Source organism: Ochotona princeps, chromosome 9, assembly GCF_030435755.1.
Source record: "Ochotona princeps isolate mOchPri1 chromosome 9, mOchPri1.hap1, whole genome shotgun sequence".
Lineage (NCBI taxonomy): Eukaryota > Metazoa > Chordata > Mammalia > Lagomorpha > Ochotonidae > Ochotona > Ochotona princeps.
This window is the reverse complement of record NC_080840.1, coordinates 71673279-71741556: the sequence shown is the minus strand read 5'-3', so window position 1 is coordinate 71741556 and position 68278 is coordinate 71673279. Positions and strand designations below refer to the sequence as shown.

General features: G+C 49.6%; 2 protein-coding genes and 1 pseudogene across 5 annotated transcripts; 1 reads left to right on the top strand and 2 right to left on the bottom strand.

Moving 5' to 3' along the window:
- Nucleotides 1–10346: 10346 nt before the first annotated feature.
- GRM6 (glutamate metabotropic receptor 6) lies at nt 10347–19179 on the bottom strand. The gene is made up of 10 exons (XM_004598106.2): nt 18703–19179; nt 18070–18286; nt 17602–17737; nt 16658–16812; nt 15642–15782; nt 15353–15553; nt 13177–13322; nt 12461–13084; nt 11357–11668; nt 10347–10629 (listed from the first exon to the last, which is right to left on the bottom strand). The coding sequence occupies exons 1-10, from the start codon at nt 19177–19179 to the stop codon at nt 10429–10431; spliced, it is 2610 nt and encodes an 869-aa protein (XP_004598163.2). The 3' UTR covers nt 10347–10428.
- A 23499-nt stretch (nt 19180–42678) lies between these two features.
- On the top strand, nt 42679–67265 carry ZNF879 (zinc finger protein 879). Of its 4 annotated transcripts, XM_058668777.1 has the most exons (5): nt 42679–42802; nt 43650–43719; nt 53971–54097; nt 58421–58513; nt 65194–67265. In XM_058668777.1, exons 2-5 carry the CDS (start codon nt 43687–43689, stop codon nt 66627–66629), a joined length of 1689 nt encoding a protein of 562 aa, XP_058524760.1. In that variant the 5' UTR covers nt 42679–42802; nt 43650–43686; the 3' UTR covers nt 66630–67265. The 4 variants fall into 4 exon arrangements, with proteins under 4 accessions (XP_058524760.1, XP_058524762.1, XP_058524763.1 ...); XM_058668779.1 differs by lacking the exon at nt 43650–43719 and having other exon boundaries at nt 42685–42802; XM_058668780.1 differs by lacking the exon at nt 53971–54097 and having other exon boundaries at nt 42774–42802.
- Nucleotides 58738–59213, bottom strand: LOC101520706 (large ribosomal subunit protein uL15-like; annotated as a pseudogene).
- Nucleotides 67266–68278: the final 1013 nt, after the last annotated feature.

Here is a 68278-nt window from a genome sequence, read left to right as displayed (position 1 = left end):
GTTTCCTAATGTGCAGGTGATATAAGAAGTAAGGCCTACCCCTGAGCCCAGTTCTCCAAATGCACGGACCCACCTTTCTCTGGACTGAATGTCCACTGCAGTAGGGTATGTTTTTCTGCTCCCTCTATTGTGAACTACTACATCCTAGTCTTTTCCTCACTTGTATCTTGGTTTCTGAGGTTTTCTGTGTTGCTAGGAAAGCCCAGCACTTGCAATTCTGCCTTTTCATTTCCTCTCCATCTGGGGATTGTGCAATTTCAGGATTCTCCTGTTCTGCTAGTGGTGAGTAACATGTTGAGTAATTCCCATCTCAAGGAAGGGGGAAGTCTCTGCTACTGCAAACCAGAACACAGTGCTATGAAGATGGAAAAACAAGTGGAAGGGACAATTTAATGGGCAAAGTGGCAGGATCATGGTTTGACAAAGTGTTGGCCATCAGACTGGGTGAACTTCCAGCCCCTTTGAGTGCCACACCTCTAAGGTAAAGAGAGCATTAAGTCGGGTTGGACTCCAGGAAGCTCCATAGAGGCCAGCTGCAGCAGCTTTGGACCCCAAGATTTTTAACTGCAGTTTCTGCTGAGTACAGGTGCCCTGTTTGGGCAGGCAGATGATCAGCATTTTGCACATTTCCCCATTTGGCTGCCCATGAAGCCTCATTGAAAAGGCTCACGTGGGCTTGTCTGTGCCTTGTGCCCACTCCTTTACCTGCTGGCAAACCCAGGTTCCATGGAAACTTGATAACCACAGGTTCTGTGGGCAGCTGCCTTCATAATTACCCATAGGGGGCGCAGCACAAATCCTACCTTGCAAATGCCAGGATCTCATATGGGCACCAGTTTGTGTCTCAGGTGCTTCACTTCCCATTCATGCTTATAGTCTGGGAAAGCAATAAAAGATGGCCCAAAGCCTTGGGACCTTGCACCTGCATGGAAGACCCAGAGGAAGCGCCTGGCTCTTGGCTTTAGATCGACTTAACTCCAGCTGTTGCAGCCACTTCAGGAGTGTACCAGCAGATTGAGGCTCATTTTCTCTGTCTCTTTATAAATCTGATCTGTCTTTTCAATAAAAATAAATGTTTAAAAGATCACCCATATGACTTCTGAGTCTTGCCCACCGCCCAACCTTGCTTGAGCTTGATTCACCCAGGAATGCATCCTACGCTGTTTGTTATTTATGGCAGTGTTGGAAGCAGAGAACCTACCACGCAGTGCTGTGTGGTTGAGCAGGGCCAAGACCTGTTGTAAGAGCCTCATCTTGGGCCCTTCCTCAAGCATGGTGACTATAGCTTTAGGTGTCCACCTGAGGTCATCATCTTCCACTGGGGGTGTCTCTCCTCTCAGGCTTGGTCTTTTAAAAGTTTCTTTTTAGTACTGTTTACATAGTTGAGAGGGATGCAGTTCAACGTAGGTAGCTGATTAGGGTGGGGAGGGTCAGCTATGGAGGAGGGTGAGTGGGACGATTTTTTTTCTCCTGTATTTGCAGGGGAGAAGAGGGAGAGGGCTTCTCCTTACTGCCAAACTACATCAGCACTTGGGGGTGGGGGGATGGCTGTTTGATGACACTTTAGACCCTAATGTGGGGAAGAATGTTCTGAGGGTATTACTTGAGTGGTTTTCATAGTTCTGAGAAGCTCTCGGTTTTGTTGCCCTAGGGTTGAGAAAATCTTTCTGAGGTGCATTGGCTGACCAATTCCACCTCAGTGCATCCAGAGACCCAGGAACATGCTGCTAGTTTGGCCAGGAGAGTTGTCCAACCTGTTCTGTTTGCCACCGTCTGTTGAGGCAGGTGATGTCCCCCACTGGCCTAGAGCTGGCTATCATGTCCAGACAGCATCTGGATATGCTGTCCACTATATAGCCATCAGCAACTGGGGAGGTCCAGTTTCAATACATGCTCTCCAAGGTTGGACCACATAACCTGTGATCTTCCAGGGTGGCCAGGGATTTGAGTCCAACAGTCTAGTCAGGGAAGACCCTAAGAAGCCTCAACTGGGCTGATCTCAGACTTAACTTCTTTAAGAACTTTTTTGGAGGGCCCGGCGGCGTGGCCTAGTGGCTAAAGTCCTCGCCTTGCACGCTCCGGGATCCCATATGGGCGCCGGTTCTTATCCTGGCAGCTCCACTTCCCATCCAGCTCCCTGCTTGTGGCCTGGAAAAGCAGTCGAGGATGGCCCAAGGCTTTGGGTTCCTGCACCCGCTTGGGAGACCTGGAAGAGGTTCCAGGTTCCCGGCTTTGGATTGGCATGCACCGGCCAGTTGCAGCTCACTTGGGGAGTGAATCACCGGACAGAAGATCTTCCTCTTTGTCTCTCCTCTCTGTATATCTGACTTTGTAATAAAATAAATAAATCTTAAAAAAAAAAAAAAAGAACTTTTTTGGAAAGGCAGATCCACAGAGAAGAGACAGAAAGAGCCTCCATGTGTTGATTTCACTCCCCACATGGCTGCAATGGCTGGAGCTGAGCTGATCTGAAGCCAGGAGCCAGGATCTTATTCCAGGTCTCCTACTTGGGTGCTGGGTCCCAAATCTTTGGGTCCTCCTCGACTGCTTTCCAAGGCCACAAGCAGGAAGTTGGATGGGAAATGGAGCAGCTGGGACACAAACCAGCACCCATTTGAGGTCCTGGTGCTTGCAAGGGCGTATTAGCTAATTGAGCTATCCCATCAGGGTCAAGCTTGATTCTTCTGTGCACCAGTCCAGGGTCAGGTTCAATCTGTCACCTTCCCTAGCCAATGCACATACCTGTGCTTGAGCTGCCTGGTCAGTTGTACTTCAGCCCCATATCTCACACAAACTGACAGGAGCTATGGCCCAGCCTGCCCAGCACAGACCTGTTCGTCACACATGTTAGCAGATGCCATGGCCTAGTTGGAGCGATCCCCATAAATCTCCATTTGACCCACCCCAGCCCTGTTTTATGTGTGTTTCAGCCCCTGCCTCAGCCTAGCCCCTCCAGCTTTGGGTACACCATAGGTGCTGCGGCTTAGCTTGGTCAGACCCAGCCCACACACATGCCAATGGGTGCACTGCCTTGTCCAGCATGGTCCACCCACAGCCTTGGTTCTTGTGCTCAGCAGTGGGAGGTACAGTCTAGCAGGAGAGTGCCCTCAGTTCCCCTTCCAGGCATGCTTCCAGTTCTGGATCTTGTACCTGCTAGAGTCCAGCCTAACATCAGTTACACCCAAGCCTGGTGTTTACCAGCTGGTGCTGTGGTCTATCCTGGCTGGCTCACATCTATTCTGGTTCTTGGTGTGTGCCAGTGGGTGTGACAGCTTAGCCCAGCATGAGCCACAGCCAGTGTCAGCTGTGATTGCCCAGTTGAAGCAGTAGCCTAGCAAACGAATCCTTGAAATTCCCCAGGCCCACTCCTAGCTCTGGCTGTTGCTCATGCCAGTGTGTGCTGTAGATTGACCCAGCCTGACTCCCAATTAGACCCAGTTCACACATACCCACAGGTGTTGCAGCCCAGCCTGACCTGACCTGACCTGTCCCCAGCCCCGGCTGTTATACTCATTAGTGAGAGCTTAAAGCTAGCAGGGCAATTCCTCAAGTTCTCCTATCAAGCCCTGCTCTCAGCCCCAGATCTTGCATGAGCTGGTGGGTTCTGCACCCAGCCTGACATGACTGGCCCCCAGTCCTAGCTATAACTGACAGGTACTGTGGCCTAGCCCAACTGGTCCATTCCAAGTCCAGCTCTCATCAGTGGGTGTTACAGGCTTGGTCTTTGTTAAATGAGACCTCTTCACTTATTGTTGTGTGGGGAAGTACAGCAGAAGGCAGTGGCCTGTACTGACCTGAATGTATTTTTGGTAATAACACTTGGACAGGAAGTGGTTCAATGTTCTGCATGACTGACAGCTTACTGTGTGGCCTCAGGTAAGGAACTCAGTGTCACCAGGATGCTGTACTAGAGTGTGGGAGATCACGCCTAGCTCTCTCCCTGCTCCCTGGTGAGTGTGACTCACAGCCTACCTGCCCATGACCTGAAGCACAGCTTCCAGCCTGCATGCAGAAAATGACCTGTGACATTACTGAAGGGTCTAAACGGGTAGATGTGCCTTCTAGCCAATTAGTGTCATTGTTGGGTGGGAAGACTGTCGGGGACCACCCTTTTACCTAGTCTATATAAGTTTGTACTCTTCAATAAAGGACATCCCCCACCAGACTGTCCCCAGTGGTTCTTTTGGTTGAAGAACACCATTGCCTCACTCCTCAGTGTGCTTAAAAGAGATGCAATGGGTATGACAAAGGCCAGGCTAGGCCAAGGCACCAGCCAAGTCACATAAGATCTGCATCTGGAGCTGATTTAGGCTAGGCTAGCCTGTAGCACCCACCCAGGAGAGCCAGAATGAGTGTGGGCTGGTTGGGCTAAGCCATAGTACCCACCAGTGAGTGTCAGGACTAGGGACCTACCATGTCAGGGCCACAACACCTGCAACTACTTGTAAGATCCAACGCTAAGAGTGGACCTGGTGGGAGAATTTGGGAAACTCTCCTTCTAGGCACAGCTTCTGCTGGTGAAAAGAGCCAGGGCTTTGGGCAAGCTAGGCCAGGCTGGGTGGCAGCAACTCTTGGAATATGTGTGGGCCAGTTCTGGGAGTGGTCCAATCTGTACCACACTCTGGCAAGAGTGACAGCCAGGACAGGATAGAGGCCAGGCCAGGCTGGATCACAACACCCTCCAGTTCCCATGAGGGCTGGTCTGGGAACCAGGCTGCAGCACCTACTGGAAAATGCCAAGACAGAGGGTCAGACCATCTCAAACTATACCTCAACACCTGTTGGCACGTGCAGGACCCAGGCATGGGAGTGAGCCTGGTATGTGAACCTGGGGGACTCCTCTGCTGGGCTATTGCTTCCACTGGTGAGCCTGAGAGCTGGGACTCAGGAGTGGCTTGTCCAGGCAGGGCTGTAACACCCGTAAGCCAGAATTTGAGCTGGATGCGGGGCTGGTCAGGTTGGGCAAGGTTTCTGTATCTATTAGTGCAAGAGAGAGCCAGAATGGTCACAGGCCAGCTGGGCTGGGCCACAGCACCCCTTGGCAAGTGCCAGAACTGGCTGTGAGTCATGTCAGGCTTGACTGTAGTATCCTGGCATTTGCAAGATCTGGAACTGGAAGTGGACCTAGTAGGGGACTGATGGGCACTCCTCTGTTAGGCTACAGCTCCTGCTGGTAAGCATGAGAGCCAAGCTAGCTGTGGGCTGGGCCAGACAAAGCAACAGTACCTGTCAGCATATGTGTGTAGGTCTGAGGGTGGGTCAGGCTGAGCAAAGCCGCAACACTCATGTGTGTGAGAGCCAAATGAGATGTAGGATGGACTGAACTAGACTATCACACATGCCAGCATGCACAGGATCCAGGACTGGTGGTGGGTCTGGTGGGAATTATTGAGGATTGCCGTGACTATGCTGTAGTTCCCACTTGTGTGTGCAGAGGCTAGGTTTGTGGCAGGTTGTGTTGGGCTAAGTTGTAGCACCCATTGGCTCATGTGGAAGACAGGGTTGGTAGGAGGCAGCTGCATTCACCAATTTGTGTGTAGGCTGATGTAGGTGACAGACACAAGTCAGGCCTGGGGTCATCCCAGTGAGATTCCTTGGGAGGACTCCCAACTTGATCACTGGACTCAAACTCTGGTCACAGGGAAAATCACAGTGTATGTAATCCAACCTTGGAGTGATTGCTTTGGAACTAGACCTCCTCAGCTGTTGATGCCTACGCAGTGGACAGCATGCCCATTTGCACCTGAGGGAACATAATGACCAGCTCATCTAAGGCAGCAGAGAATGTGAAGTGCCTCTTCAGAAGATGGAAAGCAGAACATGTTGGACAATTCTCCTGGCCAAGCTTTGCAGCAATTTTCAGGGTCTGTGAAGGCACTGAGGTAGACATGGTCAGCTAATAGACCGTGGAAAAATCTCAACCCTGGTACAACAAAGCTGATGGTGTCTCAGAACTATCAAAACCATCAAACAACACCTTTGGCCACTCTTCCCCCACACTGGGATCTCCACAGCATCATCAAATGACTGGCCCATCCCTGGGAGGCTGATGCAGTTCGGTGGAAAGGAACAGTCACTTCCCTTTCCCTCCCAGCAGACCAAAAAAAAAAAAAAGAACTGAAACATTTGTCCCACCCATCCTCCTCCATACCTTGATCCTCCCCACCCTAATCAAAAGCCCACGTAGGTGTGCATCCTTCTCAACTATGTAAACAATAATTAAGATAAAATTTAAAATTAAAGAAAATTTTCTCCAATCTGTTCAAGTTTCTACCTTCTTTTAATTTTTTTTCTATGTTGTGCTCTGTTGTGCCATTTTTGAAATCTCCTTTCTTTACACCCAATAGCCAGAGCTGATCTGATCCAAAACAGAAGCTTCTTCTGGGTCTCCCACATGGATGCAGGGGCCAAAGGTCTTGGGCTCCCTCCTCTGCTTTCTGAGGCCATAAGCAGGGAACTGAATTGGAAGTGAGGCAGCTCAGGCATGCATCAGTGTCCATACAGGGTGCTGGTGCCACAAGGCGGAGGATGAGTCTGTGGCACTATTGTGCTGTCTGCAACCCTCTTCAAAAAAAAAAAAGCAGTCTATCTTTATCTATGTATGTATGTATGCATGTATGTATCTATCAATAATCTATTTGAAAGGCAGTTATGGGGATGGGGTGGTGGGAGGGGGGGAGAGAGAGAGAGAGAGAGATCTTCTATGCACTGGTTTGCTTCCCAAATGGCTGCAATGGCCCAGAGCTGGGTAGTCTGAAGCCAGGAGCTTCTTTTGGGTCTCCAACATGGGTGCAGGGGCTCAAGGACTTGGTCCATCTTCCACTGCTTTCCCAGGCACATTAGAGAGGAGTTGATCTCCAGAGCTGGAGTTGGTCTCCAGAAGCTTACCCATAACCCACGATAACCTCAAGCTGTGAAAGATGAGAAGGCATATGGCAGCAGGGCATGACAAGGTCTGTGGGTCCTGGAACTTTCCCACATCTGGCAAAGCAACACCACAGGTCAGTTCAGTGGTCATGAGCTCAAGTAGAATGGCCAGATAGTTAATCTGTCAGATTACACCAAGGAACAGATCCTTGACTGTGGTCCACTATGGCACCTTCCCTAAAGTTTCTGCTTCTGGGGCTGCAGATGCAGGTGCAGGTGAACGTGAGATTGATTCACAACTGATGGTGGTGCAGGCAGAGTTCTGGGACCACTGCAAGAGGGTCAAGGTCACAGCAGCATGGTGCCTTGGGATGGTCATACAGGATGGATGAAGGGGCATGACCATAAAGCACACAGAATGGCTAGGGCCCTAGTAGCTTCTCTGGAATAAATGTTCATGTCACTCCAAGTTCATGTGCTGAAATCCTAACTGTGATGTGATGGTAGCTGGAGGTGGGACCTTTGGGAAGGGTCTATGGCCTGAGGGTGGAGTCCTTAGGATGCGGATGCCCTGATGGAGGAGATCCCAGAGGTGTCCTTGACCCTACAGTCAGACCTGGACATCGCAAGGTGCCACCTGTTTCAGCCTGGGACAGCCCTGGCCTATGTGGTCCATCTGGGGGTGAACCAGCAGCTGGAAAATCTTTCTCTCTCTGTTTCTGCTTTTCAAATCAATAAAATAAATTATAAAAACAAAAAAAACCCCCAAACTTCCAAATTCTGTCCTCTCACTAACTTGCCTCTCCTCACCCTTGTGGAGCTTTTCCAATCCCTCTTCCTGCTCAGCCTTTTCCCATCAGAGCTTCGTCTCCTCCTCATTGTTCCCTTTTGATTCCTTTCCCATTTTCTGCATGGGTTGAAGATCTTCTGACACCCAGGGCCACTGCTCAGAATATCGGGGTTCTGTTCTGTCTGTCCACACTGGAGCCGTCTTTGCCTATCAATGCCAGTGAAATAGAAACTATTTGTGCTTTGGGATTTGACCCTACTTAGAAATAAAGGTATCATTCTAGCACACAACTGGTTCCCCACATGGCAACTGTGTATCCTGTGTACTTCCTTCTATCTTAAAAGGAATTCTGGGGGCATTACAGTTGCATATCGGGCTAATCCTTCATCTGAGGCACTGGCATCTCATATGGGCACTAGTTTGAGTCCCAACTGCTCCACTTCTGATCCAGCTCCCTCTCTGAGCAAGCAGCAGAGGATGGCCTAAGTGCTTGGGCCCCTACACCCATGTGGAAGATCTGGAGGAAGCTCCTGGCTCCTTTTCTTTCTTTTTTTAAAAGATGCATTTATTTTTATTCGAAAGTCAGATATACAGAGAGGAGGAGAAACAGAGAGCAAGATCTTCCATCTGAGGATTCACTCCCCAAGTGGCCACAACAGCCAGAGCTGAGCCAATCCAAAGCCAAGAACCTGGAGCTTCTTTCAGGTCTCCCATTTGGGTGCAGGGTCCCAGGGCTTTGAGCCATCCTTGACTGATTTCTCAGGCACAGGCAGGGAACTGGATGGGAAGTGGGGCCACCACGACATGAACTGGCACCCATATGGGATTCCAGAGTGTGCAAGGGGAGGACTTCAGCTGCTAGACTATAGCACTGGACCCATGAAGCTTCGGGTTCCTATATTCATATTGGCTCAGCTCCAGCAATTGTGGCCATTTGGAGAGTAAACCAGTGGATAAAAGATCTTCTCTTTGTCTCTCCTTCTCTGTAAATCAGCCTTTCAAATAAAAATACATCTACAAAGGAAAAAAAGGAGTCCTACCAACCAATAAGTATATAATGAAATAAGAGAAACCGTAAGTCTGACTTTTGAGGGGGAGAGTTACGTTTATTAATAAAATGTCATCAAGCAAATGGAGGCACAAAGCATGTTAATGTTTCAGTGGGGAATCTTCCAAGAGAAAAAATGAATAGCAGTTGTGACACGAGCTATACAAAAACTCACAGTTGTGGAAAGGCATAAAAACATAACTGTTATAAAACATCCTCCTGTACCAGTCTCAGCACATCAGCTACACTGAAAACATTACAGACGGGCTGAGGTCCAGAGATGAGCTTGCCCTGCTTTAGAGAGGAAAACCATCACTGTTGTTACTGTGGGCTACGCCTCCGCTCCCAAGCTCCGCTTCCGCTGGCACGGAAATCACCCAATGAGGGCAGGTGAGAAAGTCTTCAGGTACAGGTAAGCTCTTACTCAGCAGAAGACAAACCCATGCTGGCAAAATGTCTAACAGACTGCACAAATGTGAGGGGGGAAAAAACCATCAAAATGCCATTTAGATGTTCAAGTAGGTGGATCAGGTGTCAGATAACTCAATGCTACACATGGAAAACTCACAGGCAAACATTTAAGGAGCTGGCAACTCCATTGAACACTCCAAAAAAGAGGATGAAGGGAGACATTTTGCACATATGTACTGACTGCATCCATGCAAGGGAAAGTTCACAGCAGGAGGACCGGGAGAGCAAGGTGGCTGGGTTGCAGGAGAGCCTGCATTTCAGGGTCGCAGCTGGGTGACCTGGGAGGCAAATGTCCATGGCAGCACCAACAGGCAGAAGCTTGATGTTACAAGGAGGCCCCCCTGAGCACGCCCACTGTAGACAAGTTTGGGAAACACCATGCTTTGCAAGCACAAGATGAATTCACTAATCCGCAAGCAGAAAAACCCCAGGAGACAAGAGTAACAAGGTGAGTCTGTCCCCAGTGGTAGTGCTCCCAGGAGATGCCTTTCAAGTCACACTAAGTCCAGCATGGTAGAGGAGAGTTTTGTGTTAGCCCTTGTGTGGTTGGCCTTCAAAATAAGCTTAGAATGTGAACCCTGCAGGAAATTCCTCCAACAAGCAAGAAGTCAGTTGGACATGTACAAAGTCTGACTCCCAGAAAAACAAAGTCCTGTACCTGAGACCTGGCTTTTGCAGAATGAAGATGATATGAAAGTGAACAAGGCTGTACTTCTGCTCATTTCACCCAAGGGCCTTCCTAGCAAATAAGTTTTGCTTCCATGCTAAATTCCCTGTTAGGGTCCGTCCTCACTACAGACACAATCCTGTGCCAATTGCTCTCAGCGGGAAGTTTTGACTCAACCCGTGGCACCAATTTCATGCTGGAGTCTACTGGCTCTCCTATACTGCCCTGTCCCCAGGTTACTTACTGACTGGTCAAGGGCTGGGAATCTCACCGAATGGCCAGAGAATCTTTGTCACCTTTGACCCTCACATCAGAGACTAGAGTGGGGAGTTCTCTTGGCTCACTGAAAGTAGGAAGGTCTAGCCTACAGAGAGGAAGTGGCAGGTTGAACTGTGCAGAAATGTAGAGGATTATCATGGGATATGGTTCGGATCTTGTACAAGACTGGCCCCATCCACACTGGGTGCAGGCTTCAGGGACTTCCTTCTCTGATGACAATGAATAAGAGTTCTCGTCGGCTTCCAGCAGGAAGCAAGCACAAGAGAAGACAGGGAGCAGCTGGTCTCCCAGTTCCAGCATGCCTTGCTACTTAGGCTCCTGTGTGTCCTCTCCCTTGAGTGGAGCTGCTGCCACTGTGGAGGTAGTCTTGAGGCTCCGCTTCCGCTTGGCCACGTTCTGCTCGGGGTGGAACAGGATGATGTAGGTTTTGGGCACGTAGAGCATGCCAAGGGACACCGATGCACTGAGGCTCAAGGACACGGTCAGTGTGGCTGTCTGGATGTAGATCTAAGCCATGGAGGAAGGCATGAGTGGGGACTCAGCCCTGTCCCCTCCCACGCCTGCACACTCACAGCCACTTAGACAGGAGAGATCTACTGTAGTCGAGTGAGAGGGTAGAGGACAAAGCATTTGCAATGTTCCAGTGTGTGAGAAAGTTGGCAGCCACTTTGTGACTCTGGTGTAGGTAGAAGGGAAGGGAGTGGCAAGTGACCAGTGTTAGTAACAGACAGTGATGCCCAAGGAACAAGTTTCTATGTCTAAAAGGGCCAGAACGTGTGAACCAGGGAATGAACATGTTCTCAAAGGCAACAAAGAAAAAATGAACAGTGACTGCATGAAGGGGTCAATGGACAAGGTAGTGAATGACACAGGTGGGTAAGCATCTGTTTTCCTGCACACATCAACGTGTCAAGCTGAAGGTCAAGCAGATATGGACAAATGACAGACTGAACCATCACAAGCAAGCCAAGCATCAATGAATGGATTTAGACATTTAAAGACAAAAAATGCCAAGAAGAGTTGAGATTATGGAGTGCATGAAGAGATGGATGAATGGGCCAGGGAAAACATGAGTGACTTTGAGAACAGCAGGTAATGTAGAAGCCCTGAGTCATCCCTCCAACCAAGCAATCATTCCATTAATGAAGCATCCACAGCCTGTGTGGCTCTGGGAACTGTAGAGCCCTTGCCTGGACAGACCAGACAGCATAGCCTCTAGTGGGGTCCCAGGTACCTTTTCAGCAGACTGGGCAGTGCCGAAGAAGATGGGCACGAAGGCCAGCCAGACGATGCAGGTGGTGTACATGGTGAAGCCAATAGGCTTGGCCTCATTGAAGGTCTCAGGGACGCCACGGGCCTTGATGGCGTACACGGTGCATGTGACCATGAGCAGGAGGCTGTAGCCCAGGCAACCGATGAGGGACAGATCCGACATGTCGCACTTGAGCACCCCTCTGGCCTGCTCTGGATCCACCGTGCGCTGCTCTTCATAGTCGATGATGCTGTGTGGGGGCAGGGCCCCCAGCCACGCTATCACTCCCACCACCTGCAAGAGCAGGAGCTGTGTCAGGGAGACACATACCATCCCCTCCAGGGTCAATCCTGTCCTAACCCTGACCTAGCTCTCTGGCAAGTTAGGGTCCCCTTACATGGCAATAAATATGTGGTGTGTGCAGAGCCGCTTAGTGGGGAGGACTAGTCTGCAGCAGAGCCAGGGGAATAGTTGGAGTCCCCCTTTCCACCTGGTCCCATCAGCTTGCCTGGGGCTGCCAAAGTCGCAGCAGGCCCCCTCCCAACCACCCATCCCACACCTCTCAGGAGCTCCCTAGACTGCTGTGATGTCACTGCCTTGGAAAACAGTAGGAAGCAAGTCTGCTAAGTGAAGTTGTGGCCATGTGCTGGAACCAGACACGCCACTCCACAGAAGTCCCACTCCTCTTGCTCCCTACACCGAGGGAACTGGGCAATGCTGATCTCCTTAGGGAAACTGGCTCTTTGCTTCTGGAAAGTCCGTGGGATGTGTCTCTCCTGTTTCCTTATTGGGCCAAAGTATGAAAGCATAAGTTCACTCTGTGAGAATAACCGCACTGCAGTGCAGTCACACAGCCTCATGGAGTTCACGGTCACCTGCGTCTCTGATGTGGTTCCTGCGACGACTGGCCTCCCCTCTGCCTTTCTCTCATTGCATAAGAGCAGCCTACACCTCCCTCAGATCCTGTGACTTTTACTGTTTCGTTTTGATTGACAGGGGGTCCACAACCAAGAAGAGGGGACTCCATGAATATGGCTTTTCAAATACGGGGGCTAAGGACAGTCCATTTGGCCAGCCCCTCCGCACCTGCAGGGAGGTGAGGCTGAAGGTGATGACAAGCTGCGAGGTGGGGCTAATGAAGGGCGGGGGTGTGACGGAGCGCTTGCCCTGCTCGAAGATGCGGTAGATGCGGTTGGTCTTGGTGAGCAGGGCTGAGTAGCTGAGCGTGGTACCCAGGCCCAGGAATAGGCGGCGAGCAGCACACACGGCTGCCCCGGGCTCAGCCACCATAAGGAAGGTGACAGCGTAGATGAGGAAGATGCCAGTGAGGAGCACGTAGCTCAGCTCACGGCCAGAGGCGCGCACAATGGGTGTGTCGTTGTGGCGAACGAAGGTGCCCACCACCGTGGTGGTGGCCACGATGCCCAGCACAGCCAGGAGGAGGGGTGGGGCCGCCCAGGGGGAGGACCAGGTGAGGCGGACCACAGGCGTGGGCCGGCAGCCCGTGTGGTTGGGCGTGGGCCTCATGTGACCCGGGCAGGCCTCGCAAGTGAACTCATCCACCTGAAAGCGGTAGCCGTCGCAGGCCTCACAGTGCCAGCAGCAGGGCACGCCCTTCACCATCTTCTTCCGCTCTCCAGCCCCACAGGGGAGGCTGCACTGAGACGGGGGCACCTCATGCGGGTCGCCTGACCACTGGAGGGCTTCTACCTGCCATGGGTGAAACACAGGCAGGGTGAGCCCCCCAGGAATGAGGAGCCCATCTCCTGGTCACCCAAAATTTGGTTATGCGGACCACTCACATCCAGTCTGAGGGCCTCTGCCCATTGGCCCACAGCCTGGTACCCGCCGCTGCTGGCGCTGCCATTGGCTGCCTGGTACTGGAAGATGTCATAGCGGCCTGGTGCATCTCCGTTCTCGTTGAACATCACAGGGGTTCCCGCACTGCCTGAAGGGAGAGTCTATTACCTCCAGCTGGTTGTCATCTCCCCTCCCCTCCCACATCCACCCAGGTCAAGACTAGTCTCCTGGAGGGACCTTAAGGACCAGCCAGGCTATAGGGAGAACTTAACATGAAAGGAGCCTCATCTTCTCTTGCCATCAGGAAGACAAAAATCAAAGCCACGGCAAGGTGCCACATTCATCCGCTAAGAAGACACAACAGGGAACTGGTGTTTAGCCAATGACTGGATAGCATGTTGTGCACTAGGGTGCTTGGGTTCAATTTCTGGCTTCAGCTCCTGACATTCAGTTCCTGCCAAAGCAGACCCTAGGAGGCAGCAAGTGATGGCTCAAGAAATCGGGTGCCTGTCTCCAGGTGGGAGATCTGGACTGAATTCCCAGCTCCCAGCCTCAGTTAGGGTCCAGCCCCAGAGGTTGTAGGCATTTGGGGGTAGTGAAGTGGTAGTTGTGAATGCACACTCTTCAATAAAAATGTAATAGACAACATTTTAAAAAATGTAGAAAGAGACCAGTGTTAACAAGGATGTGGAAAAACTGGAACCCTTGTACAGATGTTCCTTGAAAAATTAAACACAGAATCACCACACCATCTGGCACCCCCAAAAGAACGGCAAGCAGGGTCTAGGAGCAGTATGTGCACCCGCAAGCTCAAAGCAACATTCATCACCACAGCCAACAGGTGGAAGCACACCATGTGTGTCCTGGCAGATAAACAGATGACAAAAAGTGGGCTGTGAACAATGGAGCATAGTCTTCCTTGAAAAAGGGAAGCGCATCTGACACCTGCTGCACCGTGGATAGACCTCGAGGATACTCTGTGGGTGAAACAGTGAGTCACAGCAAACCTGGTACATAACAATGTTGCTCGGGGAGATACCCATAGCAGTGAAGCCCAGAGAGACACAAGCAGCGTGGTGACCCATGAGGGCAGGCATGGCCCGGGAGAGGGCAGAATGATGACAAGAGTTCCACTTAACAAAATGAAAGGAGCTGGGGCTGGGTGGGGGTAATAGGTGCACAATGGTGGAGCAAACTCCATGCCATGGGATTGCACACTGTGCAGCCATCCTGCAGCACACTTAGCGGGTAGCATCAGGATGTAGCTCCTGCTGCCTGGAAAAAAGAAAGCTTGAGTTTTGCTTCATACAGGGTTTGATGACATTGTGAAACTGGTACTCATTTGAGCGATCTGACACATCTCTGGGGCCTGGCACTGTTGGCTAATCCTCCCCTTGAAGCACCAGGAACCCATATGGGTGCCAATTCATGTCCTGGCCATTCCATTTCCCATCCAGCTCCTTGCTTGTGGCCTGGGAAAGTAGTAGTGGATGGCTCAAAGTCTTGGGAGCCTGCACCCACCGTGAGAGACCCAGAAAAAAACTCCTGGCTTCAAATTGGCTCAGCTCTGGCCATTGTGGCCATTTGGGGAGTGGGCCAGTGGATGGAAGATCTTTCTCACTGTCTCTCATTCTCTGTTTATCTGATCTGCCTTTCCGATAAAATTTAAAAAGTCTTAAAAAAAGGAAGAAAAGACTATTTGGTCTGCCAGCTTGCTGAGCTGGTCTGATTTAGCCACAAGTGCAGCAGAGAAAGGGGAGAGGAAGCATCCAGTGGAAGAGCCCAAGCCATCTCTCTCTAAGCACTCCACATGGCTGAGTCTATCTGGGTCCTTTCAGAAGCTGTGGTCTCCAGGTCACATGCCTGTGTCCTTGTGTAGATGGAAGTGTGCCCAAGTGTGCTTATAGGCTCTAGCTATGCCCCTAAGCTTGGTGTGGTGGAGAGGGATGCTGAATGTGAGCTGCCAAAGAAACAGAGAAACTTCCGGATGCTGGAATTTAGTAAGGACAAAAAGTACTGAAGCCCAGGCAAGGAAGGGACATTCAAAAGTGGTGACCACAGCTTGGCTCAAGTGTCCTGCCACTGGCCCCAGACACACAAGTCCATTACCATGTTTATACTTCTTTCTCCTGCCCTAAAGAGAAACCCATTCCAATGGGAGCCCTGGCACCCACTCACCATTGAAGCGCACAGCTCGAATGTACTGGAGCAGAGTCCGCCCGTCTGTGGGTTCCATAGCCGGGCAGAGGCCTGTTTGCCCGGGGCAGAGGGCCTGGTGCATGCTGTGGAGGGCGTGGGCAATGGCGTACACAGCGTCGATCACAAACTGCACCTTTCCCTCCTGCTCATAGGCAGAGTCCTGGCCGATGCGTTCCTCACCTGTCCTTGGGGATGTCTGCAGGTAGTGTGCCCGGCACCCACGCACCTCCTCCCACACCGGCCCCTCACCTCCCCGGGCAGTCCTCACCTGTGCATTTGCGGATGGCTTCCTCATTCTGGCTGCCAGAGCTGGTCAGCTTGCAGTTAAAATTCTCTTCCCAGAATTCTGCAAACCAGATGTTCCTGCGATTGTTCTCCAGGGAGCGAGTCATGAAGTACTGGTCAAAGCCTATGAGGGGTGGGTGGGGAGGAGGAGGGAGGTGGCCACATCAGAGTTGGCTGGGGTGCTGCGGGTAGCCATGGGACCAAGTTCTGACCAGGGCTGGAGTAGGTGAGTTGGGGGTCGGGGAGAGAATCCAAGGCCCACAGTGGACAACGTGTCCTGTTATGATTCAGAGCCTCCCTCATTGGAAAGGCTTCTGTCCTCCCCTGCTTTCCTTCTCAGTCTGGGCGCTGCTGGGAAGAGGTAATAGGAAGAGCTTCAGCAGCTGACTTGCCAGTGAACATGAGACCACAAGTACAAAGACACAAAGTGACCACATAGGAGGTATGCAGACCACCCAAGCTCACTGCACTGCCTCTGAAGTCACCTCATTTCAGACTCGCTGCCATTCTCAATCTAGTTTATCATTTGGAACTAAAAGCATCCCCGCTGAAAACAGTGGTATGAGAGTGTGCACTCCCAAAAGCTTGGGGGCCTATGGGCCTGGGCTCGGTAACACAGCTTTGCCTTGGGCTGAGTCTTTGGAAAAATGAGCGATCCCAGTTTGAGGTGAGGCCCCATCCCTGTGACCAACAGATAGATGCTCCTTGCCATGCCCTTGGCCTCTCCCTCCGAGCCTCACCCTTCAAACAGACGTTCTGTAGAACCAGAAATACCCACACCACCCTAGAAGCCATACACACTAGCAACTCCCTCCTGCATAGTGAGTGATGCGTTTGACACTGCAGGGGAGGGTAGACAGAACCCTCAGAACTGTGGAATCCGGAGCTCCCACAGGGGACCTGGGTCGTGGTGTGCTCACAGGGTGAGCAGCCCTGAAGAGGATCCTGGGGAGGAGCACAGGGTCGGGGGGTGGGGGGCTGCACTGCTCCAGGCCTCACCATCAATGGAAGCCCTCTTGGGAAGAATGGTGATGGCCCCCACAGCCTCTTCCTCCAAGCTCAGGATCGGGGAGGTCTTGGATCCCCAGCTGTCTGAACCCACCCATAGGAAGTGGCCAGTTAGGTTGGCCTGGCGCGTGGCCTCCAGGACTCGCCTAGAAGAAATAGAGGATGGGTGAGTAAGAACCTGGGGGTTCTTCTCTTGCCTGGCCCAGGACCCTCACCTGTACAATCCCTCTACCCAAGAGGAACTGGGAACCCTCCAACCCCAGCCTTGCCCCCATGATCTGCCCACTGGCCCTCCGTGTTTACTGCGGCTGTTTGTTCAGCTGTTTGTGTGCTGGAGGCTTGGTCCTCTATGTGAGAGGCAGGTGGGTCCAGTGGGGGCAGCTAGATTAAATCTCATTTCTTTACAAATTACTCAGCTTTGTGTAACTTTTTACAGAAACAGGAAATGGGGGTGCCATATGAGAAATTCAAGGCCAGCGAGAAGCCTCCATTCTCCATCTGCCTCCACCAATGCCACCGGCAGCCTCGTGTGTGTGTGTGTGTGTGTGTGTGTGTGTGGGTGGGTGATAAACCTCCTGCTTGTTCTAGGTCTGTGAGTTCTCAGGCCTGAGTACTGGCCTCAAGCCCCTTAACCATCCCAAGGTTCTTTTCCACAGCCCCATCTCTACACCTGGATCTGTCCACAGGTCTCTCCCTGACTGCAAACAACAGAAACAGACACTGATTCCTGTATTTACAGGCCAATGTGGGGGCGTCTTCACCAAGACCAGCTGGCATTCATTCCTGAGAACCCTGGATTCAGATCACAGCAAATGAAGTGGGATGGGGGGTGGGAAGAGTAAAGGGATGAGGAGGGAAGGTGAGTGTGGCGGAAGAGACGGAAGGGACGGCCTCAAGGAGAGCCTGGGGCAAACTGCCCCTCTCCCCCCTCCCACCTGATGTCGTCCTCGCTGGCGAAGATGATGATGCCCCGTGCATTGGGGGTCTCCATGAGCCTCTTGATCACCTTGTTGAATTCGCCCGGCTTTGGTTCCCTGGGAATCTTGATGGATTGGGCAATACAGACCCCACCTGGGCATTGGGAATACCAAAGTCAGTGCCCCTGTCACCAGCCCGCCCAGCCGCCCAGACTTGTGACTGTGTTCTTGGGCATGAGATACCTCTGCTGGGGGGAGGGGGTCTGGCTGAGGGGCTCACAGGGTGACATTGGCCTGCTAGGCCACCAGACAAGAGCAGGGCCTGCACAGGGCAGGGGGAATCTGCCTACCTATGGTTCCTTCACCACGTGGCTGAGGCCCCCAGCGGACTCAGTGCCCTCATCTCTCGGCTCCACCCTACCCCATCCACTGCTGGCTTACACTTTTGTAGGCTCCCTGGACCCAGACCACAACCCCCCAGCTCACCAGCCTCGCGGGAGATCTGCACGAAGGCCTCCACCCCACTCTCGCCATAGTTGCCCTCGGAAGCCAGTGTGGACACGTAGTTCCAGCCCAAGGCCCGCACAATGTCCACCATGGCCTGGGCCTGGTAGGAATCTGGGGGTACCACTCTGGAGAAGAAGTCATAGCGTGTGGCATCGCTGAGCTCCGGCGCTGTGGACGCATAGCTGATCTGAGGAATCTGCAGATGGGAAGGACGTCCCAGCTGTGGATGCAGGCTGGGGGACCCAAGGGAGGGACAGCCATGGGGACTCAGGCATAAAGGTGTGGGTGGGCTCTGGGGGCCAACGGAGGGTTTGAAGGTGAGGCAGCAGGAGTAGCCTCTCAATCTAAGTTTTTGCTTGTTTTTTAATATTTATTTATTTTTATTGGAAAGGCATATTTACAGAGGGAGAGAGCCAGAGAGGTCTTCCTTCTGTTGGCTCACTCCCCAAAGAGCTGCAATGGCCAAAGCGTGGGCAGTATGAAGTCAGGAACCAGGAGCCTCCTCTACGTCTCCCACATGGGCACAGGAGCCCAACGTCTTGGACATCGGCCACCCGAAGCTGTGGACAGGAACTACCGTTGGGCACCCTGTCCCGTCCCACAAGCCCTCACCGCGAACAGGCGCAGCACGTTCGCCACCATGATGGAGACTGAGCTGGCCGAGGCGCCCACCACCGCCACCACGCGCTCAGGGGGCGCGGTGCGCAGCGGAGGGACGCCTCCAGGACAGCGCACGGCCGCCTCGTCTCCGTCGCCTCGGCCGCGGATCAGCGCTTGCACGAAGCTCAGCGCTTGCTCCAGCGCGTACGTGTCCCGCGAGCAGGTGTCCAGCAGCCGCGCGCCCAGGCGCACGCCAGGCAGCAGCTCCGGGTCGGCGTTCACGCGGTCCAACGCGTACAACATGGCCTCGAGCCGGTGCACACCTTGCTCTTTCTTCAGCTGTCCGCACGCACGGCCGGCCGCGCCGCGCGCGTGCACTGGGAACAGACCGCCCAGCGTGAGGCCGCCCGCCAGACGCACCGAGCCCGCAGCACGCACCGGTGCCGCCTGCGCCAGCCACACCAGCAGCACTAGCAATAGCCGCGCCATGGGCTCACCGCCTGTTGGAAGGAAGACAGGGCCCCGCGTTCTCACCAGGATGGCTGGCTGGGAGTACGGAGGGTGGGCTCACTCTAGATGTTGCGCGGAGCAAATTAGCCGAAGAGGGTGGGGCGAGAATGCATCCTCCACTAAGCACACACCCCCCAACTTGTTTTCACAGCCTTTGAAACCGACCACTTGGGTTCCCCTGCCCGGTCACTGCCTCCACCCGCCAGCCCTATCCCTGCCGGCAAGCCCCGGAACCCTCTTCCTTTGAGCTCTCCCCAATGCCCACTTAGATTCCCTGCTTAAGCCACACTCACCACAGCAGCCGCTGTCTGTTCTGGACAACGCAGTGACAGATGCTAAGGACCCGGAGCTAGAGAGGATTTGAGGATTCTGGGGAGGGACTGGCAGCTCAGCCCAGGGGACACCCCTCCTGTGCAGGAGGATGACTGGTGGACTGGCCCTACCTATCCCCCTGACTGCCCTTGCCTCCTCCCCAGCTTTGTGGTGCCCTTGGCGTCCCTATGCTCCTGACCGACCCAGGCGCTCTCTCCCTGGGACTGTCTCTGGCACACAGGCTTGGTCCCTCTGCCTATGCTGCGCCTGTGGGTCTCCTGGGAACAGAGCTAGCCCAGCCTGTAGCTCATGGGTGCTGCAAGTTTTTCTGGTCCCTGTAAAGGCAGCCTGGGCCCTGGGGTCTGAGACAGCAACTGGAGCAGGGGTCCACACGTGCCTGGCTTCGTCCTGTACTTTTACCACAATCCCCAATGGAGATCCCTGGGTTTGGCTCTCTGGTGCCAAGAGAACAAAGAGCATCCTGGGCACAGGTGGTGAGCTCTTGCCTGCAAGGATTAGCAGCCACCCACCCTAGAGCCTGAACCAGCTTTAGGCTCCATTAACCAGGATGGATTAGAGTGGTACTGGGGGATTTGGACAGGGCTAGTAGAGGATACAAGCAGGGACCATGTCATCTTTTCTTCTCTTCCCTCCACATCCAGGGTCATGAAGCCACTTCTTCTCTGGGGAAAGCCTGGAGCATGGAGGCCCATGTTGAATGCTACCCATTTTATAAACTGGGAAGGATGGGGCTTTTAGCTGGTGCTAGGCCACAGGATGCCGCTGGTGGACGGGACATGCAAAGGGAGGACAAGTCCTGAAGGGGACTGGGAATTAGTGGTGGAAACAGCTGTCTGCGATGACTTTGTCTCCAGAAGAAAAATGTCCTGACATTTGCTCCCTCTACCTCCTTCCGTAAATCTGCATTACCAACAGACCTGGGGGGGAGGGGCCCTTCCCACAAGTTTGGCCTCAAGTCATGTAGACAGTGACTTGTTTTTTTTTTTTTTTTAAGATTTTAAAAAATTTTAATTGAAAGTCAGACTTACAGAGAGAGAAGGCAGACAGAGCAAGACATTTTCCCTTTACTGGTTCACTTCCCGAATGACCTCAATGGCTGAAAGTAAGCTGATCTGAAGTCAGGAGCCAGAAGCTTCTTCTGGGTTGCCCACATAGGTACAGGGACCCAAGAATTTGGGTCATCCTTCTCTGCTTTCCTGTGCCATCAGCAGGGAGCTGAATCAGAAGTGGAGTGGCCAGAGTCAAACCAGTGCCCATATCGAACACTAGTATTCCAGGCAGAGTGTTAGCTTTCTGTTCCTACATTGGCCCCATAGGCAGCAATTATTATTATTATTATTTTTAAGATTTATCCATTTCTACTGCAAAGTCATACACACAGAGAGCCAGGAGCCGGGAACCTCCTCCAGGTCTCCCACAGGGGTACAAGTTCCAAAGCTTTGGGCCGTCCTCGACTGCCTTCCCAGGCCACAAGCAGGGAGCTGGATGGGAAGCAGGGCTGCCAGGATTAGAACCGGCGCACATATGGGATCCCAGCGCATTCAAAGCAAGAACTTTAGCCGCTAGGCCACTGCGCCAGGCTCAAAGGCAGCAATTTAAACCCACTAATGCTGCTACCTATGAATATTGTAAGGAACCTTAGCTTGGGGTTGAGCCTTGCAGCAGATGATTCTGAGCCCGTCCAGGAATGAACAGCTCCTGATCCTCCATTCAGTCTCTGATCTCTGGTTGAGTGAAAGGGTAGGGGCTTCCCATCTGGTGCTTGAGGGGCTCCCAACAGCCGACCCAGGTCTCAGGGCCATCAGACAGCAGGCTCCTGGCTCACATGGTCAGGGCACCCGGGGGGCCCTGGCACAGAAATTGCACCATCAGGCAGTGGGGCCTGAAGGAGGCACGAGTGTATGAGCAGGTGCTGGGATGGATTCCAGGTCTGGGGAAAGAATAGGCTCCAAGGATAAGGCCAGGAAGACTTCACAATGAAGACATTTCTTGAGAATATGAGGGCTGCAGGAGTGGGCAGGGCAGGTGTGACAAAAGCAGACACTGTAAGTTTAGGTTTGGACATAAGAAAACTAAGCCTCTGTGGTGGAGTTGAAGAGAAGATCAAGTACGTGGATGAATTTCTAAGACCTTCCTGAATGCCTACAACCATTTTCACACAAATAATCGCACTGTAGTCAAATGGCACAATTTAGCTCCAGTTGAGGTGAGTGCAGTGTTTGGTGCCCAGGCCCTGGGGTCCCTGAACTCTGGCTTATATCCTGGCCATGTCACTTTCTTCTGGCTTAACTTCAGCCAGTCTCTGCCCCTTGATTTTACTTCAGTGCCCTAATCTATACATGAAAAGTCGAATATGGCAAATGCTGTTGGTTTTATGTGTGTGTGTTTTAATTTATTTTTTTAATAATCTTACTTAGTTGATTAAGGTACAAAGGGTCAAGGGCTAATATCACAATTTTTCCCCTGTATCTGGGGTCAGGGATAAACAAAGAGAAAAGCCCCACCCAGCCTCCCACCCATCCCAGGTCCCCCATGTGAGGGTCCTGCTCAAGCAGTTTTGATAGTTCATCAGGTCTGAATTGCTGCCAATCTCGCTGTTCCAAGCACGATGAAACCTATTCAGAATCCACTGGCTGACATAGTCTCTTCATGGTTGGGGTTCTGAGATCATCAGTTCAGTTGGAGGGATCTCCAAAGAAACTTCATCTGAGATGATCCCAAACCTGGTTCTTGTGTGAGTTTGCCAGTACAGGGTCTGGCACAGTCCATTGCCCCAATCAGCTTATGCCTATGCTGGTGGTTGCAATTGCTGGGTCAGTTCTGTTTCGAGCCCTATCATCCACTTGAACTAATGGGTGTTGTAGTCCAGCTCAGTCCTACCCACTTCATACTCAGTCCTCATGCAAATCAGTGGGAGCTACAGCCTAGTTGGAGAAACTCCCCATAACCCCCACAGGCCTGCTCCCTACCCTGGTTCCCATGCATGCCAGTATGTACCTCGAACTTGTTCAGTCTGTCCCACATCCCATTTAGCACTTGTATTTGTCAATGGGCATTGAAGCCTAGTTCAGGCCAACCAACCTACTATCCAACCCACACACATACTGGCAGGTGCCTTTCTGTCTAGCCACCCCTGCCCCTGTCCTGGTTTTCGTGCTCTCCAGTGGAAGTGGTAACCCAAGAGGGAGGTGCCCACTATCTCCCTACTACCCCACTCCAACTTCCGGATTATGCACACTCCAGGTGGTTCTGGAGTTTAACTTGACAGAATTAGCCCCCAGTGCCAGCCTCTGCTATCTGATGCTGCGGCAAAGCCCAACCAGCCCTCATCCACTCTAATTTTTGCTTGCATCAGTGATAACAGCCCAATCTGGCCCTTCCCTAATCTAGCTCACATGAGGCACACAGGTGTTATAGCCCTGCCTGGTCTGGTCTGCCCCCATTCCAACTCATGCTCTCTAGTGGGTGTGGCTGTCCAGCAGGGGAGCCCACGTTCCCCTGCTGGCTTTGCCTCCTCCCCCCTCCTGCCCCCCGGTTCTTACATTTGCTGTTAGGGGGCTGCAACAAAATCTGGTATGGCTCACCTCACGTTGTGCACTGGTATGTGTTGCGACTGAAGCTGGCCTGACCCACACTTATGCTGGTGCTCAGATTCGCCAGCTGTTGATGTGAACTGGTTCAGCCTGGTCTGTCCCTCACCTATGCCACATGTATGCCAGTGGGTATCTTCCTCTGACCTGGTCTGGGTTGCTCCTTATTGTGGTTCTTGTGCTCACCTGTAGGGACTGTGTTCCGACAGAGGAGTTTCACAAGCTCCTCCTTCAGAATCTCTCCCTATGCCAGGTCTTGCGTGTACTGGTGGTTCCACGGGCCAGCCCTCATTGCTGGCCTTCAATCCATTTCAGTTCTTGGTGTTGGATGTTTCACCCCAGCCAAGATATGCTGTTGTTTTTGAAGTTCAATTCAGTGTTTTTATCCTGATGTCTAGATTCCTGTATGTGTCTCTTCTGAAATACTGTAGTTTGAATGGCCATTCTCCTGCAAAACTCACATTGACTTTTTAAAATAGATGTATTTGTATCTCATGCACTTGAAAGGGGAAGTAAATCATAGAGAAAGAGAGGGAGAATAGAGTAAACAAAGAGAGGGAGGGATCTTTAACCAGCTGGTTCACTGCCTAAATGGTTGCAAGGGCTGGCGCTAGGCCAGCCTGAACTCCATCGGGGTCTCCCATGTGGGTGGCTGGGACACAAGTACTCAAGCCATAACCCACTGTTTTCCAAACACAATTATCAGGGAATTAGATCAGAAGCAGAGTAGTATGGACTTGAATCAACACTCTGATGTGTCAAGCGGGCACCACAAAAGCAAAAATTCAACCTGCTGCTTCACAATGCCAGCCACCCCTCTCCCCATGCTGAAATGTAGTTGCCATTATAACAGTAATAAGAGCTGGGACCTCTGGGGACTGCGTGGTGACTCGAACAGGCTAATCTTCCTGCAGTGCCCGCATCTCACATAGGTGCTGGTTCATATCCTGGCTGTTCCACTTCTGATCCATCTCCCTGCTTATGGCCTGGAAAGCAGTGGAGGATGGCCCAAGTCTTTGAGTCTCTGCGCCCAAGTGGGAGACCTGGAAGAAGCTCCTGGCTTCTGATCAGCTCAGTTTTGGCCATTGCGGCTATTTGGGGAGTGAACCAGGGGATGGGGATTTTTTCTGTCTCGCCTTCTCTCTGTAAATCTGTCTTTCAAATAAAAATACATAAATCTTGGAAGGAAGGAAGGAAGGAAGGAAGGAAGGAAGGAAGGAAGGAAGGAAGGAAGAGAGGAAGCTTTTGCAAAGTGATTAGGCCATGAGGGATCTGTGTCCCTGATAGAGCGAGTTTGGCTCTTCCTTCTCTCTGCTGAGCCATCTCATCTTCTGCCTGGTGATGATGCAACCGGAAGGCTCCCAACAGATTACTGTAGCAGGGGAGCGTGGCAGAAATTATCCAGGGTCATCGTTACCATTATGGCAGCAGGTGCCCAGAGTGATTGTAACGCATTCTACAGATGTGTGTGCTTAACTCCTGCAGCAGCCCCGAGGGAGCAAGTGTACTGGTCAGCCCCGTGTTCCAGGAGAGGGAGCCAAAGCCTGGAAGAGCCTGGAGAAGCAAGGGACAAAGGTGCTGTTGGGCTAGGGCATGTCACTCATGAGTCTGTAAGATGACATCAGTGGATGTCCCTTGTCCTGCCGGTGGGGTTTTCCCCACTCATTGCGGATATTATCTTGCCATTTCTTTATTTTGAACAATGTGGGGTTTTGTGGTCATTGCAAATGTATACTATCTTTTTTTTTTAAAAAGATTTTTTTTATTACAGCCAGATATACACAGAGGAGGAGAGACAGAGAGGAAGATCTTCCGTCCGATGATTCACTCCCCAAGTGAGCCGCAACGGGCTGATGCGCGCCGATCCGAAGCCAGGAACCTGGAACCTCCTCCAGGTCTCCCACGCGGGTGCAGTGTCCCAATGCATTGGGCCGTCCTCGACTGCTTTCCCAGGCCACAAGCAGGGAGCTGGATGAGAAGTGGAGCTGCCGGGATTAGAACCGGCGCCCATATGGGATCCTGGAGCTTTCAAGGCAAGGACTTTAGCTGCTAGGCCATGCTGCTGGGCCCAAATGTATACTATCTTGTTGGACTGCTACTTGCTACATTGTGTTTAAGGGGAGGACTGTCAGTGCTACAGTCCAGGGCAAAAACTTCAAGCAGCCTCAAGATGCACCCTGAGATTTTACAAGAGGGCGATTTCACAGCTGAAACTGCAAGCAGGGTGTCAGTGACATGGCCCATTTGACAAGGTTTATGATTTGTGGAGTCAGAGTTTGCCAGAAAGGGGCTGGGTCCAGTCTTAGGAGACTAGTGGGGGTATGGGTGGGATGGAGGGTGGTGAATAACCTTATCACCAACCACAAAGCCAACCTGGCATGCACAGGCAGCTCCTTCCAAAAGTTCAGCTGTGGATGCACCTTGGTTCAAAACAGGAAAGCTGACAGGGTGTGGCTGGAGAAGGGGTAAGTTCCCTGTTGGTGTCCTAGCTCCACTTCCCATCCAGCTTCCCGCAAATTAATACATCCTGAGAGACAGGCCCAAGGTCTTGGGTCTTTGCTACACAAGAAGGGAGACCTGGATGGAGTTCTAGGCTCCTGGCCTCAGCCTGACCCTGGGTGTCATAGGCATTTGGGCAGTGAACCAGTGGAAGGAGGATTTCCTCTTCTCTCTCTCTCTCTGAATCCCTCTGCCTTTGAAATAAAATGGAAATCAATACATTTTAAAGTTAAGCTGTGAATGTGCCTGAAACCTACCAAGGTGTTCCTGATATCATTTAAAGTGTTTCAGATCAATCTTACTCCACTTGACCTTCGTTAATCCTTGTAAGTGCAATCAGCTCCTGGGAAAGCCATAATGGCCCCAGGACAGGGCATGCTGTAATTGGTAGTCATCTTTCCACTCCTCCCGGACAGGAAGAAAAAACAATGTGTGCAACAGAGTCTTCTTTTCTTCCACTCTTCCAGCATCCCTCCCTCCCTCCCTCTCCCTTTTTTTTTATCTCTCCCTTTCTAAGATGTATTTTATTTCAAAGACTGAGCTATGCAAGAGAGAGAGAGAGCGCGAGAAAGTCAGATTTTCCATCTGCTGGTCCACTCCCCACATGGCCACAGGAAGCCAGGAGCTTGAACTCTATTCAGGTCTTCCAGATGGGTGGCTGAGGCCCAGACACTTGGGTCAAGGTCCATTACCTTTATTTTTAAAAGTCAGATTTATAGAGAAAAGAAGAGACAAAGATCTTCCATCTGCTGGTTCACCACCTATGTGGTCACAATGGCTGGAGCTGAGCTGATCCGAAGCAAGGAGCCAGGAGCTTCTTCTGGGTCTCCCACGTGGGTACAAGATTCCAAGGCTTTGGGCCATCCTTCACTGCATTCCCAAGCAGCTGGATTGAAAGTAGGGCAGCCAGGACTTGAGCTGGCACCTATATGACATGCCAGCACAACAGGCAGAGTCTTAACCTACTATACCAGGGTGCTAGCCCCAGGTGAAAGCATTTATAACTGATATTCTCCACAAAGAACTTTTATCTATAAAGTGGACTAAACTCCTATAAATCCATCTTAAAAGGCAAATCATATATTAAAAATTGGCAAAGTATTTTATCAGCCATGTCACAAAGGAAGTGTGGTGTTCATCTTGTCTGACTTGCTGCCCACCGCCTGGTTAAAGGCATAAATCAAAACATTGTTGCCAGCCTTGCAGAAATAAAAAGTGTGAGGAGAGAGTATGTGGACAATTGCATGCTAACAAATTAGATTACCTGGATGAAATGAACAAACTCCTGGGAACACACAAACTACCAAAACTGATTCAAAAAAAACCAAAAATCTATTCACTAGTAATCAAAAAATCTCCCTGTAGGGCTTTCACTTCCCACCAGCTCCCTGTTTGCGGCCAGGGAAGGCAGTGGATGCTGGCCCAAAGCCTTGGGACCCTGTACCCACGTGGGAGACTTGGAAGAAGTTCCTGGTGCCTGGCTTCAGATCGGCTCAGCTTCAGCTGTTGCAGCCACTTGGGGGGTGAATCAATGGATGGAAGATCTTTGTCTCTCCTCGACCGCTTTCAGGCCACAATCAGGGAGCTGAAACGGAAGTGGAGCAATCAGGATACAAACTGATGCCCATGTGGGATCCCGGTGCGTGAAGGGCAAGGACTTCAATCACTAGGCTACTACACTATCCTCCAGGACACACCTTCTACATCACAAACAACACACTTTCTACATCTACAGACAAATGCTAATCTGGTATAAAACCAGACAGCAACATCACAAGCAAACTGTAGGCCACACACACACAATATGTAAATATATTTAGTCCCTTCACAAATATATGTGAATAAACCTCTTAGTAAAATAAAAATACAATAGTATACATAATTGAATTATGTACTAAAGAGCTCATGAAACTTAACTCAAAAATGCAAAGGTGATTCAGTTTAAGAAAATCCATTAAGTAATACACTATTCAATAGAATGAAGGGACAATCATATGAACAGTAGGAAAGCATTTTTAAAACATTGAACTTAGCTTTGGCACAAAAACACTGAGAAAACTATGAATAGAAGACAACTTCATCAATATAGTAAAATGGATTTACAAAAAAAAACCCATTACAGTTAACATTATACTTAATTTTATTATTTTTTAAGACTTTTTTTAAACATTTATTTTATTTTTACTGCAAAGTCAGATATGGCCGACGCTGCACAGATCCACAGCCAGAAGCCAGGAACTTCCTCCTCCAGGTCTCCTACAGGGGTGCAGTGTCCAAAGGCTTTGGGCTGTCCTCAGCTGCTTTCCCAGGCCAGAAGCAGGGAGCTGGATGGGAAGCAGGGCTGCCGGGATACAAACTGACACCTATATGGGATCCCAACACATGCAAGGCGAGGACTTTATTGCTAGGCAATAGATTCTTGGACATCACACCAAGAGTCGAAGCACTAAACGAAAAATATGTAATTTAGACTTTCTCAAAATTTAGGACTTTTGTGAATCAAAAGACATTATCAAGAAAATGTAGGGCACGTGGGCCATGGCCTAGCAGCTAAAGTCCTCACCTTGAACACGCTGGGATCCCATATGGGCGCCGGTTCTAATCCCGGCAGCTCCACTTCACATCCAACTCCCTGCTTGTGGCCTGGGAAAGCAGTGAAGGACGGCCCAAAGCTTTGGGACCCTGCACCCACGTGGGAGACCTGGAAGAGGTTCCTGGTTCCTGGCTGTGGATCGGCACAGCACCAGCTGTTGTGGTCACTTGGGGAGTGAATCATCGGATGGAATATCTTCCTCTCTGTCTCCCCTCCTTTCTGTGTATCTGACTTTGTAATAAAAAAAATAAATAAATCTTTTTTTTAAAAAAAAAGAAAATGCAAAGATCAGCCACCCGAATGGGACAAAATATACGTAGATTACATATTTAATAAGGATTTAGTGCCTAAAACATATCAATAAATTAACAGCTCAACAAGAAGATAAGCAATTTAGTTTTGAAAGGACCAAGTTGTTTGAACTGTCATTTCTTCTAAGATACATAAACATCCACAAGCACATGGAAAGTTATTTTACGTTATCAGTTAGGAAAATGTAAATGAAAATTACAGTGAGATACATACAGCACATTAGCGAAGTGGTGTCAAACAAGAGGGAATTGGCAAGTGTTGGCTTTGGGATCACCATTTGCAGGGTGGTCTCAGCCTAGACCACTCTGAGACAGTGTTTAACTGTCTCAGGCGTTAAACACAACTGCAGAATGTCCTGGGAATGAGCATCCTGATCCTGTGACAGCCCAGGCTCTTGTCACTCCCAGAAGCAGGACATCCTGCAAAGACTAAGCCCAGTGAATGGCACATGTGTGCTCTTGAGTGTAAGCTCGCAGTAGGCTCCATTTCGAGGCTCCTCAGCTGCGCTGTGAGTCGGGGACCCACAGACAAGGCTCCAGGTCCCTTGAACACTCTCTTAAGCCTGACAGAGTCAGCTTTTCATGAATACTGGGCCTCCGTTGTCCCTTGCTGTCTGTTTATACGTAGCAAATCCACTGCATGTTAGCTGCATAGTGGAAGGGCCCTGTCTCACTGAACTCAGACAGGTTGTCAAGCAGCACACACAGACTTGCCTGACAGGTGAGGCTGTGGAGAAATTGTGATTGTGAGCCCGAGATGGTGGGGCTGTAAAATGGTTCCACTGCTATGAACCATCACATGCTGCTGCAGCTCTGTTCCTAAGCAGGTACACCAGATCAGTGAGCTTAGGTACCCAGGTAAGTGCACACACACACACACACACGCCCCAGAGAGAGAGAGAGAGAGAAGTGGAGACAGCCCAGAAGCTCATCACCAGGTGCCATGTGAACAGATGGTGACACTCACAGACAATGCAAGATGATTGAGTCAGAAAAGAACTGAAGTGCTGGCACATGTTGCAGCTGTAGAGTGACGTCCAACACAAGGTGCTAAGTAAACAAAGCAGTCACAAAAGACGACGCCTTGTTCAGCTCTGCTGTACTCGAGCCTACTGGCTTCAAAGTGCACACCATTTATAACAGCCAAGTTGCACCATAGACTGAAATGTCTTCCCTTTATCAGCTTGGCATACATAGGCATCTCCTTAAATCACATTTCATTTCAAAATAGAGGCAGCCAGTTAGCCTTACTCCTTCCAGACATGATAAATCATCCTGTGTACAACTGAGAGTGCCCTGTGGCTCCCCCAGAAGAGGACATTGAGTCCTCTAGTCATCTCTTCGGTAGCCTGCAGCTCTCTGATATACTTGGGGTTTTAAGTGGCACACGCTATGAAACAACAGCCTCTGAGCAAAGCAGACTGCCCTCCACGGCCTGTGCATCTGTGCGGGCCTCATCCAGTCAGCCGGGGGCCTGGACAGACGGGCCTGCTCTGAAGGAGCAGAAAACCTTCAGTAGATGACTGTTCCCTCAAATGGCAAGGTTGGCTCTCTGTCTTGTCTGTCAACACACACCATGCAGCTTGCACACTTGCACTCTCTGAGACTGATGCTTTCGTCTCTCTTTCCACATGCACTCATGTACACCTGTGTGTATGTGCAAGTCTGTGCAGATCCCATCGGCTCCTTGGTTTGCAGAACCCTGACTAACACAGTGGGCTTTCTGTTAACCTGGAGATGCACTCAGGGATGACATTGTTGGGTCACATGGAATTTCATATTTAACTTTTATTTTAGATTATCATTTTATGTGTTCAAAAGATAGAGTTACAGAGCAAGAAAGAGGGGGGAGGGATCTTACACTGGCTGGTTTACTCCCCAGATGGCTGCAATGCCAGGCCTTGGCTGGGTCGAAGCCGGGAGCCAGGTGCTCCTGTGGGTACAGGAGCGTAAGCTCTTGGGCCATCCTCTGCTGCTTTCTCCCAGTGCGTTATCCGGGAGCAGGAATGGAAGTGAAGCAGCCAAGTCTGCTGGCAACATAGGCTGGTCCCCATGGTATTTAACTTTTTGAGGAACTGTCAGTTTTCCAGACTCACTACCAATTTTACGCTCATCAGAAATGCACTCCCATGAGGGTTCTCCTTTCTCCCACATCCTCACCAACATTTGGCATTCTCTCCATTTTTAACTATCTTCCTCATGCACGAATTGGTTGTCTCATGATTTTCATTCTTCTAATGATTAATGATGCTTAACATATTTTCATGGGCTTATGTGATTTTAATGTCAACACTGAAGAAATGGCTACTCAAATACTTGGCTTATTATTATTTTTTAAAAATATATTTATGTTTTAGGGTTCAGCACTATAGCCTAGCAGCTAAATTCCTTGCCTTGAGCACGCTGGGATCCCATATGGGTGCTGGTTCTAATCCTGGTTGCTTCATTCCCCATCCAGCTCCCTGCTTGTGCCCTGGGAAAGCAGTCGAGGATGGCCTAAAGCCTTGGGACCCTGCACCTGCATGGGAGACCAGGAAGAAGTTCCTGGCTCCTGGCTTTGGATTGGTTCAGCCTTGGGCTGTCCTCAACTGCTTTCCCGGGTCTCAAGCAGAGAGCTATATGGGAAGTGGAGTAGCCAGGGTATGAACTGGTGACCATATGGGATCCCAGTGCATTCAAGGCAAGGACTTCAGCCACTAGGCTACTGAACCAGGCCCTAACTTCATTCTTTTGAGCATAGATATACAGCTGACCATACGGAAGGCCCCGATGGCAGGTGAAATGTGGGCAGAGACTCATCTGAAGAGCATGATTGCACATCATTAATATCTGTCAGACAGAGGGGAATCCACTGGCAACCCTGGTGGCAGACAAAGGACACACAATTATGAAGAGGTACATGCAGGTATCTCTGCCAAGGCACAGTGTGTATGTAAAATCTCAGAAAAAATACAGCTGGGGGCGTGGGAATGATAAAGTTGGAGCTGACCCCCACCGAACCATAAAGATATTTGGAACCAGAGAAGTAATGAAAATGGCAGCCTGATCAAAAATAATAGTAAAACTAAAAGGTACATAATAAAGTGTCAAAAATATACAGGGGTGTTTTAATGCTTGTGGTAAAATGGAATTAAAAGCTAAGGCATTTAGTTTACAACTTGTATGAATTCTGTGCTTTCATGTCTGCTTTTTTGCATCAAGATGAATTTCTTTTAATTCTGTGCTCTCCTTGAATGTTTGAGGTACTCATATAATCTTAGATAATTCCAAGTACTCCACCCACCACAGTCAACAGAAGCCTTTCCCACAAGGGGTGCATGTGTCCTGGAGAAACTGGGTGTGAAGGAGAGTGGATTTCACTGGCCGGTGAAGACCAGAGCCAGAGCCTCTGGGCTGGTCTCACGGAGCCACAGGGGTTCATGTGAGTGGACGGAATGCCCAGCCCAGCTCCGTGTGCCCTTCCCTGCTCTCAGCCGAGCTGTTTGCCAACACAGACTCTCTGAGTGTGAGGCAGGAATGCAGAGGGCAGAGAACCCGGGTGACTCCATCATCTCCTACATAGGACCAAACCAGTCTGCAGTCAATAGGCATATACTGGCCACAAAATGTAATTCTTCTCACACACACACACACACACACACACAAACCAAATAGGAAAACAGCTGACAATGCATTTTATAAAACCAATACATCATAGAAGAAATAAAAATTATAGACCAAACTAAGGCATATAAATGCAAACACTCTAGTCTGACATTTGCCCACTGACAAAATGTCATAACCATGTCTAGTTTATCCCTGAAATGCACTTTGCCAGATTAATGACTTAGGAAATCCATTAAGATAAATCACCGCCTTAACAGATTAAAAGGGGGTGGGGGACATGATTATCTAAATGGATGCAGTAGTGCTTGATAACATCCAGTGATCATTCGTGCATTCATGTTTTTAAAAGTCTATCCATCTGTGGATCTTCTTTAACCTGATAAAGTCATCTACCAAAAGCCTGCAGAAAACCCCACTCTTAGTGATGAGCGGTTTAAGTATTTACTTCCTGGGAGCAGGTGTTTGGCTTAGCAGTTAAGACTCTCATGCTCCTTGTTGGAGTGCCTCTGACTCCTGCTCAGCACATACCTGGGAGTAGTGCAAGAAGCTGCGTTGGTGCCGCTCGCTGGGCGCCGACCGTGCTTCTGACTCCTGGTTTCAGAACCCCTGGTCGAGCCTGGTCTATGCAGGCATTCTGGAAGAGTGAACCTGTGCATGACAGTTCTGTCCATCTGTGCGTCTTTGCCTCCTAAAGAATTAAAAATTTTTAAAACATAAAATATTTCTTTTAAAATCACAACAGTAATTCCAACCATCCCCTCTAGGTGACACTAGTCAGTACAAGGAAAAACAACAAAACAAACAAACAAACAAAAACAACCCAGCATCATGACTGAACTACAGAAAACAACATTCATCATTTTTATAAACATAGAATTGCTTACTGCACTGCCAGGGTTCACCAGAGAGCTATAGCTTACAAAGATACAATGCACACGTTAAACATGAGAGACCTCCGAAAAGTGGACTCAGAGAAAGCTATGTGTGGATTTCAAATTTTTGTGTGTGCCCAAATCCTATTTTCTCTCACTTTTCCATGACTTTTGAATGTTTGAGGTACTCAAATATTGTATATGAGATTTATCAAGTATGACATCACTGAGTGTCCTATTTTTATCTACAAGATTTATTCTAAAAAATTCATTCCTGCAGTCCTGCAGGATGAAATGGCCATGCCTCTGCAGGTACGCAGAGCTAGGGAGCTCAGTCAGAGATGCTTGTGGCCTGGGAAAGCAGTTGAGGACAGCCCAAACCTTTGGGACCCTACACCTGTGTTGGAGACCTGGAAGAGACTCCTGGCTCCTGGCTTTAGATTGGGTCAGTTCCTCCCATTGCAGCTGCTTGGAGAGTGAACCAGCAGATAAAAGATCTTTCTCTCTGTTTCTCCTTTCTCTGTAAATCTGACTTTTCAATTAAAAATAAATTAATCAATTTTTAAAGATCTATTTATTTTTATTGGAAAGTCAGGTATACAGAGAAGAGGAGAGACAGAGAGGAAGATCTTCTGTCCGATGATTCATACCCCAAGTGGTCACAATGGCCAGAGCTGCGCTGATCTGAAGCCAGCAGCCCGGAATCGCTTTCAGGTCTCCCACATGGGTGAAGGGTCCCAAGGTTTTGGGCCGTTCTCAGCGGCTTTCACAGGCCAGAAGCAGGGAGCTATATGGGAAGCAGGGTTGCTGGGATTAGAACTAGCACTCATATGGGTACCCAGCACATGCAAAGCGAGGACTTTAGCCACTGGGCTACTGTGCAGGGCCCTAAAAATAAATTAATCTTTAAAAATAATAAAATCAATTTATTTTGATACAAAGTTTTCTAAAGATTTATTTTTATTTGAAAGATTTGCAGGGCTTGACATGGAAAGCAGTCGAGGATGGTCCAATGCCTTGGGACCCTGCTCCCACGTGGGAGACCTGGAAAAGACTCCTGGTCCTGGCTTTGGATTGGCTCAGCTCCAGCCATTGCGGCCACTTGGGGAGTGAATAATGGATGGAAGATCTTCCTCTCTGTCTCTCCTCCTCTCTGTATATCTGCCTTTCCAATAAAAAAAAAAGCTAGAAAAAAAGAAAGAAAGAGAGAAAGAAAGAAAGAAAGAAAGAAAGAAAGAAAGAAAGAAAGAAAGAAAGAAAGAGAGAAATAGAGACAGAGTTGCAGAAAGAGTTGCAGAAAGGAGAGACAAAGATCTTTCATCCACGGGTTCACTCTCCAAATGACCACAGCAACTGGAGGTGAGCCAATATGAATGCAGCAGCCAGGAGTTTCTTTCAGGTCTTCCACATGAGTGCAGGGGTCAAAGGATTTAGGTCATTCTCTGCTGCTTCCCTAGCCCATAAGCAGGAAGCTATATTTGAAGTGAAATAGCCAGAACTCGAACTGGTGCTCGTATAGGATCCTGGCACTGCAGATGGAAGTTTAGCCTACTACATCATGGCACCAGTCACCCAGGTTTTTCTATAATATGCACTTCTGTGAACATTTCAAACTCCTTTTTTAGCACATTTTACCTGCAGAGGTGGAAGTCACTTTTCTCTCTGCCTTTCTGGATTCTCCATTCGAGGCCTGCAAATTAGTGGATTAACAAGACTCTGTACATGCACTTAGGAGAATTCAATGGCCAGAAGGGATGGTTAGTGGGTGGCTTCCACCGCATCTCAACAAAAAAGCAGTAAATTCATAGAGAAGAACCAAGACAAATTCAAGGGCTCCACAATCCCAGGACAGCACCCAGATAACAGAGTGCATCTTGGAGCCTACCTCCCCTCTCCTACAATCCATCGTCCTGAAAGAGAGGGGCATGGAGAGCGGTTCTCATTTTTCTAGAAGCTTCCGAATCTGTTGATTCGCATTTACCTGCAGCTTCATAGCATCTTTGGGGGATGGAATTTTTCTGCTCCCTGCAACACAACTAATGAGTCTATGGCAGTAAAACACCACGAACTCAACTCTATACTTTACCCAGGCCTCTTCCTTCTTTTGCTGTTGTCCTTTGGCCTAAAACGCTGGTCAGTTCACCTTATTGCACTGAGTTGTCACACCTTCCTGATGGCTGGGACAATTTCTCCTTTCCTGGTTTTGATGTGTTTGAGCCATTGGAGAACTGGTGAGGTGTTTTGTAGATTTTCCTCTATTGTGTATAATGCTTTTCTCATCCTTAGGCTGGGGCCATGGATATTTGGAAGACAGACTGTAGGACAAGTATAGTTTTCATCACATTGAATCAAGGGGTATATATTATTAACATGACTTATAACTGATGCTAATGCTTTTTTAATTTTACTTTTATTTTTTATGTTGTTTACACAATTGACAAAAATGCAGACCCATGAGGACCACTGAATAGGGTTGGGAGGGTCGAGGTATGGGGGAAGGTGGGTGAGGCAAATGCTCCCAAATCTGCTTTTCTTCCCTTTTCTCCTGTATGGCAGGCAGGGAGGGAGCAAGGGAGAGGAGAGGGCTGCTCCCAGCTACAAAATTACATTAGTACCCAGGGACTGGGTTGTCTACTTGATGTCATCTTAGAAACCCTGATGTGGAGAATGTTCTGAGCGTATTACTCAAGCAGCTTTGAGAGTTCTGAGATACTGTTGGTTTCACTGCTCCAAGGTTGAGAAAATCCTTCCAACATCTATTGGCTGACAGTCCACCCCGGTGCATGCACTCACCCAGACACGCGTCACCACAGTTCAGCCAGGAGAGTTGTCCAACCCATCTATTCTCCACCTTCTGACACGGCACTCAACATCCTCTGTAGGCCCAAATCAGCTGGCCATCATGTTCCTCTTACTCACTTAGGCATGCTCTCCACTGCACAGACATCAGGAATCGAGGAGGCCCAGCCCTGATGCATGCATTCCAATCAGGCTCTTGGTCTACCCCCACTCCTGGCTCTTGCACTCACCAGTGGGAACTACAGTCCAGCTGGGGAATCCTCTTAGCTCCCCTACCAGACCTGCTTCCAGACTTCGACCTTGTACATGCCAGCCTGTCATGGCCAAACCCCCATCTTGGCCCTTGCCATTGGATGCTGCTGCCTGGCCTCATCCAGCCTACCACTACTCCCAGCTCTCACTCGTAGGTGCTATTATAGCCTAGCTCTGCCCAGCCAGTCCCCATCCCCAGTTCTCAAGCAGCCCCATGGGTGTGATAACATAGCCTGACATGGCCCACACCCCATCCTGGCTCCTGTTGGTTGTGGGAGGTCATATACAAGTGGCACACATGTCCCCAGGGGAATTCCTCCCGACAATGGTCTTGGCTCACTGAGACCTCAACCTGGCCTGATCACTGGCCATGCAGGCGAGGGTGGTGGGTTGCACCCCAGTCTCTCTTCTCTGTCCTTGGACGAGCTGTGCTGGGACTTCCTTGATAAGCAACTTTGAGAAGCAGGTGTGATCTGTGTTACCTGCCAGCCTACCTGGTATACATGATGCACAGCTTACCTGCCAGGTGTGAGTGTTGTACGTGACCTGTGACATGGCTGGAGGGTTCATAGACATAGAGCTGCCTTCTAGCCAATTACAGTGCCATTGTTGGGTGAGAGGACTGTTGGGAGACACCCTTCTGCCCCCTCCTTCTTAGTCTATATAAGTTTGTGCTTGCTTTACAATAAACAGACATGCTCAACCAGACTGTCTCCAGTGGTTCTTGCTGCTGCTGAACACCATCATGTCACCCCCTCAGTGGTCACAGGGACCTGCTGGTCAGGAAACTCCCGAGGGAAAGGTTCTCCAGTTTCTCTCCTCCAAACCACTTGGCTTCAGCCCTTGCTTGGTTTCAGGACTTGGTTTAAGCTACCTGCAAGTGCAGTACCACAGAAGTCATTCCTCACTTGTAACATACTCCTACTCCTTCCACAGTCCTTCCTCCCACATCTCCCTAGAGTCCCTTCCCTGAGCAATCCATAGTCCCCATGCCCTCGAGCATGCACGTCCCGGTCTTCTGGCAGTGTGGCATGCCAGCTTGAAGCCCTGCCTGCCTGCCCAGTACCAACTCACACATGCTTGCATGCGGGTTCCCAAACCCTGCCTTACTGCATGTTGGCATCTAACAGTGTGCCATCATCTCCTTAACATACTTAAAATAAAATAAAATAAAATAAAATAAAATAAAATAATATAAAATAAAATAAAATAATATAAGATAAAGTAAAATAAGCAACCATGCTGACGCACTGGTATGGTAAACCCAAATTTGGCATTAACCAGGCCTAGAATGCCTGCCAGCTATTAGCTTTTTTATTCCCTGCCAACAGTGTAACACTTGCCTAGGTACAAGGCAACCTAGGCATTTGCCTACAGCTGAGGTCTAACATGTTTTAAAAAGATTTATTATTCTTTTGAAAGCAGAGCAACAGGGAAAGTAGGAATGATGGAGAAAAAGAGATCTCCCACCTGCTTCTTCACTCTCTGGCCAGAGCTGGGCCAGGACAAAACCAGGGCAGAGCTAGCAGCCTCATCTGGATGGCAGGGAGCCATCTGGGTGGCAGGGACCCCATCTGGATGGTAGAGACCCAAGTACCTGTACAGACATCCCTGCCTGGCCAGATGCATTATCAGGAAGCTGGTTCAGCAGCGGAACAGCTGAGACTTGAATCAGTGCTCTGGTTTGGAATGCTGACATTGAAAGCACAGGCTTAACTTGCTGCACTGCATGGCTGGTCCCTATGGACCCACTTGAGGAAGTCTGTCCTGTTTCTTCTCCACAGCAGTATTGTTCTTCTGTTTGACCGTGTTTTTCTCACCGAAAGGAGGTCACTGTGTGCAGGCCACATTAACGAGGGAGGACAGAGTAGCACACTAACTGTGGCGTTCCTTGCTTTCAGACTCTCTGGTCTGGAAAAACACGGAAGCCATGTGAACACTAACCTGTACACATAGACATCTACAAATGTTTCTCTGTAGTGATTTGTGCTACGGGAAGCTGAACACGAGTGTGTGGGACAGCACCCACCTTAATCTACACCCCTTCCCATTTCAAGATTCTTACCTGTAGTACATCTGAAGTCTTTTTGTGCCGTATCAGGTAAAACTCACAGGTTTGAGGCTTAGGATGTGGACACCTGGGGAAGGGCACGGCCCTGTCCAGTGTACTAGGCATGCTGGGTCATCTCACTGCAGTTAGAAACCACATTTTCTTGGTGACAAATGATGGGGTGTTGCACTTGGACAGAATCCTAGGAACACGCACCGCATCGGGACCCTGGGTTGATATCAGACGGTGGTTCCTCATTCCTGGGTGTGTGGACATTTGGAAGGCTGGATGCGGTTTCCCCCTTCATCTCTCCCCTGCCCCCAAATACAAGAAGAAATAGAAAATTTGAAAACAGTGATTTCACCCACTTTCCCCTAACCCTCAATCCTTCCCACCCTGATCAACCATGTAATCATCATCAAAGATAAAATCCAATTAAAAACAGCTTCAAAAAAAGCCTGATGTGGTGCTACTCTGTGACCATGTTGGCTACCCTTGGATCATTCATGCAAGTCTTATCAAATATTTCCTCAACTGAAAAACTAAAAAAAAAAAATTACAGATTTTGAGAGTTCCTTCTACATTCTGGATACAAATGCTTTATCCAATACATGCTTCCCAATCTTTTCTCCAGGTTGTGGCATGTTGTTTAGTTCTCCTCCTGTGTCTGGACGAACAGGCTTTAAATTTGACAAAGTTCAAGTTATCATTTTTTTTCCTTTTGTTGATGTGCTTTTACTGTTACATTTCAGAACTCATTGCCTAACACAAGGCTGCAGACATTTTCTCTGGCCGTTTCAATGGTTTAGATTTTATATTTAGTTCTCTGGTTAGTTCTGAGGATTGTTGTTTAATGTAAATTCCCATTCCTAGAATTGCTATGACCATGTAACTCATCGTGAATATAATTAAAAGAAGGAGGAAGAGGAGAAGCTAAGAAGTAAAACTTTTCTTCTAAATCTCTCCATGAGATAGATTCTGGATCTCAAAATACATATCATTCAGATTTTCTCTCAATTTCTGATGGTATTTTTATAGAGCTCTATTATAAGATTTATGCCTTTGAAAATCATGAATGCCTAGGACACTTTTTATTATTTAAGAACTATAAAGAGAGAAAAGGAGGTAAGCATATATATGAATTCTGGCACATTATGTTTACTTCATAAATCTCAATGCTATATTGTTTTAATAGTAATGCTTCATAACTATTATAGCTTTATTATTTTTATTGTTGCAAAATACACGTAGCAAAATATCTGCCATTTGACCTTTTTAAAGTGTGGAATGAAGTATCATAAATAACATTCATGTTGTGATACAATCATCACCACTATACATTTTCAAAGCTTTTTCATCTGCCACATGCCCCCTCCTCCTATTATTCTTTTTGCTGATGAATTTGATGATTCTAGGTTCCTCATGAAAGTAAAATCATACGCTATTGGGCCTTTGTGTCTGAATTCTTTCATTTTCCATATTTTTACAGGAGTTGGAATTTTCTTCACTTGCATGTCTGCATAATTTTCCACTTTGGTTTATTCATTGACACTTGCACTGCTTGCATGTTTGGCTATTGTGAATACCACTGCTATGAACATTGGCATACAGGTATTCTCTGGAGTCTTTGCTTTCAGCCCTTTCTCGTGCATACTCATTGAGAAATGAAATTGATCAACTGCATGTTAATTGTGTATTTAATTTCTGGGGGTCTGGGGAGCTGCCATTCTTTTTTTCCATGGCAGCCAAATCATTTTACATTCCCACCACCAATGTATAATTCCTCCTCCCTCATTTAAACATTTAAAGAATTTTTATAATAGCACAAATGTGACATTGTTACCAAAAATCAGACCTTATCAAATGTGCCAAGTTATAATAGTGAAAGAGGTTTGAGGGTAAAGGAAAGTTTATTCCACCAGTGGATGAGGAGGGTAGACAAACTTTTTTTTTTTTTAATTGGAAAGTCAGATATACAGAGAGGAGGAGAGACAGAGAGGAAGATCTTCCATCCGATGATTCACTCCTCATGTGGCCACAATGGCTGGAGTTGCGCTGATCTGAAGCCAGGAGCCAAGAACTTTCTCCAGGTCTCCCACGCAGGTGCAGGGTCCCAAGGCTTTGGGCTGTCCTTGACTGCTTTCCCAGGACACAAGCAGGGAGCTGGATGGGAAGCAGGGCTGCTGCGATTAGAACCGGTGCCCATATGGGATCCTGGTACATGTGAGGCGAGGACTTTAGCTGCTAGGCCACTGTGCCTTATAGACTATAGACTGTAACTTTTAAAGAGCTTAAGAGGGACCTTGATTTCTCAGCACATGGGCCGATGGCATGACAGGTGCTGAGGCCAGGTGTGGGCCCTTTATCAATTTTATCAACATTAGTTCAGTTTCTTGAGAAATTTGCTGATGGTTTGGCTTTATCCTGAGCAAGGCAAAGCAGAATGTTCTATACCACAAAGGGCATAGCAGAATGTTTTGTGCAACTAAGCAGCCACAAAACAGTGTTTGCAAACTAAAACAGGTAAGTACTGTGGTAAGAGATAGCAGTATTTCAAAATCAGACTGAAGTCCACTTGGCCTAGAGTCTGTTTATTCTGCCCTGTTATTCAGACTCCTTTGTCCTCTGAGACAATATATTAAGCCTCTGGTCTTGCTGACTCCAGAGGGCCAGATGGCTTCAGGACTTCACCTAACTCGCATTTTTGCAATTCACAAACAAGCATTATTTACCTTTTTTTTTTTTTTTTTTTACCTTTGAAACGGAATAGACCAGGGATTAGCCACAAGCTCAGTAATTAGCTTTTCTTCACTACAATAGGAAAAGGAAGAGAGATATATTTGGTACAGTTGAAAGATCTCAATATGGTTTTGATTTGCTCTTGCCTAGTGGTTGGCCGTGTGTAGTATCATCTTGAGTTACCAGAAAACAGTTTGGTTTGTCCATTCTGATCATTTTTGTTTTGAATAATCTGTGTCTTATGGTTGCATTGTGTTCCTGTGTGTATCTCTAGGGATGGATGCAGAAGCTAGAAGGTAGCAAGCTCTCTCCCTCACCCTTTTCCTCCTTGAACATGGACCATGTGTGTCTGTATTCCTTACCTTCTGAATAAACCTTACCACTTTTCTAAGCCATGTGAATACCTGTGCTTAAAATGCTTTTTAAGTGAGAGGCAAGAGTCTAGAAGAATCTTTAGGCACTATCCTAAACCATAACATTTGACGGGCCTAGCCAGGAATTGGAAATGGCAATGCGGTGAAGTGAATTCAGTCGGTGTCTTTCTCAGCAACACATAGCCTCTGATTGCGTCTTGAAAACTTCTGTTGTCTCCTAGTTTCTCCTCTCTGTGTTCACTGCGTGGACAAATCAGTTTAAGATGCACAGGATAAGATCTTTCAAATTGGGGTACTTGGCAGGAGTTCCTGGTAAAGTGAGGCCTATGGGAACTGTTGGCATTCATGGGATGTGGTCACAAGCTGGGAAAAGGTGGGCTAGTTTGTATTTGCAGATTTATAAGTGCATCCAGGTTATCTGCAACATGTTTCTTTTAAAAAAAAAAGATTTATTTACTTTTATTGGAAAGGCAGATATACAGAGAGGAGGAGAGACGGAGAGGAAGATCTTCCATCTACTGGTTCACTCCCCAAGCAGCCGCAATGGCCGGAGCTGAGCCAATCCGAAGCCAGGAGCCAGGAGCCTCCTCCGGGTCTCCCATGTGGGTGCAGGGTCCCAAGGCACTGGGCCATCCCTGACTGCCCTCCCGGGCCATGAGCATGGAGCTGGATGGGAAGCAGGGCTGCTGGGATTAGAACTGGCGCCCATTTGGGATCCTGGTGCGTGCAAGGCGAGGACCTCAACTACTATACCATCGCGCTGGGCCCTGCAACCTGTTTCTTGGCATAGTTAACACTACTGGAGACGGGCCTTGGCATTTTTAACTGTTGGATTTCATGGTAATGGCCATTTTTTCCATCTGAGGATTTGGATTCCTCCTGCAGGATGCTGTGACTTCTCAGTTGCTAATTGCTGTTATCTCCTGGTGGGACAAGCCTGGTCAGCGGTTGCTTAGTAACTAAAGCCAGCTTCAGGGTGGTGAGACTCCACTTCCTTTGGCACAGGGCTGGTCTTTCTGCATCCATCAAGACAGCCTCTAGTAGAAACCTGTGGTTGCCAACATGGCGGCCTTCACCATGGGGAGTTCCACCCTTATTGAAACTCGGGTAAATGGCCACACGCCGGGCCAGCCGGATTATGGATTTCTGGTTATTTTTGTTTTAAATCTTTAATCTCAAAAACAGTGTAAAATAGATTGTTAGCCTCAAACTCTGTCCATCTCTTGCCCAAGAATAATCAGTACTGAGTATTAAGTCTATTGTGTGTTAAAATGCTCGCTTTTCCCTCTCCTTGTTGTTACTATGACTGCGAATAAAACGAATACCCGGCTGGGAAATCTTGGTGGTTGCAGGGTGCAGCCAGATCGCGAACTCCAACCTGGCAGGTATTGTTCCACGCGCACCGCCGTAGAGCGGCGTGCCGCCGTGGCTTCTGGGGAATTGAGTCCGTACAGGTGACTGCGAGTGCGCTTGCGCCTGGAGGGAGGCCCGGCGGCGGCCAGACGTGGCCCTGCGCTGGCGGTGCGCTCTCCTCTCGTGGGGCGCGGGGCGCGCGGCTCGGGGTCCCGGTGGCGGCGGGCCCAGGTAGGGCGCGGGCAGGTCCCGGGCGCGCGGCGGCGGCGGGGCCGGAGCGGAGTGCGCGCCGCCGCGGCCTGGGCAGGTGGAGGGGGCGTTGCCTGGGAAGGGCACCCCGCGGAGGCCGGCGCTGAACCCCAAATTTGCCTCTGGTTGCGCTCTGTGGTTGCGCGGCTCTGGAGCCCCGGGGTGGATCTCAGCTGTTCGCATCGACCGGCTGGGCACCTGGCCCCCTGGCCCCCTTTTCTGAAATTTAAAGTTTATTCGTTTCTGTCCGTCTTGCCTCTTGGGCAGGTTTTCCTACCGTAGATGTGGGACCACTGGAACTGTTTTCTCCGTTGTTTGGAATAGTTTTCTCCGCTTGCTCAGTGGGTTTCATTTTTCTCTATGTTAAAGTTTAATTCCCAACCAGCGATGCAGAGTCCTGCTTCTAAAGCTGTGGGTCAGTAACGCTTCCTCTTACACGTAAGCGAGTTGGCTGAGAGACTTCCAGGAAAGAAGACAGGTCTTTGGCTGTTTCTGAAAAGGGCATTCATTCTTTTCACCCGGAATAATATCCAGGTGCAGATGTGTGAAACACTCTTTTCTCATGCATTGAGCATCTCTGAAAGCCTCGTGTAGGTGTCCCCTTGCACAGCAGGGAGGAAGTCCATTGGCTGGATGTGCCAGGGGACCTGAATTCTGACTTGCCGGCTCCTGCTGTGGGCGGCTGTGGGCAGGGCCCTCCTGGCATGGGGCCTGAGTGCCCCGGGTGCCCTCGCCATCCGGAGCGATGTTCAACTCTGAGAGGCCTCAGCTGTGGACAAGGGAGCCCGGGCGGGAAGAAGAGGCCTCACAGCTGCCTTCCCCTTTTCAGGTGCCTGCTCTGGGAGAGGGGCGGCAGCGAGGGAGACATGGCCCAGAGGCTGCTGTCTGCCCGGGCTCAGGTGAGTGAAGGGGTGAAGCCCAGCTAGGAAGCAGAGGGTGGGATTCTGTCTAGGATGTGTTTGGGTCTCCTCTGGGACAGCTCTGCTTGGAAGTCCTCCACTTCACAGTGAAGTTGTTGTTTTTCTCTAGAAACTGAGTGAGGCTCTGATATGGTTTGTGCCACTGGCGGTGTTACTTAATTGCAAACACTAGGGATTTCTAGATGGATGGTCTCTGCCCTCAAGGAGCTGAGGACCCATCAGCGGACAGGAGCGTGGGTGTTGTCGGAAGTGTGTCCCAAGTCCAGCTGTGCCAAACTCTGGGAATGCTGAAGGCCCTTCTGCAAAATGGCAGAGTGTCTGCGTGTGGCCCATGCACATTCGCCATGTGTTAGAAATCATTTCCAGGTTGCTTTTGATCATGCCCTATAATAGACTGGTTTGAAGTACAAGTGACCAGGGGAGGAGGGTCCAGATGAGAAGTGATGAATCACCAAATGCCAGTCACCATCCAGGAAGGATCATGAAACTCTTTGTCCTTGGTTAATTAACTCTGGGCATCTGGTCCAGGTGTTCCTACAAATCCTCATTTCTGTGTGTACCTCCTTCTGTCCTTGGGGCAAGCAAGCTTGTTAAGGACCACAGGCTAAGGTAGCCCTGGAGATAGCAAAGGCACAAGTGCCAAGCTTTTTCACCTGTTTCAGTTCCCTACTGTCACTGATTCAGTCCTAATGGCAAGGGATTAGAGACAGAGACGCCATCTCTCACTGACTGCGCCCTGCTCGATAGGGTTTGGGGAGGGGTGATTGTGGTTGTGCTTGAACCGTTTGACCTGATTTAGACACTATTCTTCATCACCTCTCCTGGGCTTGGGCAGGTTAGAGGACTACCTCTAGGTGGCCACAAGCATCTCCTTACCCATTCTGGTGGCCTCTGTGGATAGGCAGGGTATGGAGGTGTTAAATATCACATCATTTAAGAAGGAAAGCAGTGAGGCCCAATGCAGCATTTCCCCTAGGAGCCAAAGAATTCCACCAAGAACCCAGATGGAGCCCGTCTGACGAGTCTGCCCAGTGTGATGGCTTCAAGGACTTGTGGTCACCAGGTGGCTTATCGCCTGATTTTGTGACCATGGCTGTTTCTGATGGAGTAGTGCAAGTGCAGCCAGCTGTGTCAGTTATCATACAGACTTTACCTGTTCTGCAGCTGTGCCATCCCAAGATCTCTGTAAACCAGCAAGGGCAGTTTTCTTGGCAACAATTCCTAAAAAGCCTCGGATTCCTCAGTATTCACACTGATGTGTGGCTGCACCCCACAGGGAACTAAACATCTGAGCTAGTGTGATAAGCAGTCTTGGGTTGATGATGACTTGAGACTGGGGTTGTGAGCACCCCTAGCAGGCACTGTCCTTCCTCTGTTTTTGTTCCTTAGACAGTTCTAGGCTTAGGATACACCTTCCTGGAGGCACACAGAGGCGCGTCCTGGGCTGCATGGCACAGGTGCACTGGAGGAGAGCTTCTGCAGGGCTGGCCTGTCCAGTGTGGATCAGCGCTGGTCTGACAGATGGGTCCTGGGGTCCCTATGCCTCGTAGATTGGCTTTTAGGATTGACAGCACCACTAACTGAGAAAGGGGTGGGAAGTCACACTCTAGAACATGGCAAAGAAAAGCCAGAGGCTTCTGGATCTCTTGAATGACAGTACTAGTCAAACCCGACTGGCCACCATCAGTGGGTTTTCTAAGGGTTTTTTAAGCGAGCATGAAGGCCATGTGTAGGGTGAATGAAGGCATACCCATGATTGTGAACAGATGTGATTTGGCGTGACACATCCAGCAGTGAGATCAGTAGAAGAGTGTGTGGATTGAACAGTTTCCACAAGGGAGTTATCCTTCCATCCTTGGGCAGGGTCGGAAAAGTACTGGTTGAAGGAGCGTATAGAAGGCTGTGATCAGTCTCCATCTGAGCCCAATGCAGCACCTAGAAGAGAAAAGTGGCATGAGTAATTATACAGCAGCAGGTGGTGGGGCTCCTTTCTGCGGGCAGTACACAGGTTAGCACCAGCTAGTGCAAGGTCAGATTCCCACAGCCATCAGGAGGATGGAAGCAGAGTTCTCTTTCCTGTTCTCCTTGTCTGCTGTAATTCAGCAGAGCAGCTCTGAGCTCTCTGGAGGCTCACAGGACCCACACGTCTCCTCAGCGTTGGTTGGCAAGTGGAGGTGGCTCCAGGCAAGCAGCTTTAATCTTTGAGTGGTGAACTCCTGGGTTTGCCCCAGTGAGCTTTGTAGGCAGCCAGCGTTCAGCCGCATCTCACGGGGCCCAGTCACCTGGGCAGGAAGGTGGCTTTCAGTTCCTTGTTCCTTCCAGGTTGCAAGGAAGAACAGATGCAGGCTCTGTCCTGCCCACAGATGGCCCTGCCTTTGTTAGAAGGCAGATTGTGGGTAGAAGCTTGCATTGGGCCTAAAGTCTTAACATACTTGGAGGCGACTGTTTCTTTTAATGCCGTGACAGATTACTTTCCCGGGGGTAAGCTGGAAGGGCCCTGGGCACTGCCTTCCAGAGAGGATCACTGGGAGCCTGCTTCACCGGGTTCCACAGAGCCACAGCAGGGAAACCAGGTGCGGCTTGTCTACAGTGAAACCCATCTCAGCCTGTCTGGGTAGAACTTCGTTTTTCATGTTTAAAATTTTGTTGTTTTACTTGAAAGTCAGAGAGAGAGAGACAGACCGACAGACACACATACAAACAGAGACAGAGACAGCTGGGCGGGTCTGAAGCTGGGAACCAGGAGCCTCTTCCAGGTCAGCCACAGTGTACAGGGGTCCAAGCACTTGGGCTGTCCTCTACCACTCTCCCAGGCCATCTGCATTAAGCTGGATCAGAAATGGAAACGTTGGGGGCCTGGCACGGTGGCCTAGTGGCTAAAGTCCTCTCCTTGAATGCACCGGGATCCCATGTGGGCACTGATTCTAACCCTGGCAGTCGCGCTTCCCATCCAGCTCTCTGCTTGTGGCCTGGGAAAGCAGAAAAGGAGGGTCTAATGCCTTGGGACCCTGCACCCGCGTGGAAGACCTGGAGGAAGTTCCTGGCTCCTGGCTTTGGATCAGCACAGCACTGGCTGTTGTGGCCATTTGGGAAGTGAATTATCAGAAGGAAGATCTCCCTCTCTGTCTCTCCTCCCTATATATCTGACTTTGCAATCAAAATAAATAAATCTTGAAAAAAAAAGAAAAAGAAAAAGAAGTGGAAATGCTGGGACTTGAATGCCAGCTGACCTTTCTGTTAGTGTCAGGCCCCACGCCCCCATCCAGGGTGTATGTCTACAGACGCTAGTAAGTATCAAAAATTTTCTGCTGTTCCAGGCAATTGAGTGAAATCAATCTGCCCATCTTTTCTCTTTCTTTTCCTTTCTTTTCAGTTTTTTTAAAATATTTATTTATTTTTAGTGGAAAGGCAAATTTGCAGAGAAGGAGAAACAGAGGGAAAGACCTTGGGTTCACTAGTTCACTCTCCAAGTGGCGCAATGGCCAGAGCTGAGCCAATCTGAAGCCAGGAGCTTCTGCCAGGTCTCCCATGCAGGTGCAGGGTTCCCAAGGCTTTGGGCCATCCTTGATTGCTTTCCAAGGCCACAGGCAGGAAGCTTGGTGGGAAGTGGAGAATCCAGGACACCAACCTGCTCCCATGTGGCATCCCAGCGCATACAAGGCGAGGACTTTAGCCACTAGGCTACCACACCAGGCTCTAAACTACCCATCTTAAGGAGGGTGAAAACTCCGGTGTTAAACGTCACTGGGGGCTGGCATGGGAGTTTGGAAGACCTGCTGAATAGTGTTTGTAAGTTGAGTCCAGTGATGTATCTGGTACTCTGCAAAGGGGCATCTGGCCTGTATTGGGTACTACCACGAATGTGTTGTCACACAGCCCCGGTGTCAGGACAATTCCTTGTCCATTGCATTTCTAATCCAAGGAAGATTGGCTGGAGCTAAAACCCAAGTCCTTCACTCCTTCTCTGTGCTCTGAATAGACTGGGTGATACCTGGATGGTTCAGTGTGAGGGATAAAGGACCCCAGTATGGGCTGATGGTCTCTCCTCCCAGCTGTCCCATCACAGCATGTCAGAGACACTCCCCTTTGATGACCTGGCAGCGCCTTACAGCTGCCTGGAGAGCTTTACCAATAGCTTCCAAGAGTTGTGGGATTTCATGGGCACATTTGATGATCTCATTTCCTGTGTGAAGAGCCTTCACTCCCTCATTGCCTCCTGGGCCTGGACACCAGCAAAGCAAAGCTGAAGTAGCTGCAGCTGTTGTGCCAGATGACACCGATATCTGCCTCTTGTGCCCGTTCCCCAGCAGTGGAGCCCTGACCTTAAGGGGCTCTGCCATAAACTTGCCACTGCATTCCCAGCACACAGCTGACCTTGCTCCACGAAACTGTTTCTGTGTCTGCAGTTCCAGGTCTGGCCTGAGCAAGGGCTTGTTCATGAGATCATGTTGGCTGGCCCAGTTATAGGTGGGCATGTTCTGGTAACGGGTGGTTCAGGGGAGGGAGCCGATAGCAGGATTCAGAGCCGAAGTGACTTAAGCCGACATTGGGATCAGGGCAAGTTTTCAGCCTCTTGGAAAATGTTGCAAGTGACGGCTGTGGCTCAAGATGAGGTGGCTAGCCTTGTGCTGTCTGGTGTTCTCCTAGTCCCCTTCCCCGCCACTCGTGTCATAAAAGCGGCAGTGGTATTGTGTGTCGGGGCTCCAATCATGGTCTCCAGTGCCTGCTGGTATGCCTTAGATCACATAAGGGGCCCTGGCTCCTTTCCTTCTAAGTGCTCACATAAAAGTTTGACAATGAGTTGGAAAGTTGGACTCTAAATTCTACAAAACGCTGCTTCCATGTGGGACTAGGGTGTTGAGATAGGCTGTGCTTTCATTCCGTGGGGCAGGGACTTAGTCACCCTGGAGAGAGTTGCCCCTGACCAGTTGTCGGTGGACCTGAGAGTCTTCCTGAGAAACCCTGTAGCTACCGTGTGCCAGGTGAGTTAGAACTGCCATGATTTTGGAGTCCTGTATCACAGGTGGGACTCAGTGCGTGCACAAGCCTGACAGCGTGGCTCTGAGTTCTTGTACCGCTGTCTCCCTGAATGGGGAAGGGAGACGTTTTTAAACCTTTGAGATACAACTACTCAGATACTGCGAGGCTGCCTGAGTTCAGGGACTGTGCCTTTCAAGAGAGGAAAGACCTTGGGGGTTTCCACTGAAGGGATAGAAAAGAAGCGTTCTTTGAATCCAGGACAGAAAATTTGTCTGAATGGCAGTAGATGGGATGTATGGGTGAGCCCTCTTGGGCATTAATCCTGAACTGTCTCACTGATATTTCCAGGGCCAACAGAAAATAGCCTTCAGCCGAGTTAGGCGTTTTTCTCTGGGAAAATGGGGCTATCATAAGGAGATTGGCATGGCTTGTTTGTAAAAGATTTTTAACAGTTCTTTGGATCTCTTCTTGGGTCTCACTCATCTAATTTTTTTTTTTTAATTTTTGTTTGAAAGACAGACTTACAGAGAGAAGGACAGAGAAATTTTGGATGTACTGCTTCACTCCCCAGATGGCTGCAAAAACCAGAGCTGAGTTGATCTGAAGGCAGGAGCTAGGAGCTTCTTCTGGGTCTCCCTATGTTAGCAGGGATCCAAGCACTTGAGCCATCCTTCACCGCTATCCCAGACCACAAGCAAGGAGCTGGATCAGAAGTGGAGCAGCCAGGACACAAATGTGCATTTGGAGGTGGAGGATTAGCCTGTTGTGGCAACATGACGGCCCCTTGGGTCTCATGTTTTAGTTGACGTTGTATTAAACTAGGGCTCTCACATCCTACTTGAGGGTAATATCTAGCAGCTGTTGTTTTGTTTTTTGTGTCTGCCAATTCTCTGGCCTCAGATGACAGGCCCTCCTACTTGAGCACGCACTGCTTCTGTTACAAAAACACCTAGGTTCCCTTCTGAGAAAGAGAACTTAGTCCAGTAGGAGAAAGAGGCAGGCCATATTGGAACCCACATCAGTGTCCCTGTACAGAGAGGGGTTTGGGAATTATGGAGTTAGGGTAATTGGGGCAGAACCAGTGAAACAAAGCAAAAGGACATGATGGGAGTAGAAGAGCCTCTCTTGAGCACGTGCCTTGAGAAATCATGTCCACATAGATGATATGTTCAAAGATGGCTGCAGGAATGCCAGTGGAGGCACGTGTTTGACTTGAGCCACCAGGTAGTTCTCATCTGAATGCGTTTGCAAGCTGGCTGCAGCTGGTTCTGTGCAGTTTATCTGGAACTCTGGACAGACAGGTCAGCTGATTTTTTTCTTGCCCACAGCAACTATTGTAGGATTGCAAGTTACAAGTTACTGAGTGACAGATAAGCAAAGAACATTATGGACTGTTGGTATGTTGGCTGGCGATAGGAAGTTTGCTATTAAGCAAGAGGACAGGAATCCTTTGTTGGTCATAGTTTTATCTCTGTCCAGTGCTCACATAAGGACCTTCTGCAAGTTCAATGTCATGTTGGGAAAAAAAATTTGCTTGAGTATTTAATTTGCATAAGCGGTCTTAGCCTCACAGAGGGATATGGAATTCTGACATATACGAGAAAACCGCATTGTAGGGATTGAAGATGGGCTGCTTTGTTATGCCCCCAAGACCCCGCAGTGGCCAGGATAGACTGCACAGTCTTACAAGCATGTCTGGAGTTTACCCTGGGTAGGTGGCTCCAGTGTCCCCAGTGTGAAGGCACAGGTGCCAGGCTTTTTCACCCTGGTTCAGTGGGTGATTAGAGATTCACGAGGTAGGACCACATTTGTACCGCTGGTAGATGGAAGGCATGCAGGAGACAGTGAGGTGTGGGTGCTGGGAGGAGGGCAGGCGTGAGGGAGAGCCTTGTGCAGTGGAGGCCGCCTGGCACTTCCCTATCTTTTCAAGGCACTCACAACCTGTCATGGGTGGTGTCTCTTGAGCCCGAAGACATGTTCACAAAGGAGGGAGAAAAGGGGACTGCTTCTGTCATTGAAACCAAGTGGGATGACCACTGCAGGCGTCTTGGGTTTTGCAGTTTGGAGTCTCCTGACAGATTAGACCCATCACCTCCCAGGAATCTGGGAATTTCATTATTATTTCTGAAGATAAACTTTGGAAGACGAAACTGTTAAAGTGTTTGTATGAACAACTGTGTACTGCAAGTAGTTGAGGATTCTGCTCGGGGGACCTGCGGGGGAAGGTTTTGATACTGTGAAGACAGAAGGAGGGCAAAGGCTTGTTTGGTAAGTTCTGAACTGCCCCTGTGAGATGCTCCTGTAATGTCATCAGTACCTGGATGGTGCTTGTGATCAGCTAAGCTGGTTTCACTTTGTTGGGACCCACGTCCTGGCCACGGCAGCCTGCCAGCCTCTCATTAAGTTATTAAGAGTCTTCCTCAGTGGTCCCCTTCAGAGAGGACCTGAAGTTCCCTTCAGAATGCCCCTGAGTTGTGAGACTGCCAAATGAATTATTCAAACTTATTCAGCCATTAAAAACATTTAGGAGGCAGCAGCTGGTGCTGTGGCACATCAGACTAGCCTGTGACATCAGCATCAAGTCTGATTGTTCCACTTCTAATCTGGTTTTCTTCTGATTTGCCTGGAAAAACAGCAAAAGAGGGTCCCAAGTACTTGGCCTCAAGTAATGGCCACCCATCTGGAGACCTGAATGGAGAGCCTCACTGCTGTCTTTGGCCATTTCGGAGTGGCCATTGTGGCCACCTGGGAGTGAGGCCCCAGTGGAAGATTATCTTTCTTCCTCTATGTCTCCCTCTATCTCTGTAAGTCAGCCTTTCCAATAAATAAATCTTTTTTTAAAAAATGGGCCAGGTATGATTACTTAGTAGCTATATCCTCTCTTTGCGAGTGCCAGGATCCCCTATGGTCACGGGTTCAGGTTCTGGCTGTTCTGCTGCCATCCAGCTCCCTGCTTGTGACCTGGGAAAGCGGTTGAGGATGGCCCAAAGCTTTGCGACCCTACAACCGTGTGGGAGACCCAGAGAAGGCTCCTGGCCCCTGGCTTTGGATTTACTTAGCTCTGCTCATTGCAGCCACTTGGGGAATAAACCAGTGAAAGAAATATCTTTCTCTCTCTCCCTCTCTCTGTAAATCTGACTTTCCAATAAAAACAAAATAAGTCTTAACAAACAAACAAACAAACAAACGAAAAACCATGTTTTATAGAGGCTGAGTACCACTGCGGGATCACAGCTGTATCCCATGTTCCAGGGCTTGTGCTGGAGTCCTGGCTCTGCTCCTTTTTCCAGCCCTGTGCTGTATGTGCTGGGAGGTCCAGCTCCCTGGGTCGCTGCATTCACACACCGACATGTGACTTGAGCCCTAGCACCTGGCCTCCACATGGTCCATTTCTGGCTGTGAAGGTATTTGGGAACTGAACCATGAGTGGCATTCTCTTTTTTCTCTACCTTTTAAGTAAGATTTTTTTTTTTTTAAAGAATAAAAACATTTGAGAGAAGATTTACAGACTTGGGAATTTGGTGCGACAGGTGAGCTAGAGGTGCTCAGAGTGAAGGCCTAGGTCTGCATATGGTGTCAGCGTCTTCCTGCATGCATCTTGGGAGGTGGCAGGCTGGCTCAGCTGCTGGAGTCCTTGCTGGGATCCCTGGATTGAGCACCTGGCTTGGACCTGGCCTGCCCCTGGATGTTGTGGACAGTTGGGAGTGCCTCACATTCTTTCTCTGCCTCTGAAATTAAAAAAAAAAAAAGTTAAATGTAAGATTTACATACACTTGAACAACAAAATTCCCTTTATTTTTAACAGGGAGAATCAAGACACTTTTTAAGAATACATATTTCCTTATTTATTTGAAAGCCAGATGGCACACAGAGAGCGTGAGCTTCCATCTATTTGTTTAGTCCCCAAATGGCCACAAAGGGCTGGGTCATGCTGAAGCCAGGGGCCAGGAACCCCATCTTCATCTCCCACATGGGGAGCCATTTCTGATCCCAAGCGTGTTACCAGGAGGCTGGAACTGAAGCAAAGTGGGACTCAAGCCAGCACTCCCATTTGGGATGCAGATGTGGCAAGCTTAACATTGCTGCGCCAGTTATTTTTATTTTGCTTTTGCCCGTACAGGTCAGGGAATGTGTCTTGGCTTGTGATGTCTCAGGTGTGTGGGGTTGATGCTGGGGCATGGTAGGCTGTGACCTAACACTAGAGTTCTGGAAATGTTTGCTGAGGAAATCAGCACTCTGGTGAGCTACAGGAACTTTTGATCCAGTAAATGTAGAGCTTTAAAAAGTAACAACAGGGACCAGCATTGTGGCTTGATGGGGGAATTGCCACCTGCAACACCAGCATCTTGTGTGGGTAGTGGCTTGAGTCCTGGCCGCTCAGTCCTGATTCAGCTCCCTAGGAAAAGGTGTTTGGTCCCCTACCACCCACATGGGAGACCCACATGAAGCTCTCGGCTTGTTTCCTGGCTGTGTGGCCGTCTGGGGAATTAACTAATGGGTGAAAAATCTCAATCCTAATCTTTCGTTCTGTAATTTTGACTTTCAAATAAATTAATCTTTCTTAAAAAAATTTTAGTTTGCCCATATTGTAAAATGCTTAAATAGGATGCAGTTATTTATGTAATTAAAAAATTTTTAAACAGACACCAATATTTGCAGGTACAGGTCTAAAAATACAACAGAAACTTTATGGTGTTTTTGTTCATCTCCATATTGATCTTTTCTAATTTGCAGTTTAAAAAGTGGGCACAGGGCCAGGAAGAGTGCGTTCTGCCTGCAGCCTTGTCCACTGGCTCTTACTGGAAGGTTTGGTTCTCCAGCTTGTCACCCAGGCCCTCCTGGCGAAGACATGCCCCAAAGCCTCAGCTGCTGAGCATGGACATGGCCCAGGGTGGTGACACAATGGTGACCTAGGGACATCCTCTCCTGGCAGGCCAGATCCCATACCTGCTCCCCAGTGAGCGTGCCAGTGTCTCCTCAAGTCTGACTCTTGGTTACCTGTGACATGGGAGTTTGGCCTGGTGACCGACCACAGCTCCAAGTCCAGAGTCTTGCAGTTCTGTCACTGCTATTGTTGAGGGGAATGTTTTGCTCAGGGTAGGTGTCTGATGAAGACTTGCTCAGGACCCAAGAGTGTGTCCAGAAGTTCTGGGCTTGAAAGACTCAGAGCCTTGACTTGTGACAGAGTTGCATCTCAGTTATCCTGCCATGAGACAATCCTGCTGAGTGGGGCTGGATTTGCCGTTGCAGGGGTCTGTAGCATTCGGGGACGTGGCCGTGTTCTTCAGCCAGGATGAGTGGTTGCACCTGGACTCTGCCCAGCGCCGCTTGTACCGGGAGGTGATGCTGGAGAACTACAGCAACCTGCTGTCAGTTGGTAAGGAGCGGGAATGAGGGTGGCGTCTGAGGGCTGTGGCCACCCCACACCATGGACTCGGGGCATGGCAGTTGCTTCTCCTCGTGTCTGTACAGAGTGGGCTCACCTTGGCAGAGGAGAGCACATTGTGCTGTTCCTGTCTCCTGGCCACCTTCCCCACCCAGCTCTCTCTCCTAGTCCTATGGAGAGAAGTGCATAGCCCACATCCTGCCTTTGTGCCTGAGATAGCTTGTGGCCCTGCCCCAGGGCCCAGCGTTTAGCCTTGTCTCAGCCAGCCATTTCCATCCTTGCAGTGCCCTTGGCCCTCTGTGAACTCTGTGCCTCTGGGTGAGAGCAAACAGTGGTAGCGCCAGCCGGAGACCCGCCAGCTGTTGCTCTGCCTGAAATCACCTGCCAGCCTAACTGGGCCCCTTTCCAGCCTTGCAGTTTGTTATCACAGGCCTGGCAGATAAGGTCAGGACACCCGAGGCACCAGCCCCTAAAGGTAGGAAAGGAAGGTTGGGGTACTCAATGTTGCCCCAGCTCCCTGTTAATTTGTATAAAATCTTGACCCTTCTGCTGTTGCATGTATAACACGCTGTGCTACATTGGTGCCCAGGTCACCTGCCTGCCCTGATGTGGAAACCCCTGTGGGAGTTGCCCCAATGAACTCTCACTTTTATGTGGAGCTTCCTTCATTTTTTGGTCTCAGGATTCTGTCCTGGTTGGGAAAATGTTACATGATGTGCCAGTATTCATAGTTGGCATGGGCAGAGAGGCCGTGAAAGGGGGAAGTCTTCAGCCTCTGGGAATAATCCCAGGTTGTCCCATGGGCTTGGGTGTTGAGATGTGATGGGAGAAGTCTGTCTTTAGAGGTCAACCCTAGGTTTTCTTTTTTTTTTTTTTTTTTTTAAAGATTTATTATTATTGGAAAGCCGGATATACAGAGAGGAGGAGAGACAGAGAAGAAGATCTTCCATCCGATGTTTCACTCCCCAAGTGAGCCGCAACGGGCCGGTGCGGGGAACCAGGAACCTCTTCCAGGTCTCCCACGTGGGTGCAGGGTCCCAAAGCATTGGGCTATCCTCAGCTGCTTTCCCAGGCCACAAGCAGGGAGCTGGATGGGAAGTGGAGCTGCCGGGATTAGAACCGGCGCCGATATGGGATCCCGGGGCGTTCAAGGCGAGGACTTTAGCTGCTAGGCCACGCCGCCGGGCCCCAACTTTAGGTTTTCTAAACAAAGGTACAGATGACATCCCTGTGCCGTCTTCTAGCTCCTACTAAAGGGATTTTTTCCCCTTATGGCCTGATGGTGTTCTGCAGCTTTTTCTGCGGGGTTCTGCTTCTCAAGGTTATTGTTTTGTGTAGTCATCTTTCTGTTTCTATTCGCACATGCACAACTGCAGATAACTTTGTACCGTGCCAGCTTGATCTCTACCTGCTCCAATTTGCCCTCTCAGGATGCTGAAAACCTGTCAGCTGAACTGGTGCCATGCTATGCACTTGGTCACAGTCATGGGCTTCTCTAATAGGGTCAGACAGCCCAGCGGGGTACCTGAGGGACTAATCTGTTTATGCATTGATTAATTTTATAGTAGATCTATTTTTGATGTTTACATAGTTGAGAAGGATGTGTGCCCTTGTGAACCACCAGTCAGGATGTAAAGGCTCAAGGAATGAAGGAAAGTGGAAGAGACAGCTGCTTCTAATCTTCCTCTGTCTTCTTCCTGTATCTGGGGAAAGGTAGGAGAGAGGCGAAGAGGGCTGCTCCTAGCAGCCTAACCACACTACTACTCGAGGCTGTAGGATGGTCACACAATGTCTTCCTAGGGCCCCTGAGTGGAGTCTGTTCGGAGGGTACTCTGGCCCAGTCCATCACCCACATCTGCCTACACAAACACTGTTGATTACAGTTGCCTAGTCAGTTCTGTTCCCAGCTTCATCTTACATGCAAACCAATGGATGCTGCATCCCAGCCTAACTCTTCCAATTCACACCTGGCCCTCATGTAAACTGCCTGGAATTGTAGCCCAGCCCAGTCTGTCCCACACCCTATCCTGGTTTTCACATCTGCCAGTGGATGTTATGAGCTGGCCCAGCCAGGCCTGACCCTTGACCTGACCCACATGTATATTGGCAAATACTGTAACCTGGTCTGCTCTGGGCTGCTCCCAGCATGTTCTCGCACTTACCAGCAGGGACTGCATCCTGACAGAGGAGTTCCCTAAGCCCCTCCATCAAGTCACCTCTAAGTCACAGAACTTGTGCACACCAGTGGGTTCTTGGCCCACCTCCAGTCCCAGCAGGTATGGCAGCCTTGCCCAACTGGCTAACACCCACTCCAGCCCTTACCATTGGGTGCTGCAGCCCAACCCTGCCTGTCCCACTCCCAGACCTGGCATCTTTCATGTGGTTCAGCAGGTGCCAAGACCTAGCCAAGCTCGTCCTGTACCCACTCTGGCTCTTATGAGCACCAGCGGGTGCTGGAACCTAGCCTGGTCTGGCACACCCTGACCTAGGGATACTGCAGCCATGTCCAGCCAAGATCACTGCCCCCATTCCAGCTCTTGCTCACCGGTGGGAACTGCAGCCCAGCTGGGTCTCCTCTTAGCTCCCAGCCACACCCACTCCCAGCCACAAATCCTGTACACATATGTTGGTGATTGCTCTGACCCAACACAGCATAGCCCATTTCCCAGGTGGGCCTTTGCCATTGGATGCTGCAGCTTGGCCTAGCTTGGCCTACCCCAACTCCCAACTCTTGCTGGTGGGTGCTGCAGCCTAGCTTTGCCCAGCTTGCCCCTATCCTTGGCTTTCATGCAAAGCGGTAGGTGTGGTAGCCTAACCTGGTTTGGTCTGCCCTTTCTGGCTCCTGTGCATGCCAATGTGCTACTGTTTGACCTGGCCCTTGCTGTTGCCCTCTTCGTCCCTCAACCCTGGCCAGACCACACACCTGCTGACAAGTGGAAAAGCCTTGTCCTGCCTGACCAACACCTAGCCATGACTCACGTGCTGACCAACAGGAGCTACTGCCCACAAAAGGAGTTCCCCAAGTTCCCCCCAGCCCCAAGCCCACTCCCAGACCCAAGCCCACTCCCAGACGCAGGTGTCACACATGGTAGCAGGTGCTAGGCCCTTACCCAGCACAGTCTGCACCCCAGTCCTGGCCTCTGTGTGTGCTGGTAGATGTTGTGGCCTGGCCTGCCCCACTCCCTGTTCTTGAGTGCACCTGTGAATGCTTCATCCTGGACCAACCCAGCCTATTCCAAACCCCAGTACCCATGAATGTTGGTGAGTTCCACGGTCATACCTAGTTTGACCTGCTCATCCCCAACTTTTGAGAAAACCAGTGGATATTGTGGTCCTACAGAGGTGAACCCACATATCCCCCACAGAATCTGCCCCAGACTTTCTTCTCTTGCATACTAGTTAGTGTCGTGGCCCAGCCTAATGTGGCCCATTCCCTGGTCCAACACTCATTGGTGGATAATGTGGTTTACCCCTGCCAGGTAGGCTCCATAGCCCTAGCTTTAGTGTGTGCTGGTGGGTGGTGGTTGGTGCCCAGCTTAGGCCTCCTGCATGGCCGAGTGCATTGGTCTGACCCAGAAAACTCCTCTAGCTTTCCTCCTCAAAACCACTTGGTCTCAGCCCTTTGCTTCCCTGCAGGTACGGTGGCCTTGCTGGTACAAATCTACCAGAAGTGATTTCTTACCTGCAACATACACCCTTAGCAGTTACCCTTCCCACATATCTCCATACCCCCTTCTCTGAGCAATTCAGTCCCCACACCCAGGAGCACATGGATCCCCAGTCTGGTCTTCCAGTGGGATGGTGCACTGGCCTGGAGCTCTACCTACCCACCTGGGACCCAAGGATGTGTGGGAGTCCCCAGGCCTCGTCCACCAGTACACCACACCAGCATGTCAGCCCTGGGACCTTACCCCGACACACCTGCCGATGTGACCCAAGGTACACCATGCAAGCATGATAACCTAGGGTCTCCCCCACCTACTACCCCTTTGCAGGACCCAAACATGTGAGAGTTCCCCAGGCCCCCAGAGCCCGTGGAAGGAAGGTGCCAGTGGCTCTGTAGGATTGATTCCCTACATATTTGTAAAGAAATGCCATAACCCAGGCTCTCACCCCAGTTCTCCCTCACATTGCTTAAAGTCTTGCCTCTTTAGTTCTTCATGGAAAGCACCCTGCTACAGCTGCACCCAGATTGGCTGTCCACCTTAATCTAGAATTTCATATGTAATCAACTCACTCTTAAAACTTCTTTCTTCAGTCTTGGGATTCCTTGCTTGCCAGTATGGCCACTCACATCTTCTTGTTCATAAACAGGGATCCTGTTCTCCAAGCCAAAGGTCATCTCCCAGTTAGAACAAGCTGATCCGTGGCTGGTGAAAAAGGAAGTGCCTCATGGTACCTGTGCAGGTGAGTAACAGCGCTGCTGGGGACTGGGTGTGGCATTTGCTGACAGTCTTGGTACAGTTGTGGGACACTGGCTGGGAGTCCTCTTGCTGGTCCAGGCCAGGTGGCAAACACTTGGAAGGGCAGGGTCCTTCTCTACTTTTTGATTACTTAGTCATGCATTTCAGAAGGAGAGTCAAACTTACCAGTATTCATTGTATTTTTGTCAGATATCTCTTCTCTTTCTTTCTTTTTTTTTTTTGCTAGCAGAGAAGCACTTTAATGAACAGTGACTTCAAGCCACCAGGACACAGGCTCCCCCAAAGCCCTTAATCTTCTCCTCAGCTCTTCTACTGAAGAATTTGGCTTTGACAATGCCTGGGAGCTTTCCTTTCCCCAGAACTTTGTAATAGCCCGACTGCACCACATCCATGATGGGGGCCGCTCCCGTCTTGTTCTTGGCAGCGTTCACCCGGGTCTGCTCACTGACCAGCATCCACAATTTATCCAGGTTGACAGTTGGGCAGATTCTCTGGTTCCGCTTCAAGTGGAACTTCACCTTTCCCAAAGTAACCTGGATGATATTTGTCGAAGTTGATCCTGGGGTGATACGTGCCACCAACGTTCCCCAGCCTCCCGGGTGCTTGCAGTGCTTGCCAGTGCGGTGGTGGCCATGGCTCATGTGACCGCGCAGTTTCTGTGTCTTCCTCAGTCTGGATGGCATGTTGGCTGCTGAGCAGAAAGAGAGGTTTCTTCCAATTTTTAGGATATTTAATGTGGGTTATAACATGTGCATAGTTTTTTGTTTGTTTTGTTTTATTTTTTTATCTTTTGTTTAAGGATTTATTTATATGAAAGGCAGAGTTACAGAGAGAGCAAGGGAGAAACAGAGACAGGTATTTCATCTGCTGGCTCACTCCTCAAATGGCCACAGTGGCTAAAATTGGGCCAGGCTGAGGCCAGAGCTGCTTCAGGTCTTCCACTGGGTGCAGGAGCCCAAACACTTTTTTGTCCTCTGCTGTTTTCCCAGATGCATTAGCAGGGAGCTGGATCGGGATGGAGCATCTAGATTCAAGCTGGTGCCCATATGGGATGATGGCAATTCAGGAAGGTGTTTAACTGGCCATGCCACAACACCGGTCTCCATGTATTTTTCTAATTCTTACATCTTGCACATTTTTCTTTGCTTTTCTAGATTTTCTGCTAGTGATTTGAATCTGCTTCTTAATTAAAACATACCCCTCATTGTTCCCACTTGGAGTTTTGTTTTCACTTGTTTGTAACTCATCCATGATACATGGTTCAGCAGAACAACAGCAACAAAACATAAATACATGAAAGGAGTTGGATACCCTTGTAGGAGTGTGTACAGACATGGGAGATGGAGGGTGGTTTTAGTGAAGGGATGCAAGGATAGACTTGAAGCAGAAGGTCTAGAAACCCTGGCCAGGCCTGCTTCAGTCTGTTGGTGAGAGGTGTCACATCCTGTCTCCCAGGCCTTGCCCTCAGTCTCTGCTCCCAGCTCTTGCCCTACCTTGCCTCTGCCTTTGTCTTGGCACCAAGGGCTGGCTCTCCTGAACTTTGCTGCTCAGTACACAGCATTTTTTTCTGCCTATGTCAGTTTAGTCTCCTGTTCCATTCTTGAATTCTCTATGTGTGTCATTTTGGTTTGACAAGTAATTTTTTTTTTACTTAAAAGGTTTATTACTATTATAATATTGTTTAAGTAGTAGGAGTGCACTGCCATGTGAGTCTCCAATTAGGTGGGGGGCAGGACTGAGGTATGGAGGAGGGTGGGTGGGACAAATATTTTAAATTTTTTTGCCTCTGTCCATGGGGTAAGAGGTGCTGCTTGCTGACTACATCAGAACTCAGGAAGGGGAGCACTCATTTGAGGACATCTTAGAAACCAAAGTGCGGATAATTTTTTCTTTTAAGATTTTTATTTTTGTTGGAAAGTCAGATGAGAGGATGAGACAGAGGAAGATCTTCCATCCACTGATCTACTCCCCAAGTGACTGCAACAGCTGGTGTTGAGCCAGTCTGAAGTCGGGGGCTAGGAGCTCCCTCCAGATGTCCCATGTGGGTGCTGGGCCTCGACTGCTTTGCTCGGCCACAAGCAGGGATGGGAAGCATGGCCACCGGGATTAGAACCTGCGCCAATATGGGATCCTTCAAGGCGAGGACTTCGGCTGCCAGGCCACTACACCAGGCCCGGTGGGGATAATTCTAAGACATCTTTGGCTCTGTTACACCAGAGCTGAGAAAGACTGTCCATGGTCTATTGGTTGATCAAGTCCATCTTAGTGCATGCATAGGCTCAGGAACATGTGGAAAAGCTTGGCCAGGAAAATGATCCAACTGGTTCTGCTTTCCGTCCTCTGACAAGGTATTCAGCTTCTTCTGCTGGCCTAGACGAGCTGGCTGTCGTGTCCCTTGTGTGCATCTAGACATGCTGACCACTGCATGGGCATCAGCAACTGAAGAGGCCCAATCCCTACATTTGCATTTCCAGGTCAGACCACTTATCTTGTGATTTTCCCTGTGGCCAGGGTTTGAGTCCAGCCATCTAGAAGGGGCGTTCCCCCAAGAAACTTCTCCCGGGGTGACCTCCAACTTGACTCTTGTGTATGCCAGCCAGTGCAGTGTCAGATTTCATCCATCACTTGCACAAGCCAATGCACATACTGATGAGTGTATCTGCCTGATCAGTTCTGTTCTAGCCCCATCTCTCACGGGAGCTGATGGATACTGTGGCTTAGCCTAGCCCATCAAAGACCCAGTCTTCATGCACACCAGCAGGTACCCATGGCCTAGTCGGGATGACCCCCAATAACTTCCATCTGGCCAACCCCCAACCCTAGTTTTTGCATGTGCTGGCTTATGCTATTACCTAGCCTGGTATGTCCACATCCATGAGTGCTGCAGCTTAGCTCAACGCAACCTGCCCCTAGTCCCAGCCAACATATATGCCAATGGGTGCTGCTGCCTTGACCAGCTTGGCTCACTCCCAGCCCTGGCTCTCATGTTCCTTAGCAGGAGTTGCGGCCCAGCAGGGAAATGCCCACAGTTCCCCTATCAGCCCCAAATCTTGGGCCTGCCAGGGTGACTGCAGTCTAGCCTGACCTGACTTATGTCCAGACCTGGCACTTGCTAGTGGGTGTTGCAGCCTGGCCTGACTAGCCCAACCCAGGTCTCCTATGTGAGTGGGTTCCTTGGCCTGACCCCGCTATGCCCTTCAGTTTCCACCCTCTAAACCATCCATCTCAGCTCCCTCACCTAGCTGTGAGTGCAGTGGCCTGGACAGGAAAGCCCCAGAACTCATTCACCCCTGTTAGACATGCTCTCAGCAGCTGCCACTACAATATGTCTCCAGGTCCCCTTCCCCAGACAAATCTGCAGCCCCCAACGTGGGGCCCAAGTGGCATGTCCTGGCCTGGTGTTCCCCACCTTCCACCTTTTTTTAAAAAAGAAAAAACACTGGCATAGTTAACAAAAAATTGGCATTTGCCAGGCCACAAAGCCTGCCAGCTATTTGGCCTCTTTTCTCCCAGCAGTGTAACACTTTCCCAGGTACAAGGCAGCCTGTAGCTGGGGGAACCAAGATTTTTTTTCACAGTTTTCAGAAACTGTTAACCATGATTATTTGTGTATGCCCCAAATCAGTTCTTCCTTCTCTGAAGATTGTGTTTTTGATCAGGAATCTTGGTATTTTTTTTCTATCCAGACTGTTAGACACTGAGTGTTGATCAAAGGTGCTCTGTTACTCGGATTCTCTGTGTAAGGAGTTATTCCAATATCCCTCCCTGGACGGTACCATTCCTTCTTCCCCACAGCTCACGAAACTCCCGCCGGCCCAGCTACCCACCAATCAGATGTAACCTGGCATTCCACCTGAGAATCCCACCCCAATCTTCCAGCCCCCTCCCCGACTCCGCCCACTTGCCAATCATCCCTAGGCATTCACCTGCAGGCACCAATCCCCTGGGGGCCTGGCCTCAATCCCTCCCAATCCCCACCCCCTACACCTGGCAGACAAAAAGGCCCCCCAGGTGCAGTTCGCTCTCTTATCCCTCCTGCTCTTACCCCTCTCTTACCCCTTACCCCGTTCTCACCCCACTGTCACCCCACTCTTACCCCTCTCTTACCCCCCTCTTATCCCTCTCTCTCTTATCCCTCCCTCTCTTACCCCGCTCTTACCCTGCTCTTACACCTCTCTTACCCGCTCCTACCCCGCTCCTACCCCCGCTCTTATCCCGCTCTTATCCCTCTCTTACCCCCCTCACCTCTCTCCCCCTCTTTCTTGCTGTTCCTGCTCCGTTGGAATAAACCTCCTAAGATAACTCGTTGCGTCTGGTGTGTTTCAGCTCACGGTAAAGAACCAGGTTGTGGGAATTAGCTGCGCGTAATAATATCGTAATAATATCGTAACATCCCATGGACTAGAACTCTCTCCAATCTTTTTAAATAACTAACACTCTGTCCTGTACAAAACCTTCTGCCTGGTATCTGAGAGGGTCTCTTATTTGTCTTTAGAACTCAGAAAATGTCTTAGATTGTTTCAAGGACTGTTTATTTCCCTAACGTTGTGAAAGGGCCCATTTAGTCCTTTGTTTTGGATACTTCTGTCCTTTTTTGAACTTGAGAAATCGTTTGTAGCCACTGTATATTTGCGTGTATTCTGCTACATGCCATCAACAAATTGAGGGAAGTGACTGGGAGACTTAGAATACAATCAAGAACAGAAAGGAAGTCTCTAGAAAGTGAATATATCTGAAAGAAAGACCAAAATGGCATCAGTAAGTGACTTTCTGTTTTGGCTCTGAGCTTTCTGGTTGGTCAAAAAATCATTAATATCAAATTGATTCTATAATTTGTGTAATTTATACATGATATTGTAAAAATAAAAGAAAAAGCCACCTCACCTGCAGAGTTACCAACCATGGTGAACACTCTTGGTATTTTATTCTTGATCCCGGTGGAGGGGATCAGTCTGCCATGACCAGCCTGAAGTAGGGACAGCTGAGTTCCAACCCTTGTGTATTTTTTAAGTGAAAATGATTTTTACTATACAGAAAATTACTGAGAGCTAATTCCCTCATAAAGCGCTGATTATTTGTGTGTGACGTGGTTGTGGGTGAACCACTGTCAGTTGCATAGTTTTTGTAACTATTGTCTTTTGTTTCCTTTTTATTGAGAAAATAAGAATATGTCTTGTTTCATATAACTCATTCATCTCATTGACACAGTGATTCCCTTTCTGGTACTGTGACCTGGGTGAGAAGGTAGATGGGCACAGAGCGGCTCTGCAGAACACGGTCTTCCTCTGCTGCTCACAAGGATCACAACGTGGCTTTCGTCTCTGTTGACCTGCCCCCGCCCAGTGCTCGGGACCCTCTGCATCCTCCCTCACTTCCTCTCCATGCTGTGTTCCCGGAAACATCCTGAATGTACCCACCTTTTTCCATCCCCACCTTGGCATTCCAGTGCCAGCTGCCACCAGCTCTGCACAGAAAATACCTCAGCCTCCCAAAGGCCCCTCTGCCCGTGCTCTGGTTCTGTGTCCTCTGCCTCCTCTCTCACCTCCACTTTGTCACACCCAGAAGCCAGAGTGATTCTTTTTAAACAGAACTGTATGTTACCACGAGGCTTCTAGTCTCCAGGATGTGTAACAAAGGAATTCCAAATGCCTTCTTGCGTCCCCTGAGGCGCTGCGCCGTGGTGCAGCCTCTGCCTGCCTCCTTTCCTACTCGATGCCACCTGCTCCTGTTCCCTCTGCTTCAGCCTCAGTGTGCTTCTTCACTTTGGGGACCACAGAGGCCTTGCGCCCCTTAGGATCTTGTGATAGCTGTTATTTCTGACCGGAAGCCTCATTGTACCCAGTCTTTGCCTGACTAGCTCTTGGTAGTAAAACCTCATCTTTCATTTCGTTTTCTCATCAGTTTGTTAAAAATGTTAGTATCCTCATGATGGAAACAATATGGACATAATAGCATTACCCACCTTCCTATCCCCCTGAACCTTTTTTTCTTTCTTTCTTTTTTTCCTTTAACTGTAATTAACTATGTAAAAATTGTCAACAACAATACAATAAAAAGAAAAAAAAATGTTAGTATCCTTTTGTTTGTTTGTTAAAGTTGGCATCATCCTAGCAGCTCTCTAGTGGTTTGGTGACCGGGTGTTTGCCAGTACTTGCCAACTGGAACACAACACTTAGAGGAGGAGGCCCTCGTGTGGCTGTTCCTGTCATTCCCATCTTGACACTGTGAACCACAGTCAAGGTGGATGCGCAGTAGATAGTGCCCGAGTCTCCATCCCAGTGTAACTTGCAGCAGTCTGGTGCGACCCAGCATTTCTCAGAGCTCTCTTGGGGCGGTGGCTCATCCACACCTCATTTTGAGCCGCTCTGCAGTGCTGGCCTTGAAGTTCCTGCACCGGTGGCTGACCTGGGAGATGAAGCTGCGTAATCCCACAGGCTGCTCAGGCCTGGTGACCTGCTCTCAGCCCAGCGTGTCCTCTGAGGCCGCCAGCCCCCGTCCGGGGGTCTTCTCACCCAGGCATCTCTGCCGTCCAGCTCTTGTCTCTTGCCCTGGTTCCCGTACTTTCTTGAGATGTGAGGCTATTTGTTTGCTATCCTTGTGTATTTTGGTGTTACTTTTCTTTATTTCAGTGCAAAAGAGACTCATATGTCATGTATATTTTAGGATGGGACAGCTTCTTTGAAGCCACAGTTTCAGAAGAAACAAATCAGGAAGTCATGAAAAAAGCCACAAATGGTCCTTTAGACTTTGTGTCCTGCACACATGACAGCTGGCTAGAGCAGCAACAAGGCAAGAAGAACAACCTTTTCAGGGAAGCATCAGCTACCCTCAAGAAAGCTCACACAAAGGAGAGGAGCTTTAATGGGCTCGAGCCTGGGAAGAATCTTGATCTGAAGTCCTCACTTACCAGGAAGCCCGGAGCTGCTTCCCGAAGAAGGAAACCCAGTGCCCAGCAGCACTCAGTTCTCGTGAAACAGCTGCGAGTTAACACCGTGCATAAATGCTACAAGTGCAACATCTGTGGCAAGGTCTTCCTCCACAGTTCTTCCTTGAGCAAGCACCAAAGACTCCACACCGGAGAGAAGCTCTATAAGTGTAAAGAATGCAGGAAAGCCTTTAGCCAGAGCTCTTCCCTGACCCAGCACCTACGAGTGCACACCGGGGAGAAGCCTTACATCTGCCGCGAGTGTGGGAAGGCCTTCAGTTTCACCACGTCTCTAATCGGGCACCAGCGGATGCACACCGGAGAGAGGCCCTACAAGTGTAAGGAGTGCGGGAAGACGTTTAAAGGTAGCTCATCCCTGAATAACCACTGGCGGATCCACACCGGAGAAAAGCCCTATAAGTGTAACGAATGCGGGAGGGCCTTCAGTCAGTGCTCGTCTCTCATCCAGCATCACAGGATTCACACCGGAGAGAAGCCCTATGAGTGCGGGCAATGCGGGAAAGCCTTCACCTCCATTTCGCGGCTCAGCCGACACCACCGCATCCACACGGGAGAGAAGCCCTTTCACTGTCGCGAGTGTGGCAAGGTGTTCAGTTACCACTCGGCCCTCATCATCCACCAGAGGACGCACACTGGAGAGAAACCGTATGCCTGCAAGGAGTGTGGCAAAGCCTTTAGCCAAAGCTCAGCACTCGTGCAACATCAAAGAATCCACACTGGGGAAAAGCCCTACACGTGCGACAAATGTGGGAAGGCCTTCTCCTGGATTTCCCGGCTCAATATCCATCACAGGACTCACACAGGCGAGAAACCTTATCATTGCAAAGAATGTGGGAAAGCTTTCAGTTCCCACTCAGCAGTGAATACTCACCGCAAAATTCATACTGGGGAGAAACCTTACAAATGCAATGACTGTGAGAAAGCCTTCAACCAAAGCTCAGCTCTGATTCAGCACCAGAGGATCCATACCGGGGAGAAACCTTTCCACTGCAAGGTGTGCGGCAAGGCCTTCCGGCAGAGCTCCTCGCTCATGACACACACGAGAATCCACACGGGGGAGAGGCCTTACAAGTGCCAGGAGTGCGGCAAGGCATTCAGTCAGAGCTCGTCTCTGGCTAACCACCAGCGGACTCACAGCCGAGAAGACGTGTGAGTCCAGTGCATATGGAGATGTTCCAGCTGAAACTCAGCCCGTACAAGGATGTAGGATGCACCCTGAGGAAGCAGCGACGCAGAGGAGGAGGCTGGGGGCGAGCCCTTAGAAGTGTGAGGCTTCCTGACGAATGTATAATGCCTTGTTGTATGTGCTTAACTTCTTGCCGACTGCAGACTCCAGAATGTGTGAGCCCGGAGGGTCGGGATTCTCTTCCTTGCTGGTGATGTTTGCTAACGGCCCCAGCGTTCACGCTTCACTAGGAAGCTGCTGAGTTATCCAAGCTTTGAGAAATCCAGGAATCCATTTTGAAGCTCCATGCAAGTATTCTGCAAGCCAGTGACACAAGAAAGAATGTTTTTGGAAAAGAAATGGTACATAGGTGACCTATAGCTACCTCACTGTCACTAAAAAAAAAGGAATATTTTTTAATAAGCTGAAAGCAGGTTCTGTACTTGTTTGCTGTTATGACATTTGGGTTGTTTCTCTGCCTTCTGTGCCATTCACTATAGAAGAAAATCACCCTGTCACTAGGAAGGGTGCTGTGCTTTGACTTTTCTTCTTAACTACCTGATCTAAATTTTACAGTCATCTTTCAGTCACAAAGTACATGGCATTTCACTTGTCTTTCCACAATAGGAAGTTCATTTTTTTCCCCTTGCTGCATTGGAGATGTAAAGTTTCTTCTGACAGTTATTCTGTGGACATTTCCATTGGCTATGAGTGTTGTTGCTGAGTCTCTCATGGTGCAGTGGCCCCGGGACAGGCCTGCTGTCTGCAGCTCTCTGGTTGCTGACCAGCATGCACGGAGATTTACAGTCTAGGCTATGAACAGTGAGAGGATATTTGCAACCCAGAAAAATATTTGTACACATAAAAGCAGTGTCATGAAGAAACAAACAACCTCAAAGCTGGGCTTAAAAAAGGAAACAAATGCTCAATTCTAGTGTGGGGAGGGAAGATGGGCGTATCCCATGAAGGAAATGCAAATTAGAACATCTCATTGTAGAATTGATGTGATGCCTTAATTGGCTGATCCACCTGCAAAGTGCCAACATCCCAAATGAGTGCTAGTTCGTGGGGGAGCAGCGAGCTCAGATGCATGGCAACGCGACTGTCTACATCTTATTGAGTTGCAAACCAAAGTTAGGCCTTCGGAGTGAGGGCCTGGTTAGGGAGGGAAGTCAACTTGTTACAGATAGGTTATCCGGAGCAATACGAGAAAAGACAGCGAGACTCCTCAGTGATGGGAGGGGGTTCTCTTGGTGCTGTGGGAGCAGGAAGACTCCGTCCTGCCAACTGCATGCACTTTATTAGCTTCTTACTAGTTTCTTAAGGAAGTGACTCAGCAACAGCCAGGGATGAGATGAACAGAGCAAGGTGGACATGAACCTCCATCGCCCTCTGGTGTCCATTTAGGACGTTACCTGCTGGGAGGTAGGGGCTCCAGCTGGCTGTGTGGGGTCAGACTAAAGGGCCAGGGAGAGAGAAGGGATGGAAGCAGGACCCACCAAATCACGTCCATTGTGACCTGACCGCAGATCCAATTCAGAACAAATCAGGAGCAAGGAGTGTCCAAACTAAAGGCAAAGATCCCCCGCTCTGTCCAGTTAGGGATTTCCATCCCTGCATGCAGGCCCGGGATGGCC

Excerpts from the sequence above, each read along its gene's own strand:
- GRM6 (XM_004598106.2), bottom strand. The coding sequence starts at position 19,179 with ATGGCGCGGCTATTGCTAGTGCTGCTGGTGTGGCTGGCGCAGGCGGCA. Across the intron at positions 17,738-18,069 it reads GCAGATCTCCCGCGAGGCTG|GTGGGGTCTGTATTGCCCAA; the intron begins GTGAGCTGGGGG and ends CCCAATGCCCAG. Across the intron at positions 11,669-12,460 it reads TCAGCCTCACCTCCCTGCAG|GTGGTGGGAGTGATAGCGTG; the intron begins GTGCGGAGGGGC and ends CTGCTCTTGCAG.
- ZNF879 (XM_058668777.1), top strand. The coding sequence starts at position 43,687 with ATGGCCCAGAGGCTGCTGTCTGCCCGGGCTCAG. Across the intron at positions 54,098-58,420 it reads CAGCAACCTGCTGTCAGTTG|GGATCCTGTTCTCCAAGCCA; the intron begins GTAAGGAGCGGG and ends GTTCATAAACAG. Across the intron at positions 58,514-65,193 it reads GCCTCATGGTACCTGTGCAG|GATGGGACAGCTTCTTTGAA; the intron begins GTGAGTAACAGC and ends TGTATATTTTAG.